A 64,049-nucleotide genomic window follows, 5' to 3' on the forward strand; every position below is an offset into this window, starting at 1 on the left:
TTACCTGCCTCCCCGCCCGCTTACCTGCCTCCCCGCCCGCCTCCTTACCTGCCCGCCTCCTTACCTGCCCGCCTCCTTACCTGCCCGCCTCCTTACCTGCCCGCCCGCCTGTCTGCCCGCCTCCTTACCTGCCCGCCTCCTTACCTGCCCGCCTCCTTACCTGCCCGCCTCCTCACCTGCCCGCCTCCTTACCTGCCCGCCTCCTTACCTGCCCGCCTCCTTACCTGCCAGAGGGGCAGAGAGAGCCTCCTTACCTGCCCGAGAGGAGGACCTGCCCGAGAGGAGGACCTGCCCGCCTCCTTACCTGCCCGCCTCCTTACCTGCCCGCCTGCTTACCTGCCCGCCTGCTTACCTGCCCGCCTCCCCGTCTGCTTACCTGCCTACCTGCCAGCCTCCCCGTCTGCTTACCTGCCTACCTGCCCGCCTACCTGTCTGTAACAGTTATTTAACATACACCATGGTCAGTACCTATAGCCAGAGCAGAGCACAGGCTGAGTCCAGGTGGAGAGGAGAGAAGCAGAGAGGAGAGGGGCAGAGAGGAGCAGAGAGGAGGAGATGGGCAGAGAGAGGAGATGGGCAGAGAGGAGCAGAGGGGCAGAGAGGAGGAGAGGGGCAGAGAGGAGGAGAGGGGCAGAGAGGAGGAGAGGGGCAGAGAGGAGGAGGGCAGAGAGGAGGAGATGGGCAGAGAGAGGAGGGGCAGAGAGAGGAAGGGCAGAGAGAGGAGGGGCAGAGAGAGGAAGGGCAGAGAGAGGAGGGGCAGAGAGAGGAGAGGTGGAGAGAGGAGCAGAGACCAGGTGGAGAGATGTGGGAAAGGCAGGGGTGATCACGTTGTCATATTAGAGACAGAGATTAAGTTCACAACAAGAATATATAATCTGATGTGGAACTGTGCGTTTCAGCAGGAGAAAACAAGGTCCCAGTTGTAAAGGAGAACAACCAAGCATCATTTTGAATTAGGGATGTCACGATACCTATCGTGCCAAGGAAAACAAAACATGAAGCAGACTGAATTTCCTGAGAGTAAACAGTCCTAATGCTGTCAACCAGAATCACATGTTTATTTTCCTACAACAGACAATATTTTTTACATCCAGTAGATTTGAATGACGCCAGAGTTCAGTCTGCTTTGTGTTTTCCTTGTTGCCATGGAAATACCAGGTATGGTACTCTCACCATAGTGGTAATGATGAAGACCCTGTTCTGAACACAGTGAGATATCGTCACCTCATAACCGGGCAACCGTTACCAGGGAACAAGAGCCACGGCAACATGCACGCTTCGTGGTGACGTCAGCGGAGGCACCACCAACAGGGCCACAGCCGATAAGACCGGGGTGACACGTAACACACATACAGCCTGTTCAATGGTTACGTATAGCCAATCAGGTATGAGGGACTACATTAACCCCTTTGTGACCTACACAGGGTAAAGTACGAGATGAAAGTCACTCCAAACAATAAATGTACACATACACACACTACAATGAATTCATCCCTATCAGTCCTTGAGCTTGGAGCTGATAAGAGAGAGAGAGGCCTAAATGGGGGGGGTTGTTCTGTTCAGTACAGTGGAGGATGACTGGAGGTTCAGTACAGGATGAAGGGGATGAAAAGGAAGGTTCTACAGCTGCACCATCGAGAGCTGGGTGCACCATCGAGAGCTGGGTGCACCATCGAGAGCTGGGTGCACCATCGAGAGCTGGGTGCAGCGGGGAGGTTGCATCCTGGAAACTGCTCGGCGTCCGACCGCACTCTAACCACTAGGCTACCCTGCCGCCCAGGTTAACTAGTCCAACGCTCTAACCACTAGGCTACCCTGCCGCCCCAGTTAACTAGTCCAACGCTCTAACCACTAGGCTACCCTGCCGCCCCAGTTAACTAGTCCAACGCTCTAACCACTAGGCTACCCTGCCGCCCCAGTTAACTAGTCCAACGCTCTAACCACTAGGCTACCCTGCCGCCCCAGTTAACTAGTCCAACGCTCTAACCACTAGGCTACCCTGCCGCCCCAGTTAACTAGTACAACGCTCTAACCACCTGCCTCATGAGGAGCCTGCCTGTTACACGAATGCAGCAGAAGCCAAGGTAAGTTGCTAGCTAGCATTAAACTTCTTATAAAAACAATCAATCATAATCACTAGTTATAACTACTAATCCAGGTTAGCAGGCAATATTAACCAGGTGAAATTGTGTCATTTCTCTTGCGTTCATTACATGCAGAGTCAGGGTATATGCAACAGTTTGGGCAGCCTGGCTCATTGCGAACTAATTTGCCAGAATTTTACGTAATTATGACATAACATTGAAGGTTGTGCAAAATAACAGGAATATTTAGACTTAGGGATGCCACCCGTGAGATAAAATACCGAACGGTTCCGTATTTCACTGAAATGATAAAAGTTTTGTTTTCGAAATGATAGTTTCCGGATTCGACCATATTAATGACCAAAGGCTCGTATTTCTGTGTGTTATTATGTTATAATTAAGTCTGATTTGATAGAGCAGACTGACTGAGCAGCAGCAGGCCCGTAATCATTCATTCAAACAGCTCTTCTCAAGCACAGCGCTGTTTATGACTTCAAGCCTATCAGCCTAATGGCTGGTGTAACCGATGTGAAATGGCTAGCTAGTTAGCTGGGTGTGCGCTAATAGTGTTTCAAACGTCACTTGCTCTGAGACTTGAAGTAGTTATTCCCCTTGCAGAGGGGAGCGATGGGTAACGCTGTTTCGAGAATGGCTGTTGTCGATGTGTTCCTGGTTCGAGCCCAGGTAGGAGCGAGGAGGGGGACGGAAGCTATACTGTTACACTGGCAATACTATACTGCCTATAAGAACATCCAATAGTCAAAGGTAAGCATTCTTTCAAACTTTACTGCGTTTACCAGCAGCTCTTAGCAATGCTTGAAGCACAGCGCTGTTAATGACTTCAAGCCTATCAACTCCAGAGATTAGGCTGGCAATACTAAAGTGCCTATAAGAACATTCAATAGTCAAAGGTATATGAAATACAAATGGTAGAGAGAGAAATAGTCCTATAAATACTATATTAACTACAACCTAAAACCTCTTACCTGGGAATATTGAAGTCTCATGTTAAAAGGAACCACCAGCTTTCATATGTTCTCATGTTCTGAGCAAGGAACTCAACCTTTAGCACATATTGCACTTTTACTTCTCCAAGACTTTGTTTTTGCATTATTTAAACCAAATTGAACATGTTTCATTATTTATTTGAGACTAAATGGATTTTATTTATGTTTTATATTAAGTTAATATAGAATAGGCTCCACAGAATAGGCTCCGCCCAGTCTCAGCAGCACAGAGAGTCTTCCTTCCTTCCCTAATCTCTAGCTGCGAGTCTGTCAGAGAGGGAAAAATGAAGAGATCAACCCCCCCCCGACCGGGCCTCATGACCTGCTCTAGGAACTAGTCATCATCCAATCAGGAGACAGGAGGTGTTCCAAAGAGGTCGAGCTGATCTCTGAATTCTAGTCGATACGAATACAGGACAGTCCTCTCCAAAATGATGCAATTGTTCTGTATTGACCCAGCTGGAGACAGATGTCCTTGTTGATTGACTCTGAGAAGTGCCCAATAGTGTGGATCACGTGTCCCATTTCTCACCATTCTAGAAGGATCTTTGTATGACCACGGTAAGACATACAGGGACAGAAGAACCTCAAATTAGTTCTGTGATTTCAGAAGACCTATTTTGGGCTAGTTGTGCTGAGAAACGGGGTCATATGAGAATCAGAATTTTTTTTTGTTCATTCCCCACTGGTTAGGTCCGGGACGTTCCTATCGCTGGCCAGGAAATAAAACACAAAGTGGATTTAACCTCTTCAGGAAGACAGTCCTAACGTTGGAAACAAACACCATGTTGTCACCCAGAGTCACATGTATTTTCTAAGCTACATCACACCATATTTGACAAACAGCAGGTTATTTTTTTTTTTTAAAGGTCTGTCTGCTAGGTGTTATTTTTTGACATGGGAAAAAAATATTGTGACACTGGTATCGTCACAGCCCCTCGTCCAATACTCTCCGTCTTTCGTCTCCCCCCTCGTCCAATACTCCCCGTCCTTCGTCTCCCCCCTCGTCCAATACTCCCCGTCCCTACGCCTCCCCCTCGTCCAATACTCCCCGTCCTTACGTCTCCCCCTCGTCCAATACTCCCCGTCCTACGCCTCCCCCTCGTCCAATACTCCCCGTCGATAGAGAAAGAGAGAGAGACAGAAAGAGAGAGAGACAGAAAGAGAGAGAGAGACAGAGAGAGAGAGACAGAGAGAGAGAGACAGAGAGAGAGGCTGTAGGATTTAGTCCCAATTTATACTCAACAGTTAAATGGATTGCTAGCCTCGTGTGTTGAACTGGAAAAGGTGGTTTTGTATATTTCCCTAATAATGCACATTTCCCAATTAACAGAACAGCCCTAATGATGGTTATGACTTAATAATTATGTGATCAGTTTGCATGTTTATCAGACTGTAAGCTAATAAATGTTACCAGCCCCGTGGAGAACGAAACGCATGTTGTCTTCAACCACAGTCAAACCACCTGGAGAAGTAGGGGAATGAGACAGATCGTGAATTACACTGTAAAATACTTGTCTTATGACCTTCCCTCGGCTCATCACATCAGAGCACAGACCCATTTAATACTGATGAATTGTAAAACATTCTAACAGTATTTCTGATTGGATTCTCAACTCACCGTCATATACTAAAGACGGTCAATTTGCAAATTAGTCTGACATAATTTCTCTTAATGCATGTCACGTCAGAGCTTCTCAAAGTCAAGTGGGGGGGGGGGGGGGGGGGCGCGGGACGACCGTGTGAGCACCTCTTCTCTCCTGTCACGTCAGAGCTTCTCGCCATGAGTTTTAATGCTTGGTGGGAGATCTTCCCAGTCAGGAAGGGATAAGATGTCACAGTATCCCGTCTAAGATCAGCAGACATCTTATCCGAGTTTCAAATAACCGGGACACAAGCTTTCCCCGAATGGGGTTTATTGTAAAAACGGGATATGATGTTTATTATGCGTCAACTCAAAAACAGAATACTGTCCCTGAATCACTACAGTCCCTGAATAGTAAGGGGATATTGGTGCCCATCTAAACATGGTCACTGATCAGTCACGTGGATGAACGGTCGCCAGGAAAAGCCCACAGATCCAACACAGAACACACAGAGCACACAGAACACCCAGAGCACACAGAGCACCCAGAGCACACAGAGCACCCAGAACACACAGAGCACACAGAGCAACCCAGCAGCAGGTTAGTCTCACTAAACTATCCACACACCGCAGACATAAACCAGGTCCCAAATTGTTTTAATATATTTTTATTTATATAAACTAGGCATGTCAGTTAAAGAACAAATTCTTATTTACAATGACGGCCTGCACACAGAGCACCCAGAGCACCCAGAGCACCCAGAGCACACCCAGAACACACAGAGCACACAGAGCAACCCAGCAGCAGGTTAGTCTCAAACAGGTCCCAAATTGTTTTAATATATTTTTATTTATATAAACTAGGCATGTCAGTTAAAGAACAAATTCTTATTTACAATGACGGCCTACCGCGGGTAAACCCGGACGGCCTACCGCGGGTAAACCCGGACGGCCTACCGCGGATAAACCCGGACGGCCTACCGCGGGTAAACCCGGACGGCCTACCGCGGATAAACCCGGACGGCGCCGGGCCGATTGTACGCCGCCCTATTGGACTCGCAATCACGGCCGGATTCGAAAACCAGGGACTGTAGTGACGCCTCTAGCACTGAGATGCAGTGCCTTAGACCGCTGAGCCACTCGGGAGCCCAATGGCTCAGGGCCTGGCCAAAAGTAGTGCACTAAATAGGAACAGCCATAGACTGAGTCCCACTCCTCTGTCATACTGCTGCCTGTCAGAAACAATGCTTTGGTTCAAAGAATTAACACACATTCATTCTCCTGAGGCTGAACAGATATCAGCTCAACACCTGCTCAAAGAGCAGAGTTTGTCATTGCTCTGAACAAGAAAAGTCTAAAAGAGAGAGCCAGGAGAGAAGAGGGCCTCACTGCTAACTAGAGCATCACACTGACCAACGAAACAAACTGGTCGTTTTAAGTAGCACCAAAAAGAGAGAGCAGGGAGAGAAGAGGGCCTCACTGCTAACTAGAGCATCACAGTGACCAACGAAACAAACTGGTCGTAGCACCAAAAAGAGAGCCAGGAGAGAAGAGGGCTTCACTTAAGTAGCATCACACTGAAAGAAACAAAGAGTAGCACCAGGGAGAGAAGAGGGCTTCACTGCTAACTAGAGCATCACACTGACCAACGAAACAAACTGGTCGTTTTAAGTAGCACCAAAAAGAGAGAGCAGGAGAGAAGAGGGCCTCACTGCTAACTAGAGCATCACAGTGACCAACGAAACAAACTGGTCGTTTTAAGTAGCACCAAAAAGAGAGAGCAGGGAGAGAAGAGGGCTTCACTGCTAACTAGAGCATCACAGTGACCAACGAAACAAACTGGTCGTTTTAAGTAGCACCAAAAAGAGAGGGCTTCACTGCTAACTAGAGCATCACAGTGACCAAACCGGTTGATCATTTCCTTCCCCTCAACGGCAATCCACAAACCAATCAATAACCTAAGTTTAGTTTTCTAATGGGCAATCAAATCGCATCACAGTAACAAGCTTCAATAGATCTGTTGGGGTGACCGTTGAATCACTTCATAGCAGGTGTAGCTGAGCGGTTAAGACTGTTTGGCCCTGAGGAAAACATGTCTACCCTTGAACAAGGCACTAAATTGCTCCTGTAAAGATAAGAGCATGTGCTAAATGACTCAAATGTAAACAATAAGGAAAGGCTAACATTCCACTCCTGTCTTTGGCAAATGACAGGAGTGGAATATGAGCTAAAAAGACTGGTTAACAGACTAGGGAAAAGGCAGTGTACCTATCGGACTAGGGAAAAGGCAGTGTGCCTATCAGACTAGGGAAAAGGCAGTGTACCTATCGGACTAGGGAAAAGGCAGTGTGCCTATCAGACTAGGGAAAAGGCAGTGTGCCTATCAGACTAGGGAAAAGGCAGTGTGCCTATCAGACTAGGGAAAAGGCAGTGTGCCTATCAGACTAGGGAAAAGGCAGTGTGCCTATCAGACTAGGGAAAAGGCAGTGTGTCTATCAGACTAGGGAAAAGGCAGTGTCTATCAGACTAGGGAAAAGGCAGTGCCTATCGGACTAGGGAAAAGGCAGTGTGCCTATCGGACTAGGGAAAAGGCAGTGTGCCTATCGGACTAGGGAAAAGGCAGTGTGCCTATCAGACTAGGGAAAAGGCAGTGTGCCTATCAGACTAGGGAAAAGGCAGTGTGCCTATCAGACTAGGGAAAAGGCAGTGTGCCTATCAGACTAGGGAAAAGGCAGTGTGCCTATCAGACTAGGGAAAAGGCAGTGTCTATCAGACTAGGGAAAAGACAGTGCCTATCAGACTAGGGAAAGGCAGTGTGCCTATCAGACTAGGGAAAAGACAGTGTCTATCAGACTAGGGAAAAGGCAGTGCCTATCAGACTAGGGAAAAGTAGGGAAAAGACAGTGTGCCTATCAGACTAGGGAAAAGGCAGTGTGCCTATCAGACTAGGGAAAAGGCAGTGTGCCTATCAGACTAGGGAAAAGGCAGTGTGCCTATCAGACTAGGGAAAAGGCAGTGTGCCTATCAGACTAGGGAAAAGGCAGTGTGCCTATCAGACTAGTGTGGGAAAAGGCAGTGTGCCTATCAGACTAGGGAAAAGGCAGTGTGCCTATCAGACTAGGGAAAAGGCAGTGTGCCTATCAGACTAGGGAAAAGGCAGTGTGCCTATCAGACTAGGGAAAAGGCAGTGTGTCTATCAGACTAGACTAGGGAAAAGGCAGTGTGTCTATCAGACTAGGGAAAAGGCAGTGTGTCTATCAGACTAGGGAAAAGGCAGTGTGTCTATCAGACTAGGGAAAAGGCAGTGTGCCTATCAGACTAGGGAAAAGGCAGTGTGCCTATCAGACTAGGGAAAAGGCAGTGTGCCTATCAGACTAGGGAAAAGACAGTGTCTATCAGACTAGGGAAAAGACAGTGTCTATCAGACTAGGGAAAAGACAGTGTCTATCAGACTAGGGAAAAGACAGTGTCTATCAGACTAGGGAAAAGGCAGTGTCTATCAGACTAGGGGAAAAGGCAGTGTCCCTATCAGACTAGGGAAAAGGCAGTGTCCCTATCAGACTAGGGAAAAGGCAGTATCTATCAGACTAGGGAAAAGGCAGTGTCTATCAGACTAGGGAAAAGGCAGTGTCTATCAGACTAGGGAAAAGGCAGTGTCTATCAGACTAGGGAAAAGGCAGTGTCTATCAGACTAGGGAAAAGGCAGTGTCTATCAGACTAGGGAAAAGGCAGTGTCTATCAGACTAGGGAAAAGGCAGTGTCTATCAGACTAGGGAAAAGGCAGTGTCTATCAGACTAGGGAAAAGGCAGTGTCTATCAGACTAGGGAAAAGGCAGTGTCTATCAGACTAGGGAAAAGGCAGTGTCTATCAGACTAGGGAAAAGGCAGTATCTATCAGACTAGGGAAAAGGCAGTATCTATCAGACTAGGGAAAAGGCAGTGTCTATCAGACTAGGGAAAAGGCAGTGTCTATCAGACTAGGGAAAAGGCAGTGTCTATCAGACTAGGGAAAAGGCAGTGTCTATCAGACTAGGGAAAAGGCAGTGTGCCTATCGGACTAGGGAAAAGACAGTGTCTATCGGACTAGGGAAAAGGCAGTGTGTCTATCAGACTAGGGAAAAGGCAGTGTGCCTATCAGACTAGGGAAAAGGCGGTGTGTCTATCAGACTAGGGAAAAGGTGGTTGCTACTAGCAAGACTTCTGGTGTAAGTCATGCAGATTACACCACCATCACAAACCTAAATCTCAGTGGGAAATGTTTCAGGGGGAGGTGTGTGAGTCAGGGGATGGATAGAGGTGTTGTGGCCGTGTCAGTCGGATCACATTCTTCGCTATTGTATTTGACGGGAATACCACTGAGAATCTCAACGAGGACAGATTTTTTTTTTTTAATCATTCAATTTAACAGGAGCTGTTGGAATTGCAACACAGAATCTATGCGACGACGATGACTAATTGAGAAATGACACATGCCAGGCAACTTGTCGAGTTTCACTCTCTGCCCGCCCTGCCAACCCTAACTGGCTTCGAGGCAGGAGGATGTCATGATCATCATGGAGTTGGAAAATCACAGAGTAGTCAGCTCCTACACATGAGTGGAAATGTAAGGTGACATCTGCGTAAACTTGCAGGATTTCATGTCAGAACAAGGTCTTTGCTCACACATTCAGTTTCATCCTCAGAATGATCATTCTTACATATTTGACAATCAACGTAAAAAAATGTAATTAAAAAGACAACCCAAAAAAGGAAGGATCCTGGCCATGTATCATGTTAAGGAGAACTAAACAGAACTGGGTTAAAGCAGAACCACAACCATGAAGAACAGACAGCCATGGTTGTAAAACAGACTGCAAGCATGTTAGCTCGTTGTCTAACTAGTTAGTTCATTGAGAGAGTTAACAGCAACCAACCAACCAACTAACTAGTTGACTTAACGATACGCAGTAAGGAAGTGGGGTTTTCAGTCCATATGTTACGCATTTCACATTTAAAAACTACCTCCTTTAGTTATCTCTACTAGATATCATTTAAATAAAATGGTATATTAGTCTAACGATGTGAATCCACCTCCTAGTGATAACATAATAATAATATTCAGTAGCAAAGTTAGCTAGCTGGTTAGCTAGCAGCTAGCCGTCAAAAAAAATATAACCCCAAAACAAAACACTTAAGAAGCTGTTTAAAATGTCTTATTCACTGGTAAACATGTTGTTGTTGTTTTTATACATGTATTTATAGTTTGTTGACTGTATGCTCATATAGTGTATTAGTTTGAGCTACAGTCCAGTTCATTCGGGTCTTAATGTTGTCAGCTAGCTAGCTAGCTAGTTAGCATTGGCTGGATAGCCAACGTCGAGAGCTGTTACACCACAGCTAAAACACATTTTATTTACTAAAACATTAATTAGAATTTGTTTTAAAAATAGCTAACTTGTCACCTTACCTGTGACCAGCGACCCGATCCAGAAGTCAGTCAAATTTGATCACCTTGTTATCTTTCCTTTTCTCTCAGCTGGTCGATATAAATGTAAATTCCAGGTGAAGTGTTTTATTTGGAAATGAAGCCTATATCCTGCTAAAGACTTGCACCATACGGGTCGGCTATTGTCATAAACTATTCAAAGTTATGTTTTTATAGGTTGAAAATGGTAGCCATCTTGGTCAGGGAGAAATTCATAACCTAAAAAGTTTATTAAAGGTTGAAAAAAATAAATAATAATAAATGTTTTTTCACTCTCTTGTGCTATCTACTCGGATTCCACAGTGCTCTCCGTTTACCAGGAGAGCAGAAGAAGTCGTAGAGCTCCACGGTGGAGACGTCATAATTACCCATCAAACCCCGCGGTCAAACAAGGAAATGGTTCCAATCGTTTTTCCCCCATTGGGATTTTTTTAAATATTTTTTTTTTTTAGAAACACTTAAAATAAGATCTGTGTTTAGTGTAGGCTGGGTGACGTTTTGACATAACATGTAAATCTGTCGTGGACAAGGTGACTTTTATCAATATAGTCGGCTCTATTTACTCTTAGATTCAAAAGTGCTAATTAATTAACATTACAGGCAAATATACTGATAAGAGTCACCTTGTCCTAGAGTGATTTACTGGCGTGTTGGGATCCATGGCACGGTTATCACAACATCTCAAACCCCATATTTTAAGTGTTTCTAAAATCCACAATGGGAAAAAAATGAATGGTGGAAAAACAATTGGGACCATTTCCCTGTTCGACCGCTCGGTTTTATGGGTATTATGACTCATACTGTGAGAACTCTATTAGTTTCACCTGCCTCTCCCTGAATCCCTGATTCAACCACCCCTGGTAACTGACCGCCCCTGTCCTTAACTATGCTTCTTGTTCTTCTTTGAGGTTTACGGGCAGACGACACTCATAAGGTGTATTTGCTACCACCTACTGTAAGGGGTAGAAAATAAAACAAATCATGTTTTGGATGAACAAATTCATACTAATTACCAAAAACTGGCGTGTTGGGAAAAACAAAAAACACTAACCAAATTTCACGCTACTATCCTAAATTTCAAACAAAACGAACAGTCCCGACTGGCGTGTTGGGAAAAAAGTGTACTCCTTCAGTCGGATTTAAATGTCTATTCAGATCCCAACACAGACTCCGGAACCTGGGAGGGGGAACCTCTTCATTCAGTACTCGATGTAACATTTCGGCTGTAAAGTCCTGGAGATCCAGAAATCGTTTTGCCGCCTTTACAATGATGTCAAGCATCTTAGATGTTTTATTAGTTTGACGAAGTGCAATTTATTACTTACTATAAAACACAACATTGTCCACCTTCTCTACTGCTGGCGTGTTGGGATCCATGGCATTCAGTCCCGACTGGCGTGTTGGGATCCATGGCATTCAGTCCCGACTGGCGTGTTGGGATCCATGGCATTCAGTCCCGACTGGCGTGTTGGGATCCATGGCATTCAGTGCAGACTGTGGGACTTCCACTAACATCTCATCTCTCCTCTCTCTTTCAGCTCGTTTTGTCCTTATCCATTGGGTAATGCTCCTGCAAGTTTCCAGTGAAATTCAAGGTGATTGATTGATTTCAAATCAAAATAAAATGATAGACAGATGAAAAGGGGAGGGACTTAAATGTCTATCAAATCTGTATCCAATAGGATTTTCAATAGATTAAAGCTTCATAGACCTCTACTCACGAGTCCTCTGCCACCTTGTCAGGGAATTTGAGTTTGAACTGAATGGAATAGGACATGTGTAATATCCACAGGCAGACGTGTGGTCTCTCACAATGTTCCGACGTAGGTCTGGGATATACCGAGACGAGCACAGAGGGGTCCTTTATCTATGCAATCATTCACTTGTCAATACAGGGAAGCATAAAGCCAAATATCCCTCAATAACTCCGGATCTATCAATAGGCCAGCCTATTCCAGTTACCGTGCAACTACTCTGGTCAAAAAGGAGTGCACTATGTAAGGGAAGTAGGGTGCCATTTTGGGACACACTATCTCTTCGTGATGGACAAGGAACACCTGGATCAACAGGTTGGGTATTCTGAACAATGTCAGCAAAAGGCAAGCAGGACGGAGCCAGAGTTTCCACTTCCTGTCTAGTCAGCCATTCATCCATCTCCTCACTGGTTGCTCTTACTGTCCCATTCAGACACAGTCCTATTCAAGATATTGTAGTTTTGGGATTTAGGAACTGTATTTCAACAGTGTTTGATTCTGAACAGCACTGCGTCTGCATTGTCAACAACAATAGCATGTCAGTCCTTGGTCTTGGGCTAAAATGATCCAGAAGTCTATAAGTCCAGAAGAAGAGGGAGAGTAAAACTGTGAACCCTTTGTTGTGGTTCCTTCCCTGATGTATCCATTCTGTCCTGTGGCTCCCCAGCCCCCGTTCATTCTGATGAGAACTGACTCCTTTCAAGGGGAAATCTGCGATTGCTACATCCGTTTTTGGACTTTTAAGTTAACGATATATACTGTACCCATTGATTACTGAAGAATATAACTTAGTCTCGTTAGCTTAGCCACAGAACCCCAAATATAAGTCTGATTTACTCCTTTGTTTGTAAACAATGTACTCATAAACAAACACTGCATAGCCTCAAAACATGGTGACAACTATAACTGAGATATCATGGATGGTCAGTCCTTGTATCCACAGCTCTGTTAATTAAGTTAAGAATGGTTTTATTCCTACAGCCGGATCCCTCGGCTGTTTACCAAAACAGTGGTGGGATGGCCCTTATTGTTATTTTTCGAACAGCAGATTGGCCCTTTAAAGACCAGCAGTTTATCAGTATCAGCTGAATTCCAAACATAGCTGTAGGTCCTGGGGATGAAACAGGGTTTTGGACAGCAGGCAGGCAGCTGTATGTTGGACTGCAGTGCAGATAGACTTCTTGGAGAAACTAGGCTCTGCTTCTTGGCAATGTTGTCAAGCCTGTTGTGCTTTAGAAACATGTATCTTAATCTCCCTCACCCTCTTTCAACCTGTCTACCTGTACCTGTCTACCTGTCAACCTGTCAACCTGTCTAACTGTCTACCTGTACCTGTCTACCTGTCAACCTGTACCTGTCTACCTGTCTACCTGTCTACCTGCCTAACTGTCTACCTGTACCTGTCTACCTGTCAACCTGTCTACCTGCCTAACTGTCTACCTGTCTAACTGTCTACCTGTACCTGTCTACCTGTCAATCTGTCTATCTGTCAACCTGTCTACCTGTCAATCTGTCTACCTGCCAGCCTGTCTACCTGTCTACCTGTCTAACTGTCTACCTGTACCTGTCTACCTGTCAAACTGTCTACCTGTACCTGTCAACATGTCAATCTGTCTAACTGTCTACCTGTACCTGTCTAACTGTCTACCTGTACCTGTCTACCTGTCAACCTGTCAAACTGTCTACCTGTATAACTGTCAACATGTATAACTGTCAACATGTCTACCTGTCAACCTGTCAATCTGTCTACCTGTCTACCTGTCTACCAGTCAACCTGTCTACCTGCCAACCTGTCTACCTGTCTACCTGTCAACCTGTCTACCTGTACCTGTCAATCTGTCTAACTGTCTACCTGTCAACCTGTCTACCTGTCAATCTGTCTAACTGTCTACCTGTACCTGTCTACCTGTCAACCTGTCAATCTGTCTATCTGTCAACCTGTCAATCTGTCTACCTGCCAGCCTGTCTACCTGTCTACCTGTCTAACTGTCTACCTGTACCTGTCTACCTGTCAAACTGTCTACCTGTACCTGTCTACCTGTCAACATGTCAATCTGTCTAACTGTCTACCTGTACCTGTCTAACTGTCTACCTGTACCTGTCTACCTGTCAACCTGTCAAACTGTCTACCTGTATAACTGTCAACATGTATAACTGTCAACATGTCTACCTGTCAACCTGTCAATCTGTCTACCTGTCTACCAGTCAACCTGTCTACCTGCCAACCTGTCTACCTGTCTACCTGTCTACCTGTACCTGTCAATCTGTCTAACTGTCTACCTGTCAACCTGTCTACCTGTCAATCTGTCTACCTGCCAACCTGTCTACCTGTCTAACTGTCTACCTGTACCTGTCTACCTGTCTACCTGTCAACCTGTCAAACTGTCTACCTGTACCTGTCTACCTGTCAATCTGTCTACCTGCCAATCTGCCAACCTGTCTACCTGTCAATCTGTCTACCTGTACCTGTCAATATGTCTACCTGTCTACCTGTCTACCTGTCAACCTGTCTACCTGTCAATCTGTCTACCTGCCAACCTGGCTACCTGTCTACCTGTCTAACTGTCTACCTGTCTAACTGTACCTGTCTAACTGTCTACCTGTACCTGTCAACCTGTCAATCTGTCTAACTGTCTACCTGGACCTGTCTACCTGTCAACATGTCAATCTGTCTACCTGTCTACCCGTCAACCTGTCAATTTGTCAAACTGTCTACCTGTCTAACTGTCAACATGTCTACCTGTCTACCTGTTTACCTGTCAACCTGTCTACCAGTACCTGTCAATCTGTCTACCTGCCAACCTGTCTATCTGCCAACCTGTCAATATGTCTACCTGTCAACCTGTCTACCTGTCAATCTGTCTACCTGTACTTGTCAATCTGTCTACCTGTCTAACTGTCTACCTGTACCTGTCTACCTGTCAACCTGTCTACCTGTACCTGTCAATCTGTCTACCTGTTCCTGTCAATATGTCTACCTGTCAATCTGTCTACCTGTACCTGTCAATCTGTCTAACTGTCGACCTATACCTGTCTACCTGTCAACCTGTCTACCTGTACCTGTCAATATGTCTACCTGTCAATCTGTCTACCTGTACCTGTCAATCTGTCTAACTGTCTACCTGTACCTGTCTACCTGTCAACCTGTCTACCTGTACCTGTCAATATGTCTACCTGTCAATCTGTCTACCTGTACCTGTCAATCTGTCTAACTGTCTACCTGTACCTGTCTACCTGTCAATCTGTCTACCTGTACCTGTCAATCTGTCTAACTGTCTACCTGTACCTGTCTACCTGTCAACCTGTCTACCTGTACCTGTCAATCTGTCTAACTGTCTACCTGTACCTGTCTACCTGTCTACCTGTACCTGTCAATATGTCTACCTGTCTACCTGTACCTGTCTACCTGTCAACCTGTACCTGTCAATCTGTCTACCTGCCAACCTGTCTATCTGCCAACCTGTCTACCTGTCAATCTGTCTACCTGTACCTGTCAATATGTCTACCTGTCAATCTGTCTACCTGTACCTGTCAATCTGTCTAACTGTCTACCTGTACCTGTCTACCTGTCAACCTGTCAACCTGTCTACCTGTCAACCTGTCTACCTGTCAATCTGTCTACCTGCCAACCTGCCAACCTGTCTACCTGTCAATCTGTCTACCTGTCTAACTGTCTACCCATCTAACTGTCTACCTGTACCCGTCTGTCTACCTGTCAATCTGTCTACCTGTACCTGTCAACCTGTCTACCTGCCAACCTGTCTGCCTGTCAATCTGTGAACCTGTCTACCTGCCTACCTGTCTACCTGCCAACCTGTCTGCCTGTCAATCTGTGAACCTGTCTAAACTGTCTACCTGTCAATCTGTGAACCTGTCTAACTGTCTACCTGTCTAACTGTCTACCTGTCTAACTGTCTACCTGTCTAACTGTCTACCTGCCTACCTGTCTACCTGTCTACCTGTCTACCTGTCAATCTGTGAACCTGTCTACCCGTCTACCTGTCTTCATACTTGCAGAAAACAAACACACTCTTCCTGGTGTGCACGTACACAAACAACAACAACGCCATCCTGTCTGGCTCAGGAAAGAAGATTTCTGATTACCACCAGTACTTTTCCAAACTGTCAGTGAAACAAAGCAGTGAATGATGTCAACTAATAACCGTCTTCCATCTTGGACGTGTTTCTACCTCTCAACCTATTGACCAGGCTCTCCACAGGGGCCGGACCTCTCGTTGTTGCTCAGCTTGTTCAACCAATGGCTGCTAAGGCTGCTACACACTCTACACAAACAGAGGTACTCTGCTGAAGGACGGGCTCATGGTAACGGCCGGAACGGAGCGAATGGAATGGCATCAACCACATGGAAACCATGGAAACCACGTATTAGATCCCATTCCACTGATTCCACCCCAGTCATTACCACGAGCCCGGCTTCTCCCAATTCAAGGGGCCACCAGACTCCTGTGGTGTGTAGCAGCATGTAGGGATTCTGTTGAGGCCAGAGAATGGTCACTTCCTCCTCCATGACACAGGTTTGAGGAAGTAGAGGGTAGCCCTTCTAGACTTTTAATGATATACATTTACTGTCTTGATCTGACTTTATTGAACTGATAGAGAGAGAGGATGACAGTAAGAGAAAGAGAGAGGATGACAGTAAAAGAGAGAGAGAGAGAGAGAGAGAGAGAGAGAGAGAGAGAGAGAGAGAGAGAGGGGATGACAGTAAACGAGAGGGAGAGAGGATGACAGTAAGAGAGAGAGAGAGGATGACAGTAAAAGAGAGAGAGAGAGAGAGAGAGAGAGAGAGAGAGAGAGAGAGAGAGAGAGAGAGAGAGAGAGAGAGAGAGAGGGGATGACAGTAAAAAAGAGAGAGAGAGAGAGAGAGAGAGAGAGAGAGAGAGAGAGAGAGAGAGAGAGAGAGAGAGAGAGAGAGAGAGAGGGGATGACAGTAAACGAGAGAGAGAGAGAGAGAGGGGGATGACAGTAAACGAGAGAGAGAGAGAGAGAGAGAGGATGACAGTAAGAGAGAGAGAGAGGATGACAGTAAACGAGAGAGAGAGAGGATGACAGTAAGAGAGAGAGGGAGGATGACAGTAAAAGAGAGAGAGAGAGAGGGGATGACAGTAAACGAGAGAGAGAGAGGGTGACAGTAAGAGAGAGAGAGAGGATGACAGTAAAAAAGAGAGAGAGAGAGAGAGAGAGAGGGGATGACAGTAAACGAGAGAGAGAGAGGATGACAGTAAACGAGAGAGAGGATGACAGAAAGAGACAGTAAGAGAGAGAGAGGGGATGACAGTAAATGACAGAGAGGATGACAGTAAGAGAGAGAGAGGATGACAGTAAGAGACAGTAAGAGAGAGAGAGAGGATGACAGTAAAAGAGAGAGAGAGAGAGGTCATGTCAAAAGGTCAACTAGGTCAGATTCTAAATGTAGACGTGTGCCGAACGCTGCAGCATTACACGGGACCAACCCACCTCAGACACAGGCCATGTGGTTAGCCTGCCCTCTAGTGGTGTCAGGTTGTGCTACAGTCGACAGGTTCTCACGGTCTGAAAGACTTCACAGTCAATGCTCCTCTCTTGGACACATATAGTATCTCTGACATGAAGTAAATTTATTAATGCCTAACAAATGGTACCCTATTCCCTATATAGTGCACTACTTTAAATGGTACCCTATTCCCTATATAGTGCACTACTTTAAATGGTACCCTATTCCCTATATAGTGCACTACTTTAAATGGTAACCTATTCCCTATATAGAGCACTACTTTAAATGGTACCCTATTCCCTGTATAGTGCACTACTTTAAATGGTACCCTATTCCCTATATAGTGCACTACTTTAAATGGTACCCTATTCCCTATATAGTGCACTACTTTAAATGGTACCCTATTCCCTATATAGAGCACTACTTTAAATGGTACCCTATTCCCTGTATAGTGCACTACTTTAAATGGTACCCTATTCCCTATATAGTGCACTACTTTAAATGGTACCCTATTCCCTGTATAGTGCACTACTTTAAATGGTACCCTATTCCCTATATAGTGCACTACTTTAAATGGTACCCTATTCCCTATATAGTGCACTACTTTAAGTTGGAGAACTTGCACAATTGGTGGCTGACTAAATACTTTTTTTGCCCCACTGTACTTTTGTTACTTAAAGGTTATTTAAAACCAAATACTTTTTGACTTTTACTCAAGTGGTATTTTACTGGGTGACTTTCATTTTTACTTGAGTCATTTTCTATTAAGGGATCTTTACTTTTATTCAGGTATTAAATTGAGTACTTTTTTCCATCACTGACCATTTGGGTGAAAATGCATTGCAGCATTTGTCAAGTGATTATGCTAGCCTGGGTACCAGTCTGTTTGTGCCCTTGTCAGGACAAGAAGTGGCATGAAGGCACAGACTGGTACCCAGGCTATGGTAATACACGAAGAACAGACAACACACCATAGTGGCATCATGATTTATTTCTCAAACAACATATAGATGCTACTTTAACTTTACACAAAATACAAGCACATTTTAGCTTAGAATATTTACATTTAAAAAAAAACATAACATTCCATGGGGCTTGACCATGGGGCTTGACCATGGGGCTTGACCATGGGGCTTGACCATGGGGCTTGACCATGGGGCTTGACCATGGGGCTTGACCATGGGGCTTGACCATGGGGCTTGACCATGCAAAACAATAAATAATGTTCCTGAAAATGCTTTGCATGGCACTTAAACAAACAGCTATTAAGTCAAATAAACTCTGTTGAAATCAGTTGGCGTTGGACTTCCGTGGTCTACGATCTGCATATCTGTCCCAGACCGACGCAACAAGACACATCCAGAACTGACTTGGGGTCAGAGTGTTAGCAGTAGGTGTATTCAGGTGCATTGTTATACAATATCCACACCTTTTTCATCTAAGAGGAAAAATAAAAAAATATCATCATTCCTACTTTAGCAATTTGTTGTCAAGGATTCGTTGACAGAAAAAATATAAAGTTGAGATTTGAGTGAAAAGCTTAGATATCCTACAGCAGGAGAAATCACGCCATCTTAGAGGATGGAGGTACTGTCCAGCACGGGAGGCTGCTGAGAGGAGTAAGAAGAGCCATGACAGAGCAGAAGGAATGGCTGCGAAACATCTGGAAACCATGGAAACCATGGAAACCATGGAAACCACGTGGGTGATTCCATTCCGTTCATTCCGCTCCAGTTATTACCGCAAGCTCGTTCTCCCCAATTAAAGTGCCACCAACCAATCTCCTGTGCTGTACAGGTACGACCTCTGACCTCTGATAGTGTACGGGTTTGACCTGGGCCCCGTATTCAGGTCCCCCCCCCACGTCTATGTCATCTCATTCATTCTGATCTAGGATCTGTCCATATCATCTCATTCATTATGATCTAAGAGGCTAAACTGATCCTAGATCAGCGCTCCTGCTCTTTCATACTCCGAGACTCTTAATGAATATGGGCCCAGACCTCTGATACTGTACAGGTACGACCTCTGACCTCTGATACTGTACAGGTACGACCTCTGACCTCTGATACTGAACAGGTGAGACCTCTAACAGGGTCAGTTGGTTAATCTCAGACTCCGTGGTGGGGCTCTTGTCAGTCTGACACTCAGGACAGAAACATCTGGTAAACATCAACATAGTTGTTTGTCACATTCTTCTCCTCTCCTCCTCCTCCTCCTCCTCCTCTGACCAGCCACCAGTGTTCCTCCTCCTCCTCCTCTGACCAGCCACCAGTGTTCCTCCTCCTCCTCCTCTGACCAGCCACCAGTGTTCCTCCTCCACCTCCTCTCTCCAGCCACCAGTGTTCCTCCTCCACCTCCTCTCTCCAGCCACCAGTGTTCCTCCTCCACCTCCTCTCTCCAGCCACCAGTGTTCCTCCTCCTCCCTCCTCCTCCTCCTCTCCCCAGCCACCAGTGTATCTCTTCCTCCTCCCTCCTCCTCCTCTCCCCAGCCACCAGTGTTCCTCCTCCTCCCTCCTAACCTTCTCCTCCCTCCTAACCTCCTCCTCCTCCTCTCCCCAGCCACCAGTGTATCTCTTCCTCCTCCTCCTCCTCTCCCCAGCCACCAGTGTTCCTCCTCCTCCCTCCTCCCTCCTAACCTCCTCCTCCTCCTCTCCCCAGCCACCAGTGTATCTCTTCCTCCTCCCTCCTCCTCCTCCTCCTCTCCCCATCCACCAGGGTTCAGATAATCAGGTGATGAGTTGTGGCTCCCAGACCTGACTGGCCAGCTGGGAGCGACATTGAGTGATTGTTGGAGGGCCAGCCGGAGGCTGACTGTCCAGACACAGACCACTGACCATGTGCTGCAGGGCTGGTCCCTTCGGCTTCCACTTCTACGGTAGGTGAAGCAGAAACAGAGAGGGGCAAGAGGGAGAGAGAAAGAGAGAGGGGGGATAAAGAGAGAGGGGGAAGAGGGAGAGAGAAAGAGAGAGGGGGATAAAAAGAGAGGGAAGAGGAGGGAAGAGGGAGAGAGAAAGGAGAGAGAGAGAGGGGGATAAAGAGAGAGGGGGAAGAGGGAGAGAGAAAGAGAGAGGGGGATAAAAGAGAGAGGGGGAAGGGGAGAAAGAGAGAGGGGGGAGAGGGGGAAGGAGAGAGAAAGAGAGAGGGGGATAAAGAGAGAGGGGGAAGAGGGAGAGAGAAAAGAGAGAGGGGGATAAAGAGAGAGGGGAAGAGGGAGAGAAAGAGAGAAAAGAGAGAGAGGGGGAAGAGGGAGAGAGAGAGAGGGGGATAAAGAGAGAGGGGGAAGAGGGAGAGAGAGAGGGGGAAAAAGAGAGAGGGGAAGAGGGAGAGAGAAAGAAGAGAGGGGGATAAAGAGAGAGAGGGGAAGAGAGAGAGAGGGGGAGGGAGAGATAAAGAGAGAGGGGATAAAGAGAGAGGGGGAAGAGAGAAGAGAGAGGGGGGGATAAAGAGAGAGGGGATAAGATGGAGAGAGAAAGAGAGAGGGGGAAGAGGGAGAGAGAGAGAGGGGGATAAAGAGAGAGGGGAAGAAGAGAGTTAAGGACAGGGGGATGAGAGAGGGGGAAAAGGGGGATAAAAAACGGGGAAGATAAAAGAGACATTAAAGGAGAGGGGAAGTCATTTGGAGAGAGAGGGGGATAAAGAGAGAGGGGGAAGAGGGAGAGAGAAAGAGAGAGGGGGATAAGAGAGACATAAAGAGAGAGGGGGAAGAGGGAGAGATCAGAGGGGGAACATAAGAGGGATTTGAACGTCATTTGAACAGCTTAACATAATTTGGAAACCATAACTTCATTTGAACAGCTTAACGTCATTTGAACAGCTTAACATAATTTGGAAACCATAACTTCATTTGAACAGCTTAACGTCATTTGAACAGCTTAACGTCATTTGGAAACCATAACTTCATTTGAACAGCTTAACGTCATTTGAACAGCTTAACGTCATTTGGACAGCTTAACGTCATTTGGACAGCTTAACGTCATTTGGACAGCTTAACGTCATCTGGACAGCTTAACGTCAGTTGGACAGCTTAACTTCAGTTGGACAGCTTAACGTCAGTTGGACAGCTTAACGTCATTTGGACAGCTTAACGTCAGTTGGACAGCTTAACTTCAGTTGGACAGCTTAACGTCAGTTGGACAGCTTAACGTCAGTTGGACAGCTTAACTTCAGTTGGACAGCTTAACAGTTGGACATGCAAAAAAAAAAATGTATAGTTGGACAGCTTAACATCAGTTGGACAGCTTAACGTCATTTGGACAGCTTAACGTCATTTGGACAGCTTAACGTCATTTGGACAGCTTAACTTCAGTTGGACAGCTTAACTTCAGTTGGACAGCTTAACGTCAGTTGGACAGCTTAACTTCAGTTGGACAGCTTAACTTCAGTTGGACAGCTTAACGTCAGTTGGACAGCTTAACATCAGTTGGACAGCTTAACTTCAGTTGGACAGCTTAAAGTCATTTGGAAACCATAACTTCAGTTGGACAGCTTAACGTCATTTGGAAACCATAACTTCAGTTGGACAGCTTAACTTCAGTTGGACAGCTTAACTTCAGTTGGACAGCTTAACTTCAGTTGGACAGCTTAACGTCAGTTGGAGATTGTTAGGTAGATTGATAGAAGGCCGGTTAAGCCCTAAGCGAGATTTGATGGTACCCCCCCAAACAAAAATGTTTGTTTAAAGTTTATTTAATTCAGTTATACACATTCTGTCATGGTGCAGAGAGAATATGTTGCACATTTTCTGCAGTTCTACAGTTCTTCTATAGGCTATGCAATTGCAAGAGAAAACAGAATTTGATGGCCTCTATTAAAAAGAGGAGGATCCCATCAGCTTTCTATAGCCTTACTATATTTATTTCTCAACGTTCCTAATATGAAGCACATTGCTTCTCTTTTCAACAGGAGTAAAGCCTACCTGGCTGGCATGAAAATAAACCAAGGGAAAAGCCTCGTCCATTTGCTATTTAAGTGCGTAGATGACATGTACCCCCCCCCCACACTCCCTGTTTCTAGACAGGTGCATGATAATGGCCCATTCTAAATCAAGGTGACAATATTAGCCTATCCCTTGTGAATGATGCCCAGTGATTTGATTTGATTTGAAAAAAAGTGTAAGGCAAGAAACAATGGCTTTTCTTTTGCGACTTTCTCTAATCATAGTTGCACAGCTCATGTAGCCTAGCCCATAGGCCTATATGTTTTTAATAAGGTTCGTATCACAACTAAAGTGGCCAAATAACAAATTAAGCACATTGATCAGCTTTACAAGGGGTGTACCTGAGGTGTACAGGTGTACAGGTGTACCTGAGGTGTACAGGTGTACAGGTGTACCTGAGGTGTACAGGTGTACAGGTGTACCTGAGGTGTACAGGTGAGTTTCAAGTTTGGGGAAGATAATTTTCACCATAAAAATGCACCTTTGATAATGGTGTTTTACGGTAATGGAACATTCCCGCTTATAGCCTACTAACCACGTGTGCATTGCTGCCCTTATAATGTGAAGAAATAGACTAATAGTTTATCAACATTTTAAGCTAAACGTGGTGCTCGAATATAAATTTGTGATGTTTCGCATCCCACAACTGTCCCAGACTATGTTTGGAATATTTATTTCTCACACATAATATAATAGGCTGACATTTGTACTATGTGGGATAGTAGATTGACGTAGGCTAGTGCTTTTGCTGTTCCTTAGGACTACTCATCTTGTTGGCTGACAAAGTAAATGTGGACAGTTCTTCCAATATCTTTAATATGCACCTCGGAATTGGATAAGGACACGCGCAGTTGAGTCCCCGATGTGTCCGTCTTCACTTGTAGCCTGTGAGAAAGACCCGATCACATGATGGAGAGCCATGTGAGTGAGAGGTGATTGCGTAGCACAGGGAGAAGGACACAGCGCAGTTGAGTCCCCGATGTGTCCGTCTTCACTTGTAGCCTGTGAGAAAGACCCGATCACGTGATGGAGAGCCATGTGAGTGAGAGGTGATTGCGTAGCACAGGGAGAAGGACACAGCGCAGCACTCCGGGTATAGGGGTTTCTCTTATAGAGCTCCATTTTTATGGAACGGTCTGCCTATTCATGTGAGAGATGCAAACTCGGTCTCAACCTTTAAGTCTTTACTGAAGACTCATCTCTTCAGTAAGTCCTGAGTGATTGAGTGTATTCTGGCCCAGGAATGGCAAGGTGAACGGAAAGGCTCTGGAGCAACGAACCGCCCTTGCTGTCTCTGCCTGGCCGGTTCCCCTCTTTCCACTGGGAGAGTTGGTGGTTGAAGATATCCCTCTCGTGGTGTGGGGGCTGTGCCTTGGCAAAGTGAGTGGAGTTATATCCCGCCTGTTTGGCCCTGTCCGGGGAAATCATCGGATGGAGCCACAGTGTCTCCTGACCCCTCCTGTCTCAGCCTCCAGTAATTATTCTGCAGGAGTTTATGTGTCAGGGGGCTGGGGTTAGTCTGTTATATCTGGAGTATTTCTCCTGTCTTATCCAGTGTCCTGTGTGAATTTAAGCATACTCTCTCTACTTCTCTCTTTGTCTCTTTCTTTCTCTCTCTCGGGGGACTTGAGCCCTAAGACCATGCCTCAGGACTACCTGGCATGATGACTCCTTGCTGTCCCCAGTCCACCTGGCCGTGCTGCTGCTCCAGTTTCAACTGTTCTGCCTGCGGCTATGGAACCCTGACCTGTTCACCGGACGTGCTACCTTGTCCCAGACCTGCTGTTTTTCAACTCTCTAGAGACAGCAGGAGCGGTAGAGATACTCTGAATGATCGGCTATGAAAAGCCAACTGACATTTACTCCTGAGGTGCTGATCTGTTGCACCCTCTACAACCACTGTGATTATTATTATTTGACCCTGCTGGTCATTTATGAACATTTGAACATCTTGGCCATGTTCTGTTATAATCTCCACCCGGCACAGCCAGAAGAGGACTGGCCACCCCACATAGCCTGGTTCCTCTCTAGGTTTCTTCCTAAGTTTTGGCCTTTCTAGGGAGTTTTAACTAGCCACAGTGCTTCTACACCTGCATTGCTTGCTGTTTGGGGTTTTAGGCTGGGTTTCTGTACAGCACTTTGAGACATCAGCTGATGTAAGAAGGGCTTTATAAATACATTTGATTTGATGAGTTAACTCATTTAGAAGTATCTATTTCTTTGTTAACCGCTCAACACAGAATATCCACATCCCTCAAATCGTTTGGAGAAGATGTTGTGGCAGACGGCAGGGAGAGGTGAGAGGTGAGGGGTGAGGGGTGAGAGGTGAGGGGTGGGTGAGAGGTGAGGGGTGAGAGGTGAGGGGTGAGAGGTGAGGGGTGAGAGGTGAGGGGTGAGAGGTGAGAGGTGAGAGGTGAGAGGTGAGAGGTGAGGGGTGAGAGGTGAGGGGTGAGAGGTGAGAGGTGAGAGGTGAGGGGTGAGAGGTGAGAGGTGAGAGGTGAGGGGTGAGAGGTGAGAGGTGAGAGGTGAGAGGTGAAGGGAGTGAGGATTGAAGGGCGTAATCTTGTAGCCCGCTGGCTCCACCCCTGAGCCTTATATGGACTTCCTGCCCCAACGAGGCTGTGGACCATTAAGCCATGGAGTGCTTGGGGAATACAAGAGGAAGTGGGTTGTACAAACAGGGACCGAGGAGGAAACGTGTGTTATGGAGCGTGTGAGAAGAGAGAGAGAGAGAGAATTATCTGGGTAATTACTCGTTGTGAGCTGTCTGATTACCTCCACCATTACCTCCACCATTACCTCCACTGTGTACCAAAACGGTTTGGCTGAGAACCTCCACCATTACCTCCACCATTACCTCCACTGTGTACCGAAACGGATAGGCTGAGAACCCGAGTTTTAGGAGAATGAAACGGACAACGAGAACGGATTGTGAAAGGACAACTCAGAGTTTGTTATTATGTTCTTCTGAAATAGACTACATTTTCTTCATATCATGTTTCTTTAGACCCGTCTAAAATAAAAAATGGATTTATTGTGATGGTGTAGACTATATTACATGGATTTATTGTGAAGGTGTAGACTATATTACATGGATTTATTGTGATGGTGTAGACTATATTACATGGATTTATTGTGAAGGTGTAGGTAGACTATATTACATGGATTTATTGTGATGGTGTAGGTAGACTATATTACATGGATTTATTGTGATGGTGTAGGTAGACTATATTACATGGATTTATTGTGATGGTGTAGACTATATTACATGGATTTATTGTGATGGTGTAGACTATATTACATGGATTTATTGTGATGGTGTAGGTAGACTATATTACATGGATTTATTGTGATGGTGTAGGTAGACTATATTACATGGATTTATTGTGATGGTGTAGGTAGACTATATTACATGGATTTATTGTGATGGTGTAGACTATATTACATGGATTTATTGTGATGGTGTAGACTATATTACATGGATTTATTGTGATGGTGTAGGTAGACTATATTACATGGATTTATTGTGATGGTGTAGGTAGACTATATTACATGGATTTATTGTGATGGTGTAGGTAGACTATATTACATGGATTTATTGTGATGGTGTAGACTATATTAAATGGATTTATTGTGATGGTGTAGGTAGACTATATTACATGGATTTATTGTGATGGTGTAGGTAGACTATATTACATGGATTTATTGTGATGGTGTAGGTAGACATGGATTTATTGTGATGGTGTAGGTAGACTATATTACATGGATTTATTGTGAAGGTGTAGACTATATTACATGGATTTATTGTGATGGTGTAGGTAGAATATATTACATGGATTTATTGTGAAGGTGTAGACTATATTACATGGATTTATTGTGATGGTGTAGGTAGAATATATTACATGGATTTATTGTGATGGTGTAGGTAGACTATATTACATGGATTTATTGTGATGGTGTAGACTATATTACATGGATTTATTGTGATGGTGTAGACTATATTACAAGGATTTATTGTGATGGTGTAGACTATATTACATGGATTTATTGTGATGGTGTAGGTAGACTATATTACATGTATTTATTGTGATGGTGTAGGTAGACTATATTACATGGATTTATTGTGATGGTGTAGGTAGACTATATTACATGGATTTATTGTGATGGTGTAGACTATATTACATGGATTTATTGTGATGGTGTAGACTATATTACATGGATTTATTGTGATGGTGTAGACTATATTACATGGATTTATTATGATGGTGGAGGCTATATTACATGGATTTATTGTGATGGTGTAGACTATATTACATGGATTTATTGTGATGGTGTAGACTATATTACATGGATTTATTGTGATGGTGTAGACTATATTACATGTATTTATTGTGATGGTGTAGGTAGACTATATTACATGTATTTATTGTGATGGTGTAGGTAGACTATATTACATGGATTTATTGTGATGGTGTAGGTAGACTATATTACATGGATTTATTGTGATGGTGTAGGTAGACTATATTATATGGATTTATTGTGATGGTGTAGACTATATTACATGGATTTATTGTGATGCTGTAGGTAGACTATATTACATGGATTTATTGTGATGGTGTAGGTAGACTATATTACATGGATTTATTGTGATGGTGTAGGTAGACTATATTACATGGATTTATTGTGATGGTGTAGACTATATTACATGGATTTATTGTGATGGTGTAGACTATATTACATGGATTTATCGTGATGGTGTAGACTATATTATATGGATTTATTGTGATGGTGTAGACTATATTACATGGATTTATTGTGATGGTGTAGGTAGACTATATTACATGGATTTATTGTGATGGTGTAGTCTATATTACATGGATTTATTGTGATGGTGTAGACTATATTACATGGATTTATTGTGATGGTGTAGACTATATTACATGGATTTATTGTGATGGTGTAGACTATATTACATGGGTTTATTGTGATGGTGTAGGTAGACTATATTATATGGATTTATTGTGATGGTGTAGGTAGACTATATTACATGGATTTATTGTGATGGTGTAGGCTATATTACATGGATTTATTGTGATGGTGTAGGTACACTATATTACATGGATTTATTGTGAAGGTGTAGACTATATTACATGGATTTATTGTGATGGTGTAGGTAGACTATATTACATGGATTTATTGTGATGGTGTAGACTATATTACATGGATTTATTGTGATGGTGTAGACTATATTACATGGATTTATTGTGATGGTGTAGACTATATTACATAGATTTATTGTGATGGTGTAGGTAGACTATATTTCATGGATTTATTGTGATGGTGTAGACTATATTACATGGATTTATTGTGATGGTGTAGGTAGACTATATTACATGGATTTATTGTGATGGTGTAGGCTATATTACATGGATTTATTGTGATGGTGTAGGCTATATTACATGGATTTATTGTGATGGTGTAGACTATATTACATGGATTTATTGTGATGGTGTAGGTAGACTATATTACATGGATTTATTGTGATGGTGTAGGTAGACTATATTACATGGATTTATCGTGATGGTGTAGACTATATTACATGGATTTATTGTGATGGTGTAGACTATATTACATGGATGTATTGTGATGGTGTAGGTAGACTATATTATATGGATTTATTGTGATGGTGTAGGTAGACTATATTACATGGATTTATTGTGATGGTGTAGACTATATTACATGGATTTATCGTGATGGTGTAGACTATATTATATGGATTTATTGTGATGGTGTAGACTATATTACATGGATTTATTGTGATGGTGTAGGTAGACTATATTACATGGATTTATTGTGATGGTGTAGTCTATATTACATGGATTTATTGTGATGGTGTAGACTATATTACATGGATTTATTGTGATGGTGTAGACTATATTACATGGATTTATTGTGATGGTGTAGGTAGGCTATATTACATGGATTTATTGTGATGGTGTAGGTAGACTATATTACATGGATTTATTGTGATGGTGTAGGTAGGCTATATTACATGGATTTATTGTGATGGTGTAGGTATACTATATTACATGGATTTATTGTGATGGTGTAGACTATATTACATGGATTTATTGTGATGGTGTAGACTATATTACATGGATTTATTGTGATGGTGTAGACTATATTATATGGATTTATTGTGATGGTGTAGACTATATTACATGGATTTATTGTGATGGTGTAGGTAGACTATATTACATGGATTTATTGTGATGGTGTAGTCTATATTACATGGATTTATTGTGATGGTGTAGACTATATTACATGGATTTATTGTGATGGTGTAGACTATATTACATGGATTTATTGTGATGGTGTAGGTAGGCTATATTACATGGATTTATTGTGATGGTGTAGGTAGACTATATTACATGGATTTATTGTGATGGTGTAGGTAGGCTATATTACATGGATTTATTGTGATGGTGTAGGTATACTATATTACATGGATTTATTGTGATGGTGTAGACTATATTACATGGATTTATTGTGATGGTGTAGACTATATTACATGTATTTATTGTGATGTTGTAGGTAGACTATATTACATGGATTTATTGTGATGGTGTAGACTATATTACATGGATTTATTGTGATGGTGTAGACTATATTACATGGATTTATTGTGATGGTGTAGGCTATATTACATGGATTTATTGTGATGGTGTAGGTAGACTATATTACATGGATTTATTGTGATGGTGTAGACTATATTACATGGATTTATTGTGATGGTGTAGGTAGACTACATTACATGGATTTATTGTGATGGTGTAGACTATATTACATGTATTTATTGTGATGGTGTAGGTAGACTATACTACATGGATTTATTGTGATGGTGTAGACTATATTACATGGATTTATTGTGATGGTGTAGACTATATTATATGGATTTATTGTGATGGTGTAGACTATATTATATGGATTTATTGTGATGGTGTAGACTATATTATATGGATTTATTGTGATGGTGTAGGTAGACTATATTACATGGATTTATTGTGATGGTGTAGGTAGACTATATTACATGGATTTATTGTGATGGTGTAGACTATATTACATGGATTTATTGTGATGGTGTAGGTAGACTATATCACATGGATTTATTGTGATGGTGTAGGTAGACTATATTACATGGATTTATTGTGATGGTGTAGACTATATTACATGGATTTATTGTGATGGTGTAGGTAGACTATATTACATGGATTTAATGTGATGGTGTAGGTAGACTATATTACATGGATTTATTGTGAAGGTGTAGACTATATTACATGGATTTATTGTGATGGTGTAGACTATATTACATGGATTTATTGTGATGGTGTAGACTATATTACATGGATTTATTGTGATGGTGTAGGTTGACTATATTACATGGATTTATTGTGATGGTGTAGACTATATTATATGGATTTGTTGTGATGGTGTAGGTAGACTATATTACATGGATTTATTGTGATGGTGTAGGTAGACTATATTACATGGATTTATTGTGATGGTGTAGACTATATTACATGGATTTATTGTGATGGTGTAGGTAGACTATATTACATGGATTTATTGTGATGGTGTAGGTAGACTATATTACATGGATTTATTGTGATGGTGTAGACTATATTACATGGATTTATTGTGATGGTGTAGGTAGACTATATTACATGGATTTATTGTGATGGTGTAGGTAGACTATATTACATGGATTTATTGTGATGGTGTAGGTAGACTATATTACATGGATTTATTGTGATGGTGTAGACTATATTACATGGATTTATTGTGATGGTGTAGACTATATTACATGGATTTATTGTGATGGTGTAGGTAGACTATATTACATGGATTTATTGTGATGGTGTAGGTAGACTATATTACATGGATTTATTGTGATGGTGTAGGTAGACTATATTACATGGATTTATTGTGATGGTGTAGGTAGACTATATTACATGGATTTATTGTGATGGTGTAGACTATATTACATAGATTTATTGTGATGGTGTAGACTATATTACATGGATTTATTGTGATGGTGTAGGTAGACTATATTACATGGATTTATTGTGATGGTGTAGACTATATTACATAGATTTATTGTGATGGTGTAGACTATATTACATAGATTTATTGTGATGGTGTAGACTATATTACATGGATTTATTGTGATGGTGTAGACTATATTACATGGATTTATTGTGATGTAGGTAGACTATATTACATGGATTTATTGTGATGGTGTAGGTAGACTATATTACATGGATTTATTGTGATGGTGTAGACTATATTACATGGATTTATTGTGATGGTGTAGGTAGACTATATTACATGGATTTAATGTGATGGTGTAGGTAGACTATATTACATGGATTTATTGTGATGGTGTAGGTAGACTATATTACATGGATTTATTGTGATGGTGTAGACTATATTACATGGATTTATTGTGATGGTGTAGACTATATTACATGGATTTATTGTGATGGTGTAGGTAGACTATATTACATGGATTTATTGTGATGGTGTAGGTAGACTATATTACATGGATTTATTGTGATGGTGTAGGTAGACTATATTACATGGATTTATTGTGATGGTGTAGACTATATTACATAGATTTATTGTGATGGTGTAGACTATATTACATGGATTTATTGTGATGGTGTAGGTAGACTATATTACATGGATTTATTGTGATGGTGTAGACTATATTACATAGATTTATTGTGATGGTGTAGACTATATTACATAGATTTATTGTGATGGTGTAGACTATATTACATGGATTTATTGTGATGGTGTAGACTATATTATATGGATTTATTGTGATGGTGTAGACTATATTACATAGATTTATTGTGATGGTGTAGACTATATTACATGGATTTATTGTGATGGTGTAGACTATATTATATGGATTTATTGTGATGGTGTAGGTAGACTATATTATATGGATTTATTGTGATGGTGTAGACTATATTACATGGATTTATTGTGATGGTGTAGGTAGACTATATTACATGGATTTATTGTGATGGTATAGACTATATTACATGGATTTATTGTGATGGTGTAGACTATATTACATGGATTTATTGTGATGGTGTAGACTATATTACATGGATTTATTGTGATGGTGTAGGTAGACTATATTACATGGATTTATTGTGATGGTGTAGACTATATTACATGGATTTATTGTGATGGTGTAGACTATATTACATGGATTTATTGTGATGGTGTAGGTAGACTATATTACATGGATTTATTGTGATGGTGTAGACTATATTACATGGATTTATTGTGAAGGTGTAGACTATATTACATGGATTTATTGTGATGGTGTAGACTATATTACATAGATTTATTGTGATGGTGTAGACTATATTACATGGATTTATTGTGATGGTGTAGGTAGACTATATTACATGGATTTATTGTGATGGTGTAGACTATATTACATAGATTTATTGTGATGGTGTAGACTATATTACATGGATTTATTGTGATGGTGTAGACTATATTACATGGATTCATTGTGATGGTGTAGACTATATTACATGGATTTATTGTGATGGTGTAGACTATATTACATGGATTTATTGTGATGGTGTAGGTAGACTATATTACATGGATTTATTGTGATGGTGTAGGTAGACTATATTACATGGATTTATTGTGATGGTGTAGGTAGACTATATTACATGGATTTATTGTGATGGTGTAGACTATATTACATGGATTTATTGTGATGGTGTAGACTATATTATATGGATTTATTGTGAAGGTGTAGACTATATTACATGGATTTATTGTGATGGTGTAGGTAGACTATATTACATGGATTTATTGTGATGGTGTAGACTATATTACATGGATTTATTGTGATGGTGTAGGTAGACTATATTACATAGATTTACTGTGATGGTGTAGACTATATTACATGGATTTATTGTGAAGGTGTAGACTATATTACATGGATTTATTGTGATGGTGTAGGTAGACTATATTACATGGATTTATTGTGATGGTGTAGACTATATTACATGGATTTATTGTCATGGTGTAGGTAGACTATATTACATGGATTTATTGTGGAGATGTAGACTATATTACATGTATTTATTGTGATGGTGTAGACTATATTACATGGATTTATTGTGATGGTGTAGACTATATTACATGGATTTATTGTGATGGTGTAGACTATATTACATGGATTTATTGTGATGGTGTAGGTAGACTATATTACATAGATTTACTGTGATGGTGTAGACTATATTACATGGATTTATTAGACTTTTTATAACGTTCCAAAGGTCTGCTAAATGGGTTTATGTTAATTAACAGGTCAGTTACTGCGAGACCAAAGGTCTGCATCAGTGTCTTTCTTGTAAGCTGAGTGGAAGCCAGAAGATGCTAAATGTGTTTATGTTAATTAACAGGTCAGTTACCGCGAGACAGACAGTTATTTGCTTGACAATCTACTGATGGAAAATGTTGCGACCGCCACAGCCCTCGTTGAGACCCACGATATTTGACCTGTGTTTATACAGCTCGTTTTGGTATCTGACCAGAAGGTTTGAGTTAGAGCTGAGTAATGGGGTCTGGATTACAGTAATCAGAGTGATTGAGCGGTTCTCTTTGGAAAGACACAGGAGAAAAGGCCAGAACACTCAGCCCAGCTGCAGACAAAGAGAACGGTGCAACCCATATGTCTCACAATAAACACCGCTAGGACAGGCCAACGTAGCACCCTATTGCCTACATCTAATACATTTTAACCAGAGAGCTTTAATCATGTCAACGAAGAGAGACGAAAGTTTGTGGATTCATTCTGATGGAACAGTTATTCTTGGTCTTGTGATGGTGTACAAGGAAACATGAGGAGGGTTGGAGAACAGACCAGATACAGAGGACACGTCCCAAATGACACCATATTCCCTATATAGTGCACTACTTTAGACCAGAGCCCTATTCCCTATATAGTACACTACTTTAGACCAGAGCCCTATTCCCTATATAGTGCACTACTATAGACCAGAGCCCTATTCCCTATATAGTGCACTACTTTAGACCAGAGCCCTATTCCCTATATAGTGCACTACTTTAGACCAGAGCCCTATTCCCAATATTGTGCACTACTTTAGACCAGAGCCCTATTCCCTATATAGTGCACTACTTTAGACCAGAGCCCTATTCCCTATATAGTGCACTACTTTAGACCAGAGCCCTATTCCCTATATAGTGCACTACTTTAGACCAGAGCCCTAACCCTATATAGTGCACTACTATAGACCAGAGCCCTATTCCCTATATAGTGCACTACTATAGACCAGAGCCCTATTCCCTATATAGTGCACTACTATAGACCAGAGCCCTATTCCCTATATAGGAACACTACTTTAGACCAGAGCCCTATTCCCTATATAGTGCACTACTTTAGACCAGAGCCCTATTCCCTATATAGTGCACTACTTTAGACCAGAGCCCTATTCCCTATATAGTGCACTACTTTAGACCAGAGCCCTATTCCCTATATAGTGCACTACTTTAGACCAGAGCCCTATTCCCTATATAGTGCACTACTTTAGACCAGAGCCCTATTCCCTATATAGTGCACTACTATAGACCAGAGCCCTATTCCCTATATAGTGCACTACTATAGACCAGAGCCCTATTCCCTATATAGTGCACTACTATAGACCAGAGCCCTATTCCCTATATAGTGCACTACTTTAGACCAGAGCCCTATTCCCTATATAGTGCACTACTTTAGACCAGAGCCCTATTCCCTATATAGTGCACTACTTTAGACCAGAGCCCTATTCCCTATATAGTGGCACTACTTTAGACCAGAGCCCTATTCCCTATATAGTGCACTACTTTAGACCAGAGCCCTATTCCCTATATAGTGCACTACTTTAGACCAGAGCCCTATTCCCTATATAGTGCACTACTTTAGACCAGAGCCCTATTCCCTATATAGTGCACTACTTTAGACCAGAGTCCTATTCCCTATATAGTGGCACTACTTTAGACCAGAGCCCTATTCCCTATATAGTGCACTACTTTAGACCAGAGTCATATTCCCTATATAGTGGCACTACTTTAGACCAGAGCCCTATTCCCTATATAGTGCACTACTTTAGACCAGAGCCTTATTCCCTATGTAGTGCACTACTTTAGGCCAGAGCCCTATTCCCTATATAGTGCACTACTTTAGACCAGAGCCCTATTCCCTATATAGTGCACTACTTTAGACCAGAGCCCTATTCCCTATATAGTGCACTACTTTAGACCAGAGCCCTATTCCCTATATAGTACACTACTTTAGACCAGAGCCCTATTCCCTATATAGTGCACTACTTTAGACCAGAGCCCTATTCCCTATATAGTGCACTACTTTAGACCAGAGCCCTATTCCCTATATAGTACACTACTATAGACCAGAGCCCTATTCCCTATATAGTGCACTACTTTAGACCAGAGCCCTATTCCCTATATAGTGCACTACTTTAGACCAGAGCCCTATTCCCTATATAGTGCACTACTTTAGACCAGAGCCCTATTCCCTATATAGTACACTACTTTAGACCAGAGCCCTATTCTCTATATAGTGCACTACTATAGACCAGAGCCCTATTCCCTATATAGTGCACTACTTTAGACCAGAGCCCTATTCCCTATATAGTGCACTACTTTAGACCAGAGCCCTATTCCCTATATAGTACACTACTTTAGACCAGAGCCCTATTCCCTATATAGTGCACTACTATAGACCAGAGCCCTATTCCCTATATAGTGCACTACTATCGACCAGAGCCCTATTCCCTATATAGTGCACTACTTTAGACCAGAGCCCTATTCCCTATATAGTGCACTACTTTAGACCAGAGCCCTATTCCCTATATAGTACACTACTTTAGACCAGAGCCCTATTCCCTATATAGTGCACTACTATAGACCAGAGCCCTATTCCCTATATAGTGCACTACTTTAGACCAGAGCCCTATTCCCTATATAGTACACTACTTTAGACCAGAGCCCTATTCCCTATATAGTGCACTACTATAGACCAGAGCCCTATTCCCTATATAGTGCACTACTTTAGACCAGAGCCCTATTCCCTATATAGTGCACTACTATAGACCAGAGCCCTATTCCCTATATAGAGCACTACTTTAGACCAGAGCCCTATTCCCTATATAGTACACTACTTTAGACCAGAGCCCTATTCCCTATATAGTGCACTACTATAGACCAGAGCCTTATTCCCTATATAGTGCACTACTTTAGACTAGAGCCCTATTCCCTATATAGTGCACTACTTTAGACCAGAGCCTTATTCCCTATATAGTGCACTACTTTAGACTAGAGCCCTATGGCACCCTATTCCCTATATAGTGCACTACTTTAGACCAGAGCCCTATTCCCTATATAGTGCACTACTTTAGACCAGAGCCCTATTCCCTATATAGTGCACTACTTTAGACTAGAGCCCTATGGCACCCTATTCCCTATATAGTGCACTACTTTAGACCAGAGCCCTATTCCCTATATAGTACACTACTTTAGACCAGAGCCCTATTCCCTATATAGTGCACTACTTTAGACTAGAGCCCTATGGCACCCTATTCCCTATATAGTGCACTACTTTAGACCAGAGCCCTATTCCCTATATAGTGCACTACTTTAGACTAGAGCCCTATGGCACCCTATTCCCTATATAGTGCACTACTTTAGACCAGAGCCCTATTCCCTATATAGTACACTACTTTAGACCAGAGCCCTATTCCCTATATAGTGCACTACTTTAGACCAGAGCCCTATTCCCTATATAGCCCACTACTTTAGACTAGAGCCCTATGGCACCTTATTCCCTATATAATGCACTACTTTAGACCAGGGAACCTATTCCCTATATAATGCACTTACTTTTGACTTTTAGCCCTATAGGCCTTGCATTTTGGCCCAATAGAACTTGGTCAAAAGTAATAGGGAATAGGGTGCCATTTGGGAGTCATCCATAGTGGCTTGGCTATTACTGGAGTGGTTATTAATCACTTGGCAGAGAAACGATTCGAATGGTTGTGTTGATGACACATGAACAACAACAGTCTCTGACAGGGCCAAAATACAGATAACTACAACCAGCTTTAGGTTAGCAAGGAGTTACCTTAGGGAGAGAGGGAGAGGGGGGGGAGAGGGAGAGAGGGAGAGAGGGAGAGGGGGGGAGAGGGGGAGGAGAGGGGGAGGAGAGGGAGAGAGGGGGAGAGGGAGAGGGGGGGGAGGAGGAGAGAGGAGGAGGGAGAGAGGGGGAGGAGAGGGAGAGAGGGGGAGAGGGAGAGAGGGAGAGAGGGGAGAGGGAGAGAAGGAGAGGGGGGGGAGAGGGGGGAGAGGGGGAGGAGAGGGAGAGAGGAGGAGAGGGAGAGGGGGAGAGGGAGAGGGAGGAGGGAGAGAGGGAGAGGAGAGGGAGAGGGGGGGAGAGGGAGAGAGGGGGAGGAGAGGGAGAGAGGGGGAGAGGGAGAGGGGGGAGAGAGAGGAGGAGGGAGAGAGGGAGAGAGGGAGAGGGGGGGAGAGGGAGAGAGGGGGAGGAGAGGGAGAGAGGGGGAGGGGAGAGAGGGGGAGAGGGAGAGAGGGAGAAGGGGGAGGGGGAGGAGAGGGAGAGGGGGGAGGAGAGGGAGAGAGGGGGAGGAGAGGGAGAGAGGGGGAGAGGGAGAGGGGGAGGAGAGGGAGAGAGGGGAGAGGGAGAGGGGGGGAGAGAGAGGAGGAGGGGAGAGAGGGAGAGAGGGAGAGGGGGAGAGGGAGAGAGGGGGAGGAGAGGGAGAGAGGGGGAGAGGGAGAGGGGGAGGAGAGGGAGAGAGGGAGAGAGGGAGAGAGGGAGAGAGGGAGGGGGGAGAGGGAGAGAGGGGGAGGAGAGGGAGAGAGGGGAGAGGGAGAGGGGGAGGAGAGGGAGAGAGGGAGAGAGAGAGAGGGAGAGAGGGAGAGAGGGAGAGAGGGGAGAGGGAGAGAGGGGAGGAGAGGGAGAGGGAGGAGGAGAGGAGAGGGGGAGAGAGAGGAGGGAGAGAGGGAGAGAGGGAGGGGGGGAGAGAGAGGAGGAGGGAGAGAGGGAGAGAGGGAGAGGGGGGAGAGGGAGAGAGGGGGAGGAGAGGGAGAGAGGGGGAGAGGGAGAGGGGGGAGAGAGAGGAGGAGGAGGGAGAGAGGGGAGGAGAGGGAGAGAGGGGGAGAGGGGGTGGGAGGGAGGGAGGGGGAGGGGGAGAGGGGGAGAGTGAGAGAGGGATGACAGCAATATTGATGTTCCCACGGATCCCCAAGGGATTCCAAAATGAAACACCATGAAGATACTATTACATATGGCTGTAGATACCGTACACCACTAGTCCCTGAATCACTAGTTACATATGGCTGTAGATACCGTACACCACTAGTCCCTGAATCACTAGTTACATATGGCTGTAGATACCGTACACCACTAGTCCCTGAATCACTAGTTACATATGGCTGTAGATACCGTACACCACTAGTCCCTGAATCACAAAGGGAATCACATTTCTATACAAACTCTACGGTTTGTGTTATTATTATGGAATAATACTCATATCCATTCTGTTACTGTAGGGACTAACCTCAGACCAGGGCTATATCCATTCTGTTACTGTAGGGACTAACCTCAGACCAGGGCTATATCCATTCTGTTACTGTAGGGACTAACCTCAGACCAGGGCTATATCCATTCTGTTACTGTAGGGACTAACCTCAGACCAGGGCTATATCCATTCTGTTACTGTAGGGACTAACCTCAGACCAGGGCTATATCCATTCTGTTACTGTAGGGACTAACCTCAGACCAGGGCTATATCCATTCTGTTACTGTAGGGACTAACCTCAGACCAGGGCTATATCCATTCTGTTACTGTAGGGACTAACCTCAGACCAGGGCTATATCCATTCTGTTACTGTAGGACTAACCTCAGACCAGGGCTATATCCATTCTGTTACTGTGGGGACTAACCTCAGACCAGGGCTATATCCATTCTGTTACTGTAGGGACTAACCTCAGACCAGGGCTATATCCATTCTGTTACTGTAGGGACTAACCTCAGACCAGGGCTATATCCATTCTGTTACTGTGGGGACTAACCTCAGACCAGGGCTATATCCATTCTGTTACTGTAGGGACTAACCTCAGACCAGGGCTATATCCATTCTGTTACTGTAGGGACTAACCTCAGACCAGGGCTATATCCATTCTGTTACTGTAGGGACTAACCTCAGACCAGGGCTATATCCATTCTGTTACTGTAGGGACTAACCTCAGACCAGGGCTATATCCATTCTGTTACTGTAGGGACTAACCTCAGACCAGGGCTATATCCATTCTGTTACTGTAGGGACTAACCTCAGACCAGGGCTATATCCATTCTGTTACTGTAGGGACTAACCTCAGACCAGGGCTATATCCATTCTGTTACTGTGGGGACTAACCTCAGACCAGGGCTATATCCATTCTGTTACTGTAGGGACTAACCTCAGACCAGGGCTATATCCATTCTGTTACTGTAGGGACTAACCTCAGACCAGGGCTATATCCATTCTGTTACTGTGGGGACTAACCTCAGACCAGGGCTATATCCATTCTGTTACTGTAGGGACTAACCTCAGACCAGGGCTATATCCATTCTGTTACTGTAGGGACTAACCTCAGACCAGGGCTATATCCATTCTGTTACTGTAGGGACTAACCTCAGACCAGGGCTATATCCATTCTGTTACTGTAGGGACTAACCTCAGACCAGGGCTATATCCATTCTGTTACTGTAGGGACTAACCTCAGACCAGGGCTATATCCATTCTGTTACTGTAGGGACTAACCTCAGACCAGGGCTATATCCATTCTGTTACTGTGGGGACTAACCTCAGACCAGGGCTATATCCATTCTGTTACTGTAGGGACTAACCTCAGACCAGGGCTATATCCATTCTGTTACTGTAGGGACTAACCTCAGACCAGGGCTATATCCATTCTGTTACTGTAGGGACTAACCTCAGACCAGGGCTATATCCATTCTGTTACTGTAGGGACTAACCTCAGACCAGGGCTATATCCATTCTGTTACTGTAGGGACTAACCTCAGACCAGGGCTATATCCATTCTGTTACTGTAGGGACTAACCTCAGACCAGGGCTATATCCATTCTGTTACTGTAGGGACTAACCTCAGACCAGGGCTATATCCATTCTGTTACTGTAGGGACTAACCTCAGACCAGGGCTATATCCATTCTGTTACTGTAGGGACTAACCTCAGACCAGGGCTATATCCATTCTGTTACTGTAGGGACTAACCTCAGACCAGGGCTATATCCATTCTGTTACTGTAGGGACTAACCTCAGACCAGGGCTATATCCATTCTGTTACTGTAGGGACTAACCTCAGACCAGGGCTATATCCATTCTGTTACTGTAGGGACTAACCTCAGACCAGGGCTATATCCATTCTGTTACTGTAGGGACTAACCTCAGACCAGGGCTATATCCATTCTGTTACTGTAGGGACTAACCTCAGACCAGGGCTATATCCATTTTGTTACTGTGGGGACTAACCTCAGACCAGGGCTATATCCATTCTGTTACTGTAGGGACTAACCTCAGACCAGGGCTATATCCATTCTGTTACTGTAGGGACTAACCTCAGACCAGGGCTATATCCATTCTGTTACTGTAGGGACTAACCTCAGACCAGGGCTATATCCATTCTGTTACTGTAGGGACTAACCTCAGACCAGGGCTATATCCATTCTGTTACTGTAGGGACTAACCTCAGACCAGGGCTATATCCATTCTGTTACTGTAGGGACTAACCTCAGACCAGGGCTATATCCATTCTGTTACTGTAGGGACTAACCTCAGACCAGGGCTATATCCATTCTGTTACTGTGGGGACTAACCTCAGACCAGGGCTATATCCATTCTGTTACTGTGGGGACTAACCTCAGACCAGGGCTATATCCATTCTGTTACTGTAGGGACTAACCTCAGACCAGGGCTATATCCATTCTGTTACTGTAGGGACTAACCTCAGACCAGGGCTATATCCATTCTGTTACTGTAGGGACTAACCTCAGACCAGGGCTATATCCATTCTGTTACTGTAGGGACTAACCTCAGACCAGGGCTATATCCATTCTGTTACTGTAGGGACTAACCTCAGACCAGGGCTATATCCATTTTGTTACTGTGGGGACTAACCTCAGACCAGGGCTATATCCATTCTGTTACTGTAGGGACTAACCTCAGACCAGGGCTATATCCATTCTGTTACTGTAGGGACTAACCTCAGACCAGGGCTATATCCATTCTGTTACTGTGGGGACTAACCTCAGACCAGGGCTATATCCATTCTGTTACTGTGGGGACTAACCTCAGACCAGGGCTATATCCATTCTGTTACTGTAGGGACTAACCTCAGACCAGGGCTATATCCATTCTGTTACTGTGGGGACTAACCTCAGACCAGGGCTATATCCCAAACGGCACCCTATTCCCTATATGGGGCTCTGGTCAAAAGTAGTGCACTATATAGGGAATAGGGCTCTGGTCTAAAGTAGTGCACTATATAGGGAATAGGGCTCTGGTCAAAAGTAGTGCACTATATAGGGAATAGGGCTGTGGTCTAAAGTAGTGCACTATATAGGGAATAGGGCTCTGGTCTAAAGTAGTGCACTATATAGGGAATAGGGCTCTGGTCTAAAGTAGTGCACTATATAGGGAATAGGGCTCTGGTCTAAAGTAGTGTACTATATAGGGAATAGGGCTCTGGTCTAAAGTAGTGCACTATATAGGGAATAGGGCTCTGGTCTATAGTAGTGCACTATATAGGGAATAGGGCTCTGGTCTAAAGTAGTGCACTATATAGGGAATAGGGCCCTGGTCTAAAGTAGTGCACTATATAGGGAACAGGGCTCTGGTCTAAAGTAGTGTACTATATAGGGAATAGGGCTCTGGTCTAAAGTAGTGCACTATATAGGGAATAGGGCTCTGGTCTATAGTAGTGCACTATATAGGGAACAGGGTGCCATTTTGGGACGTAGACTGAGCTTTGGCCTGGAGAGGCCGATCATGGCCAAGAGCAGAGCAGCAGTGAATCATGGGAACACCGACTGACTCCCTAGGAACTAGAGAGATGGGACTGCTGGGAGATGAGAGGATCGGCTGGCCCAGTTCCTAACACATGGTTCAGGTTAGAGCTCCCGCCTAGATGCTATACATCAACAGTGGAGCTGGCCCACTACAGCAGGGGTGGAGGGGTGGAGGGGTGGAGGGGTGGAGAGATGGAGAGATGGAGAGGATGGAGGGGTGGAGGGGTGGAGGGGTGGAGGGATGGAGGGCTAGAGGGGTGGAGGGATGGAGGGCTAGAGGGGTGGAGGGATGGAGGGCTAGAGGGGTGGAGGGGTGGAGGGTGGAGGGATGGAGGGCTAGAGGGGTGGAGGGATGGAGGGCTAGAGGGGTGGAGGGATGGAGGGGTGGAGGGATGGAGGGGTGGAGGGCTAGAGGGGTGGAGAGATGGGGAGGATGGAGGGTGGAGGGATGGGGGATGGAGGGATGGAGGGATGGAGGGATGGAGAGATAGAGGGGTGGAGAGATGGGGAGGATGGAGGGCTAGAGGGGTGGAGAGATGGGGAGGATGGAGGGATGGAGAGATAGAGGGGTGGAGGGATGGAGGGCTAGAGGGGTGGAGAGATGGGGAGGATGGAGGGATGGAGAGAGAGGGGTGGAGGGATGGAGGGCTAGAGGGGTGGAGAGATGGGGAGGATGGAGGGATGGAGAGATAGAGGGGTGGAGGGATGGAGGGCTAGATGGGTGGAGAGATGGGGAGGATGGAGGGATGGAGAGATAGAGGGGTGGAGGGCTAGAGGGGTGGAGAGATGGGGAGGATGGAGGGATGGAGAGATAGAGGGGTGGAGGGATGGAGGGCTAGAGGGGTGGAGAGATGGGAAGGATGGAGGGATGGAGGGCTAGAGGGGTGGAGAGATGGGGAGGATGGAGGGATGGAGGGCTAGAGGGGTGGAGAGATGGGGAGGATGGAGGGTGGAGGGATGGAGGGCTAGAGGGGTGGAGGGATGGAGGGCTAGAGGGGTGGAGAGATAGAGGGGTGGAGAGATGGGGAGGATGGAGGGATGGAGGGCTAGAGGGCTAGAGGGGTGGAGAGATGGGGAGGATGGAGGGCTACAGGGGTGGAGGGATGGAGAGATAGAGGGGTGGAGGGATGGAGGGCTAGAGGGGTGGAGGGATGGAGGGCTAGAGGGGTGGAGGGATGGAGGGCTAGAGGGGTGGAGGGATGGGGAGGATGGAGGGATAGAGGGGTGGAGGGATGGGGAGGATGGAGGGATGGAGGGATGGAGAGATAGAGGGGTGGAGGGCTAGAGGGGTGGAGAGATGGGGAGGATGGAGGGATGGAGGGCTAGAGGGGTGGAGAGATGGGGAGGATGGAGGGATGGAGAGATAGAGGGATGGAGGGATGGAGGGCTAGAGGGGTGGAGAGATGGGGAGGATGGAGGGATAGAGGGGTGGAGGGATGGGGAGGATGGAGGGATGGAGGGATGGAGAGATAGATGGGGGGTGGAGGGCTAGAGGGGTGGAGAGATGGGGAGGATGGAGGGATGGAGGGCTAGAGGGGTGGAGAGATGGGGAGGATGGAGGGATGGAGAGATAGAGGGATGGAGAGATGGGGGGATGGAGGGATGGAGGGCTAGAGGGGTGGAGAGATGGGGAGGATGGAGGGATGGAGGGCTAGAGGGGTGGAGAGATGGGGGGATGGAGGGATGGAGAGATAGAGGGGTGGAGAGATGGAGGGATGGAGAGATAGAGGGGTGGAGAGATGGAGGGCTAGAGGGGTGGAGAGATGGGGAGGATGGAGGGATGGAGGGCTAGAGGGGTGGAGAGATGGGGGATGGAGGGGTGGAGAGATAGAGGGGTGGAGAGATGGAGGGATGGAGAGATAGAGGGGTGGAGAGATGGGGGATGGAGAGATGGAGAGATAGAGGGGTGGAGAGATGGGGGATGGAGGGATGGAGAGATGGGGGGTGGAGGGATGGAGGGCTAGAGGGGTGGAGAGATGGGGGGCTAGAGGGGTGGAGAGATAGAGGGGTGGAGAGATGGGGGGATGGAGGGATGGAGGGCTAGAGGGGTGGAGAGATGGGGGGTGGAGGGATGGAGAGATAGAGGGGTGGAGAGATGGGGGATGGAGGGATGGAGGGCTAGAGGGGTGGAGAGATGGGGGTGGAGGGATGGAGAGATAGAGGGGTGGAGAGATGGGGGGATGGAGGGATGGAGGGCTAGAGGGGTGGAGAGATGGGGGTGGAGGGATGGAGAGATAGAGGGGTGGAGAGATGGGGGATGGAGGGATGGAGGGCTAGAGGGGTGGAGAGATGGGGGGCTAGAGGGGTGGAGAGATAGAGGGGTGGAGAGATGGGGGGATGGAGGGCTAGAGGGTGGAGAGATGGGGGGCTAGAGGGGTGGAGAGATAGAGGGGTGGAGAGATGGGGGATGGAGGGATGGAGAGATAGAGGGGTGGAGAGATGGAGGGATGGAGAGATAGAGGGGTGGAGAGATGGAGGGCTAGAGGGGTGGAGAGATGGGGAGGATGGAGGGATGGAGGGCTAGAGGGGTGGAGAGATGGGGGGATGGAGGGATGGAGAGATAGAGGGATGGAGAGATGGGGGATGGAGGGATAGAGGGGTGGAGAGATGGGGGGATGGAGGGATAGAGGGATAGAGGGGTGGAGAGATGGGGGGATGGAGGGAAGGAGAGATGGGGAGGACAACACTCAGAGCAACAGTGACTATATACACTATATATGGCAGGTTGTTTTAAACTAACCCTGCCTGCCTGCCTGCCCACCTTTCTGTCTGGCTGACTGTCTCACCTGTCGGGGCTCCTTGTTGCTGCAGGGTTCCATCTTGACCTTTGACCCGGCAGTAAAAGCTGTGATGGCGAGACACAGGTCCTGCTGGCGTAGGAGAGGCTCCACCAGCTGCCATCTCTGAGAGAGCGAGAGCGAGAGCGAGAGAGAGAGGCAGAGAGACAGAGAGAGAGATATGTTTATTGTTTATTTAACTCTATATATTCACTTTATATATTATCTACCTCTCTTGCTTTGGCAATGTTAACACATGTTTCCCATGCCAATAAAGCCCTTGAATTGAATTGAATTGATATGGGTAGTTTTCTTGGACCAATATCAACACATAACAGTGCATCCCAGCATTAAGGCCGTGAGCAAAGCCATTATATTACCCAGCACATACAGCTCTTCACGACGACAGAGAAAAAAAGGACGGAGGTCTGAGGCCTTCTGAGGATTCGTCGGTGATCCAACCTTTATTTAACCTTTATTTAACCAGGTAGGCTAGTTGAGAACACCTTTATTTAACCAGGTAGGCTAGTTGAGAACACCTTTATTTAACCAGGTAGGCTAGTTGAGAACACCTTTATTTAACCAGGTAGGCTAGTTGAGAACACCTTTATTTAACCAGGTAGGCTAGTTGAGAACACCTTTATTTAACCAGGTAGGCTAGTTGAGAACACCTTTATTTAACCAGGTAGGCTAGTTGAGAACACCTTTATTTAACCAGGTAGGCTAGTTGAGAACACCTTTATTTAACCAGGTAGGCTAGTTGAGAACACCTTTATTTAACCAGGTAGGCTAGTTGAGAACACCTTTATTTAACCAGGTAGGCTAGTTGGAGAACACCTTTATTTAACCAGGTAGGCTAGTTGAGAACACCTTTATTTAACCAGGTAGGCTAGTTGAGAACACCTTTATTTAACCAGGTAGGCCAGTTGAGAACACCTTTATTTAACCAGGTAGGCTAGTTGAGAACACCTTTATTTAACCAGGTAGGCTAGTTGAGAACACCTTTATTTAACCAGGTAGGCTAGTTGAGAACACCTTTATTTAACCAGGTAGGCTAGTTGAGAACACCTTTATTTAACCAGGTAGGCTAGTTGAGAACACCTTTATTTAACCAGGTAGGCTAGTTGAGAACACCTTTATTTAACCAGGTAGGCTAGTTGAGAACACCTTTATTTAACCAGGTAGGCCAGTTGAGAACACCTTTATTTAACCAGGTAGGCTAGTTGAGAACACCTTTATTTAACCAGGTAGGCTAGTTGAGAACACCTTTATTTAACCAGGTAGGCTAGTTGAGAACACCTTTATTTAACCAGGTAGGCTAGTTGAGAACACCTTTATTTAACCAGGTAGGCCAGTTGAGAACACCTTTATTTAACCAGGTGGCTAGTTGAGAACACCTTTATTTAACCAGGTAGGCTAGTTGAGAACACCTTTATTTAACCAGGTAGGCTAGTTGAGAACACCTTTATTTAACCAGGTAGGCTAGTTGAGAACACCTTTATTTAACCAGGTACGCTAGTTGAGAACACCTTTATTTAACCAGGTAGGCCAGTTGAGAACACCTTTATTTAACCAGGTAGGCTAGTTGAGAACACCTTTATTTAACCAGGTAGGCTAGTTGAGAACACCTTTATTTAACCAGGTAGGCTAGTTGAGAACACCTTTATTTAACCAGGTAGGCTAGTTGAGAACACCTTTATTTAACCAGGTAGGCCAGTTGAGAACACCTTTATTTAACCAGGTGGCTAGTTGAGAACACCTTTATTTAACCAGGTAGGCTAGTTGAGAACACCTTTATTTAACCAGGTAGGCTAGTTGAGAACACCTTTATTTAACCAGGTAGGCTAGTTGAGAACACCTTTATTTAACCAGGTAGGCTAGTTGAGAACACCTTTATTTAACCAGGTAGGCTAGTTGAGAACACCTTTATTTAACCAGGTAGGCTAGTTGAGAACACCTTTATTTAACCAGGTAGGCTAGTTGAGAACACCTTTATTTAACCAGGTAGGCTAGTTGAGAACACCTTTATTTAACCAGGTAGGCTAGTTGAGAACACCTTTATTTAACCAGGTAGGCCAGTTGAGAACACCTTTATTTAACCAGGTAGGCTAGTTGAGAACACCTTTATTTAACCAGGTAGGCTAGTTGAGAACACCTTTATTTAACCAGGTAGGCTAGTTGAGAACACCTTTATTTAACCAGGTAGGCTAGTTGAGAACACCTTTATTTAACCAGGTAGGCCAGTTGAGAACACCTTTATTTAACCAGGTGGCTAGTTGAGAACACCTTTATTTAACCAGGTAGGCTAGTTGAGAACACCTTTATTTAACCAGGTAGGCTAGTTGAGAACACCTTTATTTAACCAGGTAGGCTAGTTGAGAACACCTTTATTTAACCAGGTAGGCTAGTTGAGAACACCTTTATTTAACCAGGTAGGCCAGTTGAGAACACCTTTATTTAACCAGGTAGGCTAGTTGAGAACACCTTTATTTAACCAGGTAGGCTAGTTGAGAACACCTTTATTTAACCAGGTAGGCTAGTTGAGAACACCTTTATTTAACCAGGTAGGCTAGTTGAGAACACCTTTATTTAACCAGGTAGGCCAGTTGAGAACACCTTTATTTAACCAGGTGGCTAGTTGAGAACACCTTTATTTAACCAGGTAGGCTAGTTGAGAACACCTTTATTTAACCAGGTAGGCTAGTTGAGAACACCTTTATTTAACCAGGTAGGCTAGTTGAGAACACCTTTATTTAACCAGGTAGGCTAGTTGAGAACACCTTTATTTAACCAGGTAGGCTAGTTGAGAACACCTTTATTTAACCAGGTAGGCTAGTTGAGATCACCTTTATTTAACCAGGTAGGCTAGTTGAGAACACCTTTATTTAACCAGGTAGGCTAGTTGAGAACACCTTTATTTAACCAGGTAGGCTAGTTGAGAACACCTTTATTTAACCAGGTAGGCTAGTTGAGAACACCTTTATCTAACCAGGTAGGCTAGTTGAGAACACCTTTATTTAACCAGGTAGGCTAGTTGAGAACACCTGTATTTAACCAGGTAGGCTAGTTGAGAACACCTTTATTTAACCAGGTAGGCTAGTTGAGAACACCTTTATTTAACCAGGTAGGCTAGTTGAGAACACCTATATTTAACCAGGTAGGCTAGTTGAGAACACCTTTATTTAACCAGTTAGGCTAGTTGAGAACACCTTTATTTAACCAGGTAGGCTAGTTGAGAACACCTTTATTTAACCAGGTAGGCTAGTTGAGATCACCTTTATTTAACCAGGTAGGCTAGTTGAGAACACCTTTATTTAACCAGGTAGGCTAGTTGAGAACACCTTTATTTAACCAGGTAGGCTAGTTGAGAACACCTTTATTTAACCAAGGCTAGTTGAGAACACCTTTATCTAACCAGGTAGGCTAGTTGAGAACACCTTTATCTAACCAGGTAGGCTAGTTGAGAACACCTTTATTTAACCAGGTAGGCTAGTTGAGAACACCTTTATTTAACCAGGTAGGCTAGTTGAGAACACCTTTATTTAACCAGGTAGGCTAGTTGAGAACACCTTTATTTAACCAGGTAGGCTAGTTGAGAACACCTTTATTTAACCAGGTAGGCTAGTTGAGAACACCTTTATTTAACCAGGTAGGCTAGTTGAGAACACCTTTATTTAACCAGGTAGGCTAGTTGAGAACACCTTTATTTAACCAGGTAGGCTAGTTGAGAACACCTTTATTTAACCAGGTAGGCTAGTTGAGAACACCTTTATTTAACCAGGTAGGCTAGTTGAGAACACCTTTATTTAACCAGGTAGGCTAGTTGAGAACACCTTTATTTAACCAGGTAGGCTAGTTGAGAACACCTTTATTTAACCAGGTAGGCTAGTTGAGAACACCTTTATTTAACCAGGTAGGCTAGTTGAGAACACCTTTATTTAACCAGGTAGGCTAGTTGAGAACACCTTTATTTAACCAGGTAGGCTAGTTGAGAACACCTTTATTTAACTAGGTAGGCTAGTTGAGAACTCCTTTATTTAACCAGGTAGGCTAGTTGAGAACACCTTTATTTAACCAGGTAGGCTAGTTGAGAACACCTTTATTTAACCAGGTAGGCTAGTTGAGAACACCTTTATTTAACCAGGTAGGCTAGTTGAGAACACCTTTATTTAACCAGGTAGGCTAGTTGAGAACACCTTTATTTAACCAGGTAGGCTAGTTGAGAACACCTTTATTTAACCAGGTGGCTAGTTGAGAACACCTTTATTTAACCAGGTAGGCTAGTTGAGAACACCTTTATTTAACCAGGTAGGCTAGTTGAGAACACCTTTATTTAACCAGGTAGGCTAGTTGAGAACACCTTTATTTAACCAGGTAGGCTAGTTGAGAACACCTTTATTTAACCAGGTAGGCTAGTTGAGAACACCTTTATTTAACCAGGTAGGCTAGTTGAGAACACCTTTATTTAACCAGGTAGGCTAGTTGAGAACACCTTTATTTAACCAGGTAGGCTAGTTGAGAACACCTTTATTTAACCAGGTAGGCTAGTTGAGAACACCTTTATTTAACCAGGTAGGCTAGTTGAGAACACCTTTATTTAACCAGGTAGGCTAGTTGAGAACACCTTTATTTAGCCAGGTAGGCTAGTTGAGAACAAGTTCTCATTTGCAACTGCGACCTGGCCAAGATAAAGCATAGCAGTGTGAACAGACAACACAGAGTTACACATGGAGTAAACAATTAACAAGGCAATAACACAGTAGAAAAAAGGGGAGTCTATATACACTGTGTGCAAAAGGCATGAGGAGGTAGGCGAATAATTACAATTTAGCAGATTAACACTGGAGTGATAAATGATCAGATGGTCATGTACAGGTAGAGATATTGGTGTGCAAAAGAGCAGAAAAGTAAATAAATAAACAGTATGGGTATGAGGTAGGTAAAATTGGGTGGGCTGCAGCGATCGGTTAGCTGCTCAGATAGCAGATGTTTGAAGTTGGTGAGGGAGATATAAGTCTCCAACTTCAGCGATTTTTGCAATTCGTTCCAATCACAGGCAGCAGAGAACTGGAACGAAAGGCGGCCGAATGAGGTGTTGGCTTTAGGGATGATCAGTGAGATACACCTGCTGGAGCGCGTGCTACGGGTGGGTGTTGCTATCGTGACCAGTGAACTGAGATAAGGCGGAGATTTACCTAGCATGGACTTATAGATGACCTGGAGCCAGTGGGTCTGGCGACGAATATGTAGCGAGGGCCAGCTGACTAGAGCATACAGGTCGCAGTGGTGGGTGGTATAAAGGGCTTTAGTAACAAAACGGATGGCACTGTGATAAACTGCATCCAGTTTGCTGAGTAGAGTGTTGGAAGCTATTTTGTAGATGACATCGCCGAAGTTGAGGATCGGTAGGATAGTCAGTTTTACAAGGGTAAGGTTGGCGGCGTGAGTGAAGGAGGCTTTGTTGCAGAATAGAAAGCCGACTAGATTTGATTTTAGATTGGAGATGTTTGATATGAGTCTGGAAGGAGAGTTTACAGTCTAATTTACAGTCTAGCCAGACACCTAGGTACTTATAGATGTCCACATGTTCTAGGTCATCATATATGTAAACAACAGCTGGTGCACGATATCGAAGAAAGTCTCGAAAGTCTCTTTTCCTCGCCTGAGGTAGAGTATCTCATGATAAGCTGGAGACCACACTATCTACCTAGAGTGTTTTCATCTGTATTTTTAGTAGATGTCTACACACCCTAGTGGTGGGTGATGATACTGACCTGTCCCTAGTGGTGGGTGATGATAATGACCTGTCCCTAGTGGTGGGTGATGATACTGACCTGTACCTAGTGGTGGGTGATGATAATGACCTGTCCCTAGTGGTGGGTGATGATACTGACCTGTCCCTAGTGGTGGGTGATGATACTGACCTGTCCCTAGTGGTTGGTGATGATACTGACCTGTCCCTAGTGGTGGGTGATGATACTGACCTGTCCCTAGTGGTGGGTGATGATACTGACCTGTCCCTAGTGGTGGGTGATGATAATGACCTGTCCCTAGTGGTGGGTGGTGATACTGACCTGTCCCTAGTGGTGGGTGATGATACAGACCTGTCCCTAGTGGTGGGTGATGATAATGACCTGTCCCTAGTGGTGGGTGATGATACTGACCTGTCCCTAGTGGTGGGTGATGATAATGACCTGTCCCTAGTGGTGGGTGATGATACTGACCTGTCCCTAGTGGTGGGTGATGATAATGACCTGTCCCTAGTGGTGGGTGATGATAATGACCTGTCCCTAGTGGTGGGTGATGATACTGACCTGTCCCTAGTGGTGGGTGATGATACTGACCTGTCCCTAGTGGTGGGTGATGATAATGACCTGCCCCTAGTGGTGGGTGATGATAATGACCTGCTCCTATTGGTGGGTGATGATACTGACCTGTGACTGAGGTCTAATCGCTCCAGTGCCTCTACACTCTGCCAGACCCAGGCTGTCTGCACCAAGGCTCTCCAGACACAGTCCTCCCTGCCTCAACACACTGGACACTGCATCCTGCTCTGGGATCCTGGGGGGAGAGGGTCAGGGAGAGGTAGAGAGAAGTAGAGAGAGAGAGAGGAAGGAAGGAAGAGACAGAAAGAGAGAGGGAGAGTAATGGAGGAAGGAAGAGAGAATTAGAGAGAGAGAGAGAGAAAATGGAGGAAGGAAGAGACAGAAGGAGAGGGAGAGAGAGAGAGAGAGAGAGAGAGAGAGAGAGAGAGAGAGAGAGAGAGAGAGAGAGAGAGAGAGAGAATTAGAGAGAGAGAGAGAGAGACAGAGAGAGAGAGAGAGAGAGAGAGAGAGAGAGAGAGAGAGAGAGAGAGAGAGAGAGAGAGAGAGAGAGAGAGAGAATTAGAGAGAGAAGAGAATGGAGGAAGGAAGAGACAGAAGGAGAGGGAGAGAGAGAGAGGGAGAGAGAATTAGAGAGAGAGAGAGAGAGAGAGAGAGAGAGAGAGAGAGAGAGAAAATGGAGGAAGGAAGAGACAGAAGGAGAGAGAGAGAATTAGAGAGAGAGAGAGAGAGAGAGAAAATGGAGGAAGGAAGAGACAGAGAGAGAGAGAGAGAGAGAGAGAGAGAGAGAGAGAGAGAGAGAGAGAGAGAGAGAGAGAGAGAGAAACAGAGGGTAAGAGAGAGTGAGAGGAAGATATTATGGAAGAGATGGGCTGTGTTAACACTACTCCATCATGTCCTTTCATCTGTTGCCGGGGAAACAACACAACAACAACAACAACAACAACACAGGCTTAGAAAAGTGTCAGTGGTATTACACACTGTACAGTGTAACACAGAGTCGTTGAGTTGCCAGCCAGGAGACACAAAACATGTAGCTGAAAAATCATCAGTAACAAGACTGTTCTCCCAGCAGTAATGAGGCTGTTCTCCCATCAGTATCGAGACTGTTCTCCCAGCAGTAAGGAGACTGTTCTCCCAGCAGTAATGAGGCTGTTCTCCCAGCAGTAAGGAGACTGTTCTCCCAGCAGTAAGGAGACTGTTCTCCCAGCAGTAATGAGGCTGTTCTCCCAGCAGTAAGGAGACTGTTCTCCCAGCAGTAATGAGGCTGTTCTCCCATCAGTATCGAGACTGTTCTCCCAGCAGTAAGGAGACTGTTCTCCCAGCAGTAATGAGGCTGTTCTCCCAGCAGTAAGGAGACTGTTCTCCCAGCAGTAAGGAGACTGTTCTCCCAGCAGTAATGAGGCTGTTCTCCCAGCAGTAAGGAGACTGTTCTCCCAGCAGTAATGAGACTGTTCTCCCATCAGTATCGAGACTGTTCTCCCAGCAGTAAGGAGACTGTTCTCCCAGCAGTAAGGAGACTGTTCTCCCAGCAGTAAGGAGACTGTTCTCCCAGCAGTAAGGAGACTGTTCGCCCAGCAGTAATGAGGCTGTTCTCCCAGCAGTAAGGAGACTGTTCTCCCAGCAGTAAGGAGACTGTTCTCCCAGCAGTATTGAGACTGTTCTCCCAGCAGTAAGGAGACTGTTCTCCCAGCAGTATCGAGACTGTTCTCCCAGCAGTAAGGAGACTGTTCTCCCAGCAGTATCGAGACTGTTCTCCCAGCAGTAAGGAGACTGTTCTCCCAGCAGTAAGGAGACTGTTCTCCCAGCAGTAAGGAGACTGTTCTCCCAGCAGTAAGGAGACTGTTCTCCCAGCAGTAAGGAGACTGTTCTCCCAGCAGTAAGGAGACTGTTCTCCCAACAGTAAGGAGACTGTTCTCCCAGCAGTAAGGAGACTATTCTCCCAGCAGTAAGGAGACTGTTCTCCCAGCAGTAAGGAGACTGTTCTCCCAGCAGTAATGAGGCTGTTCTCCCAGCAGTAAGGAGACTGTTCTCCCAGCAGTAAGGAGACTGTTCTCCCAGCAGTAAGGAGACTGTTCTCCCAGCAGTAAGGAGACTGTTCTCCCAGCAGTAAGGAGACTGTTCTCCCAGCAGTAAGGAGACTGTTCTCCCAGCAGTATCGAGACTGTTCTCCCAGCAGTATCGAGACTGTTCCCCCAGCAGTAACGAGACTGTTCTCCCAGCAGTAAGGAGACTGTTCTCCCAGCAGTATCGAGACTGTTCTCCCAGCAGTAAGGAGACTGTTCTCCCAGCAGTATCGAGACTGTTCTCCCAGCAGTAATGAGACTGTTCTCCCAACAGTAAGGAGACTGTTCTCACCGGCAGTATCGAGACTGTTCTCACCGGCAGTATCGAGACTGTTCTCCCAGCAGTATTGAGACTGTTCTCCCAGCAGTATTGAGACTGTTCTCCCAGCAGTTTTGAGACTGTTCTCCCAGCAGTATCGAGACTGTTCTCCCAGCAGTATCGAGACTGTTCTCCCAGCAGTAAGGAGACTGTTCTCCCAGCAGTAAGGAGACTGTTCTCCCAGCAGTAACAAGACTGTTCTCCCAGCAGTAAGGAGACTGTTCTCCCAGCAGTAAGGAGACTGTTCTCCCAGCAGTAAGGAGACTGTTCTCCCAGCAGTATCGAGACTGTTCTCCCAGCAGTATTGAGACTGTTCTCCCAGCAGTATCGAGACTGTTCTCCCAGCAGTATCGAGACTGCACTTCCAGCAGTATCGAGACTGTTCTCCCAGCAGTATCGAGACTGTTCTCCCAGCAGTATCGAGACTGTTCTCCCAGCAGTAAGGAGACTGTTCTCCCAGCAGTAAGGAGACCGTTCTCCCAGCAGTATCGAGACTGTTCTCCCAGCAGTATTGAGACTGTTCTCCCAGCAGTATTGAGACTGTTCTCCCAGCAGTTTTGAGACTTTTCTCCCAGCAGTATCGAGACTGTTCTCCCAGCAGTATCGAGACTCTTCTCCCAGCAGTAAGGAGACTGTTCTCCCAGCAGTAAGGAGACTGTTCTCCCAGCAGTAAGGAGACTGTTCTCCCAGCAGTAAGGAGACTGTTCTCCCAGCAGTAAGGAGACTGTTCTCCCAGCAGTAAGGAGACTGTTCTCCCAGCAGTAAGGAGACTGTTCTCCCAACAGTAAGGAGACTGTTCTCCCAGCAGTAAGGAGACTATTCTCCCAGCAGTAAGGAGAATGTTCTCCCAGCAGTAAGGAGACTGTTCTCCCAGCAGTAATGAGGCTGTTCTCCCAGCAGTAAGGAGACTGTTCTCCCAGCAGTAAGGAGACTGTTCTCCCAGCAGTAAGGAGACTGTTCTCCCAGCAGTAAGGAGACTGTTCTCCCAGCAGTAAGGAGACTGTTCTCCCAGCAGTATCGAGACTGTTCTCCCAGCAGTATCGAGACTGTTCCCCCAGCAGTAACGAGACTGTTCTCCCAGCAGTAAGGAGACTGTTCTCCCAGCAGTAAGGAGACTGTTCTCCCAGCAGTAACGAGACTGTTCTCCCATCAGTAACGAGACTGTTCTCCCAGCAGTAAGGAGACTGTTCTCCCAGCAGTATCGAGACTGTTCTCCCAGCAGTAATGAGACTGTTCTCCCAGCAGTAACGAGACTGTTCTCCCAGCAGTATCGAGACTGTTCTCCCAGCAGTAAGGAGACTGTTCTCCCAGCAGTATCGAGACTGTTCTCCCAGCAGTAAGGAGACTGTTCTCCCAGCAGTAAGGAGACTGTTCTCACCGGCAGTATCGAGACTGTTCTCCCAGCAGTATCGAGACTGTTCTCCCAGCAGTATCGAGACTGTTCTCCCAGCAGTAACGAGACTGTTCTCCCAGCAGTATCGAGACTGTTCTCCCAGCAGTAAGGAGACTTTTCTCCCAGCAGTATCGAGACTGTTCTCCCAGCAGTAAGGAGACTGTTCTCCCAGCAGTAAGGAGACTGTTCTCACCGGCAGTATCGAGACTGTTCTCCCAGCAGTATTGAGACTGTTCTCCCAGCAGTATTGAGACTGTTCTCCCAGCAGTATTGAGACTGTTCTCCCAGCAGTTTTGAGACTGTTCTCCCAGCAGTTTTGAGACTGTTCTCCCAGCAGTATCGAGACTGTTCTCCCAGCAGTATTGAGACTGTTCTCCCAGCAGTAAGGAGACTGTTCTCCCAGCAGTAAGGAGACTGTTCTCCCAGCAGTAACAAGACTGTTCTCCCAGCAGTAAGGAGACTGTTCTCCCAGCAGTAAGGAGACTGTTCTCCCAGCAGTAAGGAGACTGTTCTCCCAGCAGTATCGAGACTGTTCTCCCAGCAGTATTGAGACTGTTCTCCCAGCAGTATCGAGACTGTTCTCCCAGCAGTATCGAGACTGCACTTCCAGCAGTATCGAGACTGTTCTCCCAGCAGTATCGAGACTGTTCTCCCAGCAGTATCGAGACTGTTCTCCCAGCAGTAAGGAGACTGTTCTCCCAGCAGTAAGGAGACCGTTCTCCCAGCAGTATCGAGACTGTTCTCCCAGCAGTATTGAGACTGTTCTCCCAGCAGTATTGAGACTGTTCTCCCAGCAGTTTTGAGACTTTTCTCCCAGCAGTATCGAGACTGTTCTCCCAGCAGTATCGAGACTCTTCTCCCAGCAGTAAGGAGACTGTTCTCCCAGCAGTAAGGAGACTGTTCTCCCAGCAGTAACGAGACTGTTCTCCCAGCAGTAAGGAGACTGTTCTCCCAGCAGTAAGGAGACTGTTCTCCCAGCAGTATTGAGACTGTTCTCCCAGCAGTATCGAGACTATTCTCCCAGGTTAGCCAGTAGAGAAAGACTGTCTGGTTAGCCAGTAGAGAGAGACTGTCTGGTTAGCCTGTAGAAAGAGACTGTCTAGTTAGCCAGAGAGAGAGACTGTCTGGTTAACCAGTAGAGAGAGACTGTCTGGTTAGCCTGTAGAAAGAGACTGTCTAGTTAGCCAGAGAGAGAGACTGTCTGGTTAACCAGTAAAGAGAGACTGTCTGGTTAGCCTGTAGAAAGAGACTGTCTAGTTAGCCAGAGATAGAGACTGTCTGGTTAGCCAGTAGAGACTGTCTGGTTAACCAGTAGAGAGAGACTGTCTGGTTAGCCAGTAGAGAGAGACTGTCTAGTTAGCCAGAGATAGAGACTGTCTGGTTAGCCAGTAGAGAGAGACTGTCTAGTTAGCCAGAGATAGAGACTGTCTGGTTAGCCAGTAGAGACTGTCTGGTTAACCAGTAGAGAGAGACTGTCTGGTTAGCTAGTGGAGAGAGACTGTCTGGTTACCCAGTAGAGACTGTCTGGTTACCCAGTAGAGAGAGACTGTCTGGTTAGCCAGTAGAGACTGTCTGGTTAGCCAGTAGAGAGAGACTGTCTGGTTAGCCAGTAGAGAGAGACTGTCTGGTTAGCCAGTAGAGAGAGACTTCCTGGTTACCCAGTAGAGACTGTCTGGTTACCCAGTAGAGAGAGACTGTCTGGTTAGCCAGTAGAGACTGTCTGGTTAGCCAGTAGAGAGAGACTGTCTGGTTAGCCAGTAGAGACTGTCTGGTTAGCCAGTAGAGCGAGACTGTGTAGTTAGCCAGTAGAGAGAGACTGTCTGGCTAGCTAGTAGAGACTGTCTGGTTAGCCAGTAGAGAGAGACTGTCTGGTTAGCCTGTAGAGAGAGACTGTCTAGTTAGCCAGTAGAGACTGTCTGGTTAGCCAGTAGAGAGAGACTGTCTGGTTACCCAGTAGAAAGACTGGCTGGTTACCCAGTAGAGAGAGACTGTCTAGTTAGCCAGTATAAAGACTGTCTGGTTACCCAGTAGAGAGAGACTGTCTAGTTAGCCAGTAGAGACCGTCTGGTTAGCCAGTAGAGAGAGACTGTCTGGTTAGCCGGTAGAGACTGTCTGGTTACCCAGTAGAGAGAGACTGTCTGGTTACCCAGTAGAAAGACTGTCTGGTTAGCCAGTAGAGAGAGACTGTCTGGTTAGCCAGTAGAGAGAGACTGTCTGGTTAGCTGGTAGAGACTGTCTGGTTACCCAGTAGAGAGACTGTCTGGTTAGCCAGTAGAAAGACTGTCTGGTTACCCAGTAGAGAGAGACTGTCTGGTTACCCAGTAGAGAGACTGTCTGGTTAGCCAGTAGAGAGAGACTGTCTGGTTAGCCAGTAGAGAGACTGTCTGGTTACCCAGTAGAGATAGACTGTCTGGTTAGCCAGTAGAGAGACTGTCTGGTTACCCAGTAGAGATAGACTGTCTGGTTAGCCAGTAGAGAGAGACTGTCTGGTTAGCCAGTAGAAAGACTGTCTGGTTAGCCGGTAGAGAGAGACTGTCTGGTTAGCCGGTAGAGAGAGACTGTCTGGCTAGCTAGTAGAGACTGTCTGGTTAGCCAGTAGAGAGAGACTGTCTGGTTAGCCTGTAGAGAGAGACTGTCTAGTTAGCCAGTAGAGACTGTCTGGTTAGCCAGTAGAGAGAGACTGTCTGGTTACCCAGTAGAGAGAGACTGTCCAGTTAGCCAGTAGAGACCGTCTGGTTAGCCAGTAGAGAGAGACTGTCTGGTTAGCCGGTAGAGACTGTCTGGTTACCCAGTAGAGAGAGACTGTCTGGTTACCCAGTAGAAAGACTGTCTGGTTAGCCAGTAGAGAGAGACTGTCTGGTTAGCCAGTAGAGAGACTGTCTGGTTACCCAGTAGAGAGAGACTGTCTGGTTAGCCAGTAGAGAGAGACGGTCTGGTTAGCCAGTAGAAAGACTGTCTGGTTAACCGGTAGAGAGAGACTGTCTGGTTAGCCGGTAGAGAGAGACTGTCTCCTCTTACCTTAGTTCAGGGTAAACGTTCTCCATATACCAACGGAAGGACTTGCAGTTCAGTGTGCGTCTCAGAGTCAGACGCTCTGCAATGCTGCCAAAGGCCTTGCCCTGCGCTGAGGGCCTCGCTGAGTAGTAGTACTGTTTATACTCATCCATCCACACCTCTGCTGCTCGACGTGTGTTCCTGAAATCACACACACACACACACACACACACACACACACACACACACACACACACACACACACACACACACACACACACACACACACACACACACACACACACACACACACACACACACACACACACACACACACACACCTGGTCAGGTAGGATAATAACGCAGCAGCATTGTGTACAGAGGAAGGCAGACAGTACAGAGGAAGGCAGACAGTACAGAGGAAGGCAGACAGTACAGAGGAAGGCAGACAGTACAGAGGAAGGTAGACAGTACAGAGGAAGGCAGACAGTACAGAAGAAGGCAGACAGTACAGTACAGAGGAAGGCAGACAGTACAGAGGAAGGCAGACAGTACAGAGGAAGGCAGACAGTACAGAGGAAGGTAGACAGTACAGAGGAAGGCAGACAGTACAGAGGAAGGTAGACAGTACAGAGGAAGGCAGACAGTACAGTACAGAGGAAGGCAGACAGTACAGAGGAAGGCAGACAGTACAGAGGAAGGTAGACAGTACAGAGGAAGGCAGACAGTACAGAGGAAGATAGACAGTACAGAGGAAGGCAGACAGTACAGAGGAAGGCAGACAGTACAGTACAGAGGAAGGCAGACAGTACAGAGGAAGGCAGACAGTACAGAGGAAGGCAGACAGTACAGAGGAAGGTAGACAGTACAGAGGAAGGCAGACAGTACAGAGGAAGGTAGACAGTACAGAGGAAGGCAGACAGTACAGAGGAAGGCAGACAGTACAGAGGAAGGCAGACAGTACAGAGGAAGGTAGACAGTACAGAGGAAGGCAGACAGTACAGAGGAAGATAGACAGTACAGAGGAAGGCAGACAGTACAGAGGAAGGCAGACAGTACAGTACAGAGGAACGCAGACAGTACAGAGGAAGGCAGACAGTACAGAGGAAGGCAGACAGTTCAGTACGGAGGAAGGTAGACAGTACAGAGGAAGGCAGACAGTACAGAGGAAGGCAGACAGTACAGAGGAAGGCAGACAGTACAGAGGAAGGCAGACAGTACAGAGGAAGGCAGACAGTTCAGTACGGAGGAAGGTAGACATTACAGAGGAAGGCAGACAGTACAGTACAGAGGAAGGCAGACAGTACAGTACAGAGGAAGGCAGACAGTACAGAGGAAGGCAGACAGTACAGAAGAAGGCAGACAGTACAGAGGAAGGCAGACAGTACAGTACAGAGGAAGGCAGACAGTACAGAGGAAGGCAGACAGTACAGTACAGAGGAAGGCAGACAGTACAGAGGAAGGCAGACAGTACAGAGGAAGGCAGACAGTACAGAGGAAGGTAGACAGTACAGAGGAAGGCAGACAGTACAGAGGAAGGCAGACAGTACAGAGGAAGGCAGACAGTACAGTACAGAGGAAGGCAGACAGTACAGAGGAAGGCAGAAAGTACAGAGGAAGGCAGACAGTACAGAGGAAGGCAGACAGTACAGTACAGAGGAAGGCAGACAGTACAGAGGAAGGCAGACAGTACAGAGGAAGGCAGACAGTACAGTACAGAGGAAGGCAGACAGTACAGAGGAAGGCAGACAGTACAGTACAGAGGAAGGCAGACAGTACAGTACAGAGGAAGGCAGACAGTACAGAGGAAGGCAGACAGTACAGTACAGAGGAAGGCAGACAGTACAGAGTGGCTGTGTCTCTAGTCCAGCCTTTTTCAAACATCTCCTCTGGGACCCCCAGACATCATTTCTTGTAGCCCTGAACTTACTCACCTGATTCACGTAGTCCAGGGCGTGAAGATTAGTTGACAAATTCAATCAAGTGTTCTAGCTGTGGAATAGTTGAAATACATGAAACGGCTGGGGGTCCCCGAGGAGAGATTTGAAAAGGGCTGCTCTGTCTGGACTGAAAAGTTCATGGCAGAGCGTAGCCCAGACCACTCACTTGATGTATGTGAGAGCATTGCCCTCTGGGAAGTCGTAGGGGTGTCGTTTCCTGAAGACGTGTCCCACCCTGCTGCAGGGCAGAATCTCCAGGCTCCCACCACACATCCACACCCTGAAGGACAACTCTGAGGAGGGAGGGACACAGTATGTAAAGGGATACCCTAACCCTAACCCTATCCCTAAACCCTAACAGAATCTCCAGGCTCCCACCACACATCCACACCCTTGAAGGACAACTCTGAGGAGGGAGGGACACAGCGCAATCGGAAAGTTTTCAGACCCATACGTAGAATGTATGCACACATGACTGTAAGTCGCTTTGGATAAAGCGTCTGCTAAATGGCATATATTATTATTATATTACCCCTTCCCCTTTGTTACCTTACAGCCATACTCTAAAATGTTCCTCCTCAATCTACACACGATACCCCATAATGACATCCCAATACCCCATAACGACAATGCTTTGTCATTATGGGGTATTGTGATGTCATTATGGGGTATTGTGATGTCATTATGGGGTATTGTGATGTCATTATGGGGTATTGTGATGTCATTATGGGGTATTGTGATGTCATTATGGGGTATTGTGATGTCATGATGGGGTATTGTGATGTCATTATGGGGTATTGTGATGTCATGATGGGGTATTGTGATGTCATTATGGGGTATTGATGATGATGAAAAAAACTATTGAATCCATTTTAGAATAAGGCTGTAACAGAATCTGGGAAGGGGTCTGAATGCGCTGTATATTCAATATGTAGGAGACTATATACACACACACTGTATATTCAATATGTAGGAGACTATATACACACACACTGTATATTCAATATGTAGGAGACTATATACACACACACTGTATATTCAATATGTAGGAGACTATATACACACACACTGTATATTCAATATGTAGGAGACTATATACACACACACTGTATATTCAATATGTAGGAGACTATATACACACACACTGTATATTCAATATGTAGGAGACTATATACACACACACTGTATATTCAATATGTAGGAGACTATATACACACACACTGTATATTCAATATGTAGGAGACTATATACACACACACTGTATATTCAATATGTAGGAGACTATATACACACACACTGTATATTCAATATGTAGGAGACTATATACACACACACTGTATATTCAATATGTAGGAGACTATATACACACACACTGTATATTCAATATGTAGGAGACTATATACACACACACTGTATATTCAATATGTAGGAGACTATATACACACACACTGTATATTCAATATGTAGGAGACTATACACACACATACACACTGTATATTCAATATGTAGGAGACTATATACACACACACTGTATATTCAATATGTAGGAGACTATATACACACACACTGTATATTCAATATGTAGGAGACTATATACACACACACTGTATATTCAATATGTAGGAGACTATATACACACACACTGTATATTCAATATGTAGGAGACTATATACACACACACTGTATATTCAATATGTAGGAGACTATATACACACACACTGTATATTCAATATGTATGAGACTATATACACACACACTGTATATTCAATATGTAGGAGACTATATACACACACTGTATATTCAATATGTAGGAGACTATATACACACACATACACACCGTCTGGTCTGCCAACACACATCCCCACTGTATATTCAATATGTAGGAGACTATACACACACACATACACACCGTCTGGTCTGCCAACACACATCCCCACTGTATATTCAATATGTAGGAGACTCTACACACACATACACACCGTCTGGTCTGCCAACACACATCCCCACTGTATATTCAATATGTAGGAGACTATATACACACACATACACACCGTCTGGTCTGCCAACACACATCCCCACTGTATATTCAATATGTAGGAGACTCTACACACACATACACACCGTCTGGTCTGCCAACACACATCCCCACTGTATATTCAATATGTAGGAGACTCTACACACACACATACACCGTCTGGTCTGCCAACACACATCCCCACTGTATATTCAATATGTAGGAGACTATACACACACACATACACCGTCTGGTCTGCCAACACACATCCCCACTGTATATTCAATATGTAGGAGACTATATACACACACACTGTATATTCAATATGTAGGAGACTATATACACACACACTGTATATTCAATATGTAGGAGACTATATACACACACACTGTATATTCAATATGTAGGAGACTATATACACACACACTGTATATTCAATATGTAGGAGACTATATACACACACACTGTATATTCAATATGTAGGAGACTATATACACACACACTGTATATTCAATATGTAGGAGACTATATACACACACACTGTATATTCAATATGTAGGAGACTATATACACACACACTGTATATTCAATATGTAGGAGACTATATACACACACACTGTATATTCAATATGTAGGAGACTATATACACACACACTGTATATTCAATATGTAGGAGACTATATACACACACACTGTATATTCAATATGTAGGAGACTATATACACACACACTGTATATTCAATATGTAGGAGACTATATACACACACACTGTATATTCAATATGTAGGAGACTATATACACACACACTGTATATTCAATATGTAGGAGACTATATACACACACACTGTATATTCAATATGTAGGAGACTATATACACACACACTGTATATTCAATATGTAGGAGACTATATACACACACACTGTATATTCAATATGTAGGAGACTATATACACACACACTGTATATTCAATATGTAGGAGACTATATACACACACACTGTATATTCAATATGTAGGAGACTATATACACACACACTGTATATTCAATATGTAGGAGACTATATACACACACACTGTATATTCAATATGTAGGAGACTATATACACACACACTGTATATTCAATATGTAGGAGACTATATACACACACACTGTATATTCAATATGTAGGAGACTCTATACACACACATACACCGTCTGGTCTGCCAACACACATCCCCACTGTATATTCAATATGTAGGAGACTATACACACACACATACACCGTCTGGTCTGCCAACACACATCCCCACTGTATATTCAATATGTAGGAGACTATACACACACATACACCGTCTGGTCTGCCAACACACATCCCCACTGTATATTCAATATGTAGGAGACTATACACACACATACACCGTCTGGTCTGCCAACACACATCCCCACTGTATATTCAATATGTAGGAGACTCTACACACACACACACCGTCTGGTCTGCCAACACACATCCCCACTGTATATTCAATATGTAGGAGACTCTACACACACACACACCGTCTGGTCTGCCAACACACATCCCCACTGTATATTCAATATGTAGGAGACTCTATACACACACACATACACCGTCTGGTCTGCCAACACACATCCCCACTGTATATTCAATATGTAGGAGACTCTATACACACACACATACACCGTCTGGTCTGCCAACACACATCCCCACTGTATATTCAATATGTAGGAGACTCTATACACACACACATACACCGTCTGGTCTGCCAACACACATCCCCACTGTATATTCAATATGTAGGAGACTCTATACACACACATACACCGTCTGGTCTGCCAACACACATCCCCACTGTATATTCAATATGTAGGAGACTCTATACACACACATACACCGTCTGGTCTGCCAACACACATCCCCACTGTATATTCAATATGTAGGAGACTCTATACACACACACACACCGTCTGGTCTGCCAACACACATCCCCACTGTATATTCAATATGTAGGAGACTCTATACACACATACACCGTCTGGTCTGCCAACACACATCCCCACTGTATATTCAATATGTAGGAGACTATACACACACACATACACCGTCTGGTCTGCCAACACACATCCCCACTGTATATTCAATATGTAGGAGACTATACACACACACATACACCGTCTGGTCTGCCAACACACATCCCCACTGTATATTCAATATGTAGGAGACTCTATACACACACATACACCGTCTGGTCTGCCAACACACATCCCCACTGTATATTCAATATGTAGGAGACTATACACACACACATACACCGTCTGGTCTGCCAACACACATCCCCACTGTATATTCAATATGTAGGAGACTATACACACATACACCGTCTGGTCTGCCAACACACATCCCCACTGTATATTCAATATGTAGGAGACTATACACACACACATACACCGTCTGGTCTGCCAACACACATCCCCACTGTATATTCAATATGTAGGAGACTATACACACACACATACACCGTCTGGTCTGCCAACACACATCCCCACTGTATATTCAATATGTAGGAGACTATACACACACACACACACCGTCTGGTCTGCCAACACACATCCCCACTGTATATTCAATATGTAGGAGACTATACACACACACACACCGTCTGGTCTGCCAACACACATCCCCACTGTATATTCAATATGTAGG

The 64,049-nt window shown here is 44.9% G+C and overlaps 1 protein-coding gene across 1 annotated transcript; it reads right to left on the reverse strand.

Moving 5' to 3' along the window:
* Positions 1-20,043: 20,043 nt before the first annotated feature.
* LOC124017110 (polypeptide N-acetylgalactosaminyltransferase 16-like) lies at positions 20,044-59,632 on the reverse strand. The gene is made up of 5 exons (XM_046332500.1): positions 59,504-59,632; positions 57,422-57,598; positions 50,737-50,863; positions 44,312-44,428; positions 20,044-20,258 (listed from the first exon to the last, which is right to left on the reverse strand). Exons 1-5 carry the CDS (start codon positions 59,608-59,610, stop codon positions 20,115-20,117), a joined length of 672 nt encoding a protein of 223 aa, XP_046188456.1. The 5' UTR covers positions 59,611-59,632; the 3' UTR covers positions 20,044-20,114.
* Positions 59,633-64,049: the final 4,417 nt, after the last annotated feature.

Source organism: Oncorhynchus gorbuscha, unplaced genomic scaffold (assembly GCF_021184085.1).
Source record: "Oncorhynchus gorbuscha isolate QuinsamMale2020 ecotype Even-year unplaced genomic scaffold, OgorEven_v1.0 Un_scaffold_159:::fragment_2:::debris, whole genome shotgun sequence".
Taxonomy (NCBI): Eukaryota; Metazoa; Chordata; class Actinopteri; order Salmoniformes; family Salmonidae; genus Oncorhynchus; species Oncorhynchus gorbuscha.

Bases quoted from the DNA above. Each gene is read 5' to 3' on its own strand.
- LOC124017110 (XM_046332500.1), bottom strand. From the start codon at position 59,610: ATGTGTGGTGGGAGCCTGGAGATTCTGCCCTGCAGCAGGGTGGGACAC. The intron at 44,429-50,736 runs GTCAGTATCATC...TCGCTCTCTCAG, and splicing joins CGATTAGACCTCAGTCACAG to AGATGGCAGCTGGTGGAGCC. The intron at 20,259-44,311 runs GTGAGACAGTCA...CACCTACCGTAG, and splicing joins GCAACAAGGAGCCCCGACAG to AAGTGGAAGCCGAAGGGACC.